General features: G+C 43.8%; 1 long non-coding RNA gene and 1 pseudogene across 1 annotated transcript; both read left to right on the top strand.

Annotated features, from left to right (window-relative positions):
• The first annotated feature begins 13,891 nt into the window (after nt 1-13,891).
• LOC141172012 (uncharacterized) lies at nt 13,892-20,879 on the top strand. The gene is made up of 3 exons (XR_012252405.1): nt 13,892-14,083; nt 14,201-14,352; nt 15,358-20,879. It is a non-coding gene; the product is annotated as an uncharacterized lncRNA (long non-coding RNA).
• Nucleotides 20,880-31,208: 10,329 nt separating this feature from the next.
• LOC141171684 (formyl peptide receptor 2-like) lies at nt 31,209-67,839 on the top strand (annotated as a pseudogene).
• The last annotated feature ends 4,250 nt before the right edge of the window (nt 67,840-72,089 follow it).

Raw genomic sequence — 72,089 nt, 5'->3', positions numbered from 1 at the left:
CGTCAGAGCCTGAGCGTGAGCGTCCGAGCGTGAGCGTCAGAGCGTGAGCGTCAGCGCGTGAGTGTCAGAGCGTAAGCATCAGAGCCTGAGCGTGAGCGTCCGAGCGTGAGAGTGAGCGTCAGAGCCTGAGCGTGAGCGCCCGAGCGTGAGCGCCCGAGCGTCCGAGCCTGAGCGTAAGCGTCAGAGCCCGAGCGTGAGCGTCCGAGCGTAAGCGTCAGAGCGTGAGCGTGAGCATCCGAGCGTGAGAGTGAGCATCAGAGCCTGAGCTTGAGCGTCCGAGCGTGAGCGTCAGAGCATGAGCGTCAGAGCGTAAGCGTCAGAGCCTGAGCGTGAGCGTCCGAGCGTGAGAGTGAGCGTCAGAGCCTGAGCGTGAGCGCCCGAGCGTGAGCGCCCGAGCGTTAGAGTCCGAGCGTGAGCGTCCGAGCGTGAGCGTCAGAGCGTGAGCGTCAGAGGGTGAGCGTCTGAGGGTGAGCGTCTGAGGGTGAGCGTCTGAGCGTGTGCGGGTGAGCGTCTGAGGGTGTGAGGGTGAGCGTGTGCGGGTGAGTGTGAGCCGCTAACGGCCGATTTCTTTTTCTGAAATATCGCGTCGCTGATTGGCCGCTGCCTGACAAATCAGCGCCGTGGGATTTCCTGGACAGACAGACAGACAGACAGACGGGATAAGACAATTATATATATTATATGGTTATCAAGTAGTATTTTTTTAAAGGTAACTTGTCACCTGATTCACTCAACTGCGGGCAAAATTAATCAGATCCTAGCTGAATGATTGCATCCAGATATATCTTTCTCTGAAACACTCTGTTCAAATATACAGCTGGGGACCAAAGCTGGAGCTCTGATGAATGGAGATGAGACATGTTCAGCTCCACCTTTGGCCAGCTCTTCCGAGAACCACAGCATGTGATTTTTCTCGGCATTACATAGGAAATCAAGTAATTGCAGGCTCCATTAATCTAAGAGGACAAATTAAAAATGTAAAAAAATTAAAGATTATTAAAAAAATGTAAACCCCACCCCAAAAAAACTATGCACACACACACTGTAGAGACCTGTCAATCACCTGGCAGCGCTGGGAAGACCCTGACTAATATGGTCTCTGTCAATAAAGTATATTTTCTCTTAAACACCTGTGCATTTCAGAGAAAAATCTAACTTACTGTGATCATGCAGAGAGGATTTGATTCATGCTGATTATTGTTTAGGCAGCATGATTCTAGTGACACCTTCCTTTTAAGGCTGTTTTAACATGTTAGCCTTTTTTCTTCCGAAAACTCCATATTTTTAAAGCATCTCTGTAGGAAGAGAAAAGCATGGCTGGTTTTGTGCAACTACAGCACCACATCTGTCCTCAGGTTGTAAGTGGTATTGCAGCTTAGTTCCTGACATAGCAAAGGAGCTGAGCAGCAATAACATGCACAACCTGTGCAGTAGCGTGGCACTGTTGCTGCAAAGAGGCAACAGCATTTTTCTAATAATTTAAAACTTACTTAAAGAGGTTATAGCATGAATTATTTACATGTTAAAAGTCCTATGAACAATTTTAAAGTAACTTACATTGTTTTATGTTATATTATATGCTGATAAGGGTTTGTGTTACATAGTGATGTTAATCACAGTAGACTCAGTGATTGTGTCCATATTTGTTCTGTATTTCATTAGACTCTGATTTGTAACAATTAGTGTTGAGCGAGCACTAAAATGCTCGGGTGCTCGAAGCTCAGGCCGAGCTCGCCGTGATACTCGGGTGCTCGACCCGAGCAACGAGCCCAATGTTAGTCTATGGGAGACTCGAGCATTTTTGCGGTGGCACCCCGGGCAGTCTTTTAAAAGCCTAACAAGTGCCCAAAACGATAGTGACAGTGCTCAAATGACATGGGGACAGCATGGGGATCGCCCCAGGAAGCATTTTTGACCCCCAGGTCACTGCTGTCAACAACGTGGTCAGAGGTATTAAGCCACTTTTACAGGCTCACAATAAAACGTTCAAAAACGAAAGTGTTCACAAGTAGCATTTTTTATGCATTTTTGCACTTTTGTATTGCTTTCAACTATGACAAATGCATTCACCGTGAAATGTCATTTTAACATTTTACAACCTTATCTGGCCATGTGCTGTGTGACACATGCATAAAGTGCTGAAAAGACAAGGGAACAGCATGGGGAAGACCCCTGGAAGCATCTCAGACTCCCAGGTCACTGTCTAAAAGTGTGCCCATTATAAGTGATCCTTACCGCATCAGAAGATGCAGACTTGCAACTATCCCCATGCAAGTTCTAGTCCCAGGGCAGTGTTCAATTGTACCTCCCCCATTCCTTGCAATACAAACTCAAGTATGCAGCCTACCACCCACCCACCCCCAGGCTGCAATACCATACTGCTTGCTTGATTGAACTTGAAATTGGGCCTTTTAGGCATGTGGAGGCGGAATCTGGCCACCATGGCTGTGTTGGCGGCCTGGAATCCATACTCAGTCCCCAGCCGCCCAGCGGCCGGGTGTCCATACTCGGTCCCCAGCCGCCCCGCGGCCGGGTGTCCACACACGGTCCCCAGCCGCCTGGGGGCAGCCGGGTGTCCATAAACGGTCCGCAGCCGCCCCTATTTCTCCTTGGAACATCCCCGCACACACTTTTCTTAGCCCAGCCTGCTTTAGGCAGCATTGGGTGAGCACACCAGAGAACCAGACTCCTCCGGTGGGCCCTGACTTCTCCATCGGTGGAGTTGAGAGTGCCAAGGTGAGGAGCATGATGATGATGACAGAAGTTAGCATCTGCTATGTTTTCTTTTAATGCAAGTGTAAGTGTGCAGTCTGCCACCCACCCACCCCCAGACTGCAATTCCATACTGCTAGCTTGCACTTGAAATGGGGCCTTTTAGTTTGGAGGAGGCCGAATCTGACCACTACCTCATGGCTGCTTCGGCAGCGAGGTATCCATACTCAGTCCCCAGCCGCCCATATTTGTCCTGGTGTGCCTTATACATAAGATTAAGCGAGTATACCAAAACATTACCTATGCCCTCCCCAATGCATTTAGTGGGAAGGAGAGCCTTTTCCGCTGTAGTGTGTGCATGCCAAACCCCTGTTCATGGTACATGCGAAGATGCCTCATACCTTGCACCTGTCATTGCAGACTTGCAACTATCCCCATTCAAGTCTTTGTCCCAGGGCAGTGTTCAATTGTACCTCTCCCATTCCTTGCAATGCAAGCGCAAGTATGCAGCCTGCCACCCACCCACCCCCAGGCTGCAATAGCATACTGCTTGCTTGTTTGCACTTTAAATTGGGCCTTTTAGGCATGTGGAGGTGGAATGTGGCCACCACGCCATGGCTGTGTCGGCGGCCTGGTAACCATACTCAGTCCCCAGCCGCCTGGTGGCCGGAGGTCCCCGCTTTCTCCCCAGCCTCCAGGGGGTGGCCGGGTGTCCATACTCAGTCCCCAGCCACCCCTATTTGTCCCGGTAACCTTTCCCACACTTTTCTTAGCCTGGCCTGCTTTAGGGCAGAATTGGCCGAGCCCACCGGACTATCAGACTCCTCCGGTGGGCCCTGGCTTCTCCATCAGGGGCGTTGAGAGTGCCAAGGTGAGGAGCATGATGAGGATGATAGAAATTAGCATCTGCTTTGTTTTGTTGTAATGCAAGCGCATGTATGTAGTAGCGGCTAGGCCTGAGGTGGTCAGCGTTTTGGCGCATATCCTACCTCCTCCGAGGATTGCTGGATCTTTTCCTGCTACTATCCAAGTTCTATGACTACCGTTAAAACAAAGCTTCAAGTGATAAATGATGGATGAGGTAGTGGCAAAGGAGAAAGAGCAGGAGGAACAGGGACCATTCAGTTCAATATCAGGCCAGTCAACCAGATATGTCTTGTAGGATATGTTTCTGTAACAAAAGGAGCGGTTCGGCTACACAGTTATAGGGCATACAGTGAGTGCAATGCCTACCAACAATTTAGAGCCACTCCAATGCCCCTTGGAAATGACATGGAGGTCAAAGGGCGTTAACTAAACCTTTTTTTCCATTTATAGCAACTGGGTCTCCCGTGCACTGTTGGCCTAAGCAGTGAATGGAAGGCTTTCCAAAAATTATGAGGAACTGCAATGCCCCTTACAAGAGCCATGTGTGGCACCCCAGGGTCTGGTCACCACAGTAATAAAGATATTACGTCAGAGAGCAAGTGGGAGGTTTCCTGATCAGGATCCCTTAAACATGCAACATCCTCCTGCCCCAATCCTGGGAGGGGAGAATTCTGCCCTTATAAACTGGATCTGGGGTGGGGTTGAGTGAGTCAGAGAACAGTCAGAGTCAGAGTGAGAGCAAGGGAAAGTATCAGCAAGGAGCTCTGTAGGAGCTAGGAGCTAAAGACCAGGGGCTGGAAGCTGAGCAGAGCTCGTCCTGGCAGAAGACAATAGGAACCGGACACAGGAGTCTGAAGCTGTGAGGACTTATATATCCAGCAGCAGAAACCAGACGGTAGGGGATTTCAGGTCCTCTGGCCATAGAAGCCCGGAGGCTCAGTCACAAGCAAGGGACCAGCACCGCCGTCGTGGAGCGGAGGCTAACAGAAGGCCCCAAGTCACCAGCCACACGGGTGAGCACTTCACGGTACACTCAGGGATGTGGGCTACTTCTACCCGCTTACAGCAAGGTAGCCAGGAAGAGTGCAGACAGACGGGGAGGCCTACAACTCCACCTGGCCAGGGGAACTCCTGCTTGCTCACAGACTGACCAGGCCTCTTATGCTAGCCAGTACTCCCAGGAGGGTCTACCTTATAATCATCAGTAAAGACCCTGAACTGCACTGCAAAGACTCTGAGTCATTCCTACTGCGCTCGTACACCATCACCCCCATCATCCACACTCACTGCTCTGAGGCTATACTCCTCCAGAGGGGAGTTATCCCATTCTATGCTGCGCACACAACACCAGCCTCAGCGGTCTGACTCGCAGCGGTGGTACTCCTTGACCGCAATCCACGGGTGGCGCAGTCGGACAATCAACCTCAAAACCTAAGAAAGACTGCCACTGGTTTGACCAGCCTGAGCCACGGGACCGGGTCACCGCCACGGAGACTACAGACCCCAGAGACCCAGCACCGGGTATCCCACACACGTGTACACACGGCCCAGGGGGCGCGTCACATGCAGTACAGCATATTACAAACATAAGTCCCATTATTGGGGAGTGGGTGTCCAATAGTATTTGCTTATGCTTTCCAAGCAAAAGCTGACAAAATTTAGGACGGAGCAACTTGCAATGCCCCTTACAAGAACCATGCAGTACAGCATATTACAAACATAAGTCCCATTATTGGGGAGTGGGTGTCCCATAGTATTTGCTTATGCTTTCCCAGCAAAAGCTGCCAAAATTTAGGATGGAGCAACTTGCAATGCCCCTTACAAGAGCCATGCAGTACAGCATATTACAAACATAAGTCCCATTATTGGGGAGTGGGTGTCCCATAATATTTGCTTATGCTTTCCAAGCAAAAGCTGCCAAAAATTACGACGGAGCAACTTGCAATGCACCTTACAAGAGCCATGCAGTACAGCATATTACAAACATAACTCCCATTATTGGGGAGTGGGTGTCCCATAGTATTTGCTTATGCTTTCCCAGCAAAAGCTGCCAAAAATTAGGACGGAGCAACTTGCAATGCCCCTTACAAGAGCCATGCAGTACAGCATATTACAAACATAAGTCCCATTATTTGGGAGTGGGTGTCCCATGGCATTTGCTTATGCTTTCCAAGCAAAAGCTGACAAAAATTAGGATGGAGCAACTTGCAATGCCATTTACAAGAGCCATGCAGTACAGCATATTACAAACATAAGTCCCATTATTGGAAAGTGGGTGTCCCATAGTATTTGCTTATGCTTTCCAAGCAAAAGCTGCCAAAAATTAGGACGGAGCAACTTGCAATGCCCCTTACAAGAGCCATGCAGTACAGCATATTACAAACATAAGTCCCATTATTGGGGAGTGGGTGTCCCAAAATATTTGCATATGCTTTCCCAGCAAAAGCTGCCAAAATTTAGGATGGAGCAACTTGCAATGCCCCTTACAAGAGCAATGCAGTACAGCATATTACAAACATAAGTCCCATTATTGGGGAGTGGGTGTCCCACAGTATTTGCTTATGCTTTGCAAGCAAAAGCTGCCAAAAATAAGGGCGGAGGAACTTGCAATGCTGGCACCCTGATGGTATAGTGGTGGTGGAGGCTGAGGATAAGGAGAAGAAGATTAAACAGCCGAAACGAGGAAGCGTATACCCATGTGTGCGTGTGATGTGGTGCATGTGAATACACCTCCCGAAATAACACAGTGGATTTGACTTTATGTTTCTTTGCTGTCATTTGGTGGTGATGAGAAGTCTGGCCCAATCCAGCCCTTGTTCATTTTGATAAGGGTCAGCTTGTCAGCATTGTCAGTTGACAGGCGAGTGCGCTTATCAGTTATAATTCCCCCAGCGGCACTAAAAACACGCTCCGATAACACGCTAGCGGCAGGGCCGGCCAGAACCTCCAAGGCGTACAGAGTGAGTTCATTCCAAGTGTCCATCTTGGATACCCAATAGTTAAAAGGCACAGAGGAATCACGGAGGACGCTGGTACGATCGGCAAGGTACTGCCTCACGATCTTTTGAAACTTTCCACTCCTTGTGAGAATACCCCGTGCCTCAGGGCCTGTAAGCTGGGCGGGTGTCAGAAAACTATCCCAGAACGTTAACAGTGTTCCCCTGCCTCTGCTGGATTGGAGTTGCATCTCTCTCACCTGTACGCCTTGGTTGGGCAACGAACTGTGACCTCTGCCGCTAGCGTGTTCAGATGGGAATTTTTTTAAGAGTTCTGCAGCAAGGGCCTTCTGGTATTGCCCCATTTTTGTAGACCTCTCCACCTCAGGAATAAGAGAGTGACAGTTCTCGTTGTAGCGGGGGTCTAAAAGTGTCACCAACCAGTAATGACTGTCACCCAACATTTTGACAACGCGAGGGTCACGGTTAAGGCAGCATAACATAAAGTCAGCCATGCGTGCCAGACTGGTAACGGGCAAGATTTCCATGTCCTCACCAAGATCACGACTGACCATGCTCTCCTCCTCCTCCTCCTCCTCTTCCTCCTCCCCCCTGTCCTCAGGCCACCCACTCTGAACCGACGGTATGACACTTGTACAGGTACTACCGTCTACAACGCATGATAGCAGCTCCTGTTCTTCCTCCTCCTCCTCCTCCTCTCCCTCATTGTCCCCCAATGCACATTGGGATGAGATGAGGCTGGGCTGTGTGTAATCGCCCGCTACGGCTTCTTGATCCATCTCATCATACTCTGGCTGCAATGCCTCCTCTTTAATTCTCTGCAGAGAGCGTTGCAAAAGACAGACAAGTGGGATGCTGACACTAATGATGGCGTCATCGCCACTCACCATCTTAGTGGCCTCTTCAAAGTTTGTCAGGTTGGTACATATGTCAGACATTCAGGTCCACTCCTGAGGTCTTATGTGTGGAGTCTGACCTGAATATCGACGGCCTTGTTGCAGCTGGTACTCCACAACTGCTCTCTTCTGCTCACAAATCCTTTGCAACATGTGGAGGGTAGAGTTCCAACGTGTGGGGACATCACCCACCAGTCGGTGTGCCGGAAGCTGCAAACGCTGCTGCAACACAGCAAGGGCAGAGGAAGCTGTAGCCGACTTCCGAAAATGAGCTGACAGGCGGCGTACTTTCACGAGCAGATCTGGCAACTCGGGGTACGATTTAAGAAACCGCTGAACCACGAGGTTAAGCACATGAGACAGGCATGGTACGTGTGTGATCTCACCTCGCCTCAGAGCCGCCACCAGGTTACGGCCATTGTCACACACGACCATGCTGGGATGTAGGTTCAGCGGTCTCAGCTACAGATCTGCCTGCTCTTTCACAGCTGTCCACAACTCACAAGCAGTGTGAGGCTTATCACCTAAGCATATGAGTTTCAGCACAGCCTGTTGCCGCTTGGCGGAGGCAGTACTGCAATGCTTCCAGCTTGTAACTGATGTGGTGATATCTGAGATGGAGGCTGAACATGAGGAGGAGGAGGATGAGGAGGATGCGCAGGAGCTGTACACTGTGGGGGCAACTCTGACTGACATAGGGCCCGCAATCCTCGGTGTGGGGAGGATGTGTTCCGTCCCAAGGTCCGACTGGGTCCCGGCTTCCACTATGTTTACCCAGTGTGCCGTCAGAGAGATGTACCGTCCCTGGCCACAAGCACTTGTCCACGTGTCCGTTGTCAGGTGGACTCTCCCAGTAACTGCGTTGTTGAGGGCACGGCAGATGCTTTGGGACACGTGCTTGTGTAGTGCAGGGGATGGCACACCGGGAAAAATAGTGTCGGCTGGGGACCGAGTACCAAGGGACCGCCATCGCCATAAGATTGCGGAAGGATTCCGTTTCCACCAGCCTAAAAGGCAGCATTTCCAATGCAAGCAGTCGTGAAATGTGCGAATTTAGGACTGTGGCCTGTGGGGCATTAGCTGCGAATTTCCGCTTTCGTTCAAAGGTCTGGGATAAGGACAATTGAACACTGCGGTGGGACGTGGACGTTAATGCTGTTTCTTGAGAAACTGCCATAACAAGTGAAGACTGAGAGGAGGGGGCATCTTTACATGCAGTATGGACAGGGGATTGCCTTGCACACACAACAGGGGGTTCTATTGCACGTGCAACAGTGGAAGAAGCAGTGGTGACACCCGCTGACACTGGTCGTGGACCCTGGGTTTCGCCCCACAAAGTCGGGTGCTTTGATGGCCATGTGCCTGATCATGCTGGTGGTGGTCAGGCTGGTAGTTTTGTCACCCCTGCTGATGCTGGCATGGCAGGTGGAACATATGGCCTTTAAGGGGTTATCAGCAGAGTCTTTAAAAAAATTCCAGACCCTGGAAGACCTACCGCTTGTACTGGCAACGTCCCTCGTGTTGGTGTTACGGGGAATGGTTGCCTGCCTTCTGTCTGCGGCCACCACACTGCTTCTTCCTGCCTGTTGGGGTACTCTGCCTCGCTCCCCCTGTGTGCTGCTGGCCTCACTCTGCATGTCCTCCTTCCACGTTGGGTCAGTTACAAGATCATCCACCACCTCCTCCTCTTCCACTTGCACACCACGATCCTCCTCCTTACTTCCTGGCAATTGTGTCTCGTCATCGTCCACCTCTTGTGACAGATTGCCAACGTCGACTTCCTGTGTCCGTGGCTGTTAAAATATTTGGGCATCGCAACATGGGATCTCCTCTTCCACCACTTCAAGCGTATCAGGCGAGGGGCCCAAATATGGAAATGGAACAGTGAACAGCTCTTCATCACACTGTGGTATGTCCAAGTGTGGGATCACTTGCTGTCTGACGACACTCGGCATGGTGGGAGGAAGGAGCATCAGGGTGAGGAGGAGTATGCGGTCGAGACTCATGGCTACTAAGAGTTGACCGTGTGGAAGACTGACCGGAGGTGGTGGTGCCCAGGTAACTGGAAGTATTATCTGCTATCCAATTAAGAACCTGTTCACACTGATCAGTTCTCAATACTGGTGTTGTTCTGTGCTTCCCTAGTAATTCGGTCAAGAAGTGGGAGCGAGAAGATGTGGCTGTTAGCTGTGGCACATTTTCACCATGGCCACGGCCCCGTCCTCTGCACGAACCATCACCAGAACGTCCACTTCCACGTCCCTTGCCACGCGCCTTGCCCATTGTAAATGAAGTAAAATAGCTTACACTTGCACTATCAATGGAAAAAGGGTAATAAATAGTAGATTAGAACCGTGGAAGAGGAAAACCACAGTTATTGTTTACTGGGGTATACCACACTTTTTTAAATAGAGATATTTGCGGCTGAACAGTGAGCGACACACTCAAACTGCTTTTTTTTTAGATACCAAAGGCCCAAAAGTGGATAGTACAGTGATTTGACCCGTGGAACTGCGAAACCACACTGGGATGTCGGGCCTACACAAGACTATTTTCAACAGATATATTTTTGTGTCACACAGTCAAGGAGACACTACTCTTTTTCTTTACGGTAAAAACTACCAAAAGCTGAATAATAGAGATTTTTTACCGTGGGATGGCAAAACCACAGTTATTGTTTACTGGGGTATACCACACTTTTTTAAATAGAGATATTTGCGGCTGAACAGTGAGCGACACACTCAAACTGCTTTTTATTTAGATACCAAAGGCCGAAAACTGGATAGTACAATGATTTGACCCGTGGAACTGCGAAACCACACTGGGATGTCGGGCCTACACAAGACTATTTTCAACAGATATATTTTTGTGTCACAACAGTCAGGAGACACTACTGTTTTTCTTTACGGAAAAAACTACCAATAGCTAAATAATAGAGATTTTTTACCGTGGGATGGCAAAACCAGAGTTATTGTTTACTGGGGTAAACCACACTTTTTTAAATAGAGATATTTGCGGTTGAACAGTGAGCGACACACTCAAACTGCTTTTTTTTTTAGATACCAAAGGCCCAAAACTGGATAGTACAGCGATTTGACCCGTGTAACTGCGAAACCACACTAGGATGTCGGGCCTACACAAGACTATTTTCAACAGATATATTTTTGTGTCACAACAGTCAGGAGACACTACTGTTTTTCTTTACAGAAAAAGCTACAAAAAGCTTAATAATAGAGATTTTTTACCGTGGGATGGCAAAACCACAGTTATTGTTTACTGGGGTATACCACACTTTTTTAAATAGAGATATTTGGGGCTGAACAGTGAGCGACACACTCAAACTGCTTTTTTTTTAGATATCATTTTCCCAAAACTGGATAGTACAGCGATTTGACCCGTGGAACTGCGAAACCACACTGGGATGTCGGGCCTACACAAGACTATTTTCAACAGATATATTTTTGTGTCACAACAGTCAGGAGACATTACTGTTTTTCTTTATGGAAAACACTACCAAAAGCTGAATAATAGAGATTTTTTACCGTGGGATGGCAAAACCACAGTTATTGTTTAGTGGGGTATACCACACTTTTTTAAATAGAGATATTTGCGGCTGAACAGTGAGCGACACACTCAAACTGCTTTTTTTTAGATACCAAAGGCCCAAAACTGGATAGTACAGCGAATTGACCTGTGGAACTGCGAAACCACATTGGGATTTCGGGCCTACACAAGACTATTTTCAACAGATATATTTTTGTGTCACAACAGTCAGGAGACACTAATGTTTTTCTTTACGGAAAAAAACTACCAAAAGCTGAATAATAGAGATTTTTTTACCGTGGGATGGCAAAACCACAGTTATTGTTTACTGGGGTATACAACACTTTTTTAAATAGAGATATTTGCGGCTGAACTGTGAGCGACACACTCAAACTGCTGTTTTTTTAGATACCAAAGACCCAAAACTGGATAGTACAGCGATTTGACCCATGGAACTGCGAAACCACACTGGGATGTTGGGCCTACACAAGACTATTTTCAACAGATATATTTTTGTGTCACAACAGTCAGGATACACTACTGTTTTTCTTTACGGAAAAAACTACCAAAAGCTGAATAATAGAGATTTTTTACCGTGGGTTGGCAAAACCACTGATATTGTTTACTGGGGTATACCACACTTTTTTAAATAGAGATATTTGCGGCTGAACAGTGAGCGCCACCCTCAACCTTTTCTTTTTTTAGATACAAATGGCCCAAAATGGATAATACAGAGGTTTGAACCGTGGAAGTGCAAAACAACACTTCTGTTTCTCTAGCCTACACCAGACTATTTTCAACAGTCATATTTATGTCTGAAAAATCAGAGACACGCTTTTTTTTTTTTGGGGGGGGGGGGGACACACCAAAAGGTTAATAAGACTGGTATTTGTACAGTGTGAAGGAGGAAAAAAAAAGGAGGATTTAGATGAAAAAAAAAGGATTTTTCCTGGCCCCCGACACCTGGTGCTAAGTCCAGCAATTTCAGCAACAGGAGCACACAGGACTGTAATGCAGCGTTTGCTGGTATAACCACTGTGTCTCCTATATAGCCTGCCTGCCTGGTATCTGGGATGGATATTAGTCCTGAAAAGGACTGTTTGTTTGTTCTGGCAGCCTTTACAGACCCTACACTAACTATTTCGCAGTTTATATCTCTCTCTAAATCAGCAGCGCTGTCCCTACACTGTCTAATCCGGAGCGACTGTGTCCAAGATGGTGGCGCCCCATTTTAAATACTCGAGGTGACGGTGTGCCGCCAGCCAATCACTGTAATGCCCACAACCAACATAGCTGCAGCATTACAGTGACTGGCTGGCAATCCCTGCATGTTCATTGGCTCTGTAAAGAGCGCCAAACATGCAGGGAGGAGACCCGAGCTCCCGCCCGAGTAACCCGGAAATGCTCGGTGCTCGCCGAACATCCCGAGTAGCGTGATGCTCGGGCGAGTACCGAGCAGTGTCGAGCATGTTCGCTCAACACTAGTAACAATTCATAATGCGTTTTGTATTTATTAAACTCTGCGCCTTTGCACTTAACATAATGTCAATGTCAGGAGCTGTTTCTGTCATAAACTTAAGTGTTAACATTGGTCCCTATTCACTAGACCAGGGGTCTCAAACTTGGCTGGGTATATGGGCCGCACATAGAAAAAATGAGAATTTGAAGGGGCGCATTCTTTGCAGGAAGAGATGACATTTTTTTGTGATATTATTTTTTCTATACATTTTTTGATAATTTATTTGAACATTTTTGGCCTTTTTTATTTAATTATTTTAAATGACATTCATTGCATGGGTTATGGTACAGTTTTATAGCTTCACATTAAAAAAAAATTCTTCTCACCTGACCACAGCTCCCTCAACAGAGAGCGCCCTCTTCTCCTCCGCTGCCTGGGCGTCGCTTGACGGTGACGTCACATGCTGCCCACACTGGCCTCTGATTGGCCGATGGCTGATATTGGTATTGCGGCACAGAGATCTGGTGTCTGCACCTCGATGCATTTCAATTGAATGTGGTATGTACAATCAACTGGAAATAATCGCTGATGTTGGCTGTCCTCAGGACTGGGTCACGATCACCATGGGAGCTCTAGTGCTTGTGGGCCACATAAAGCAGTCTCAGGGGCCGCATGCGGCCCATGGACCACGTATTTGAGACCCTTGCACTAGACAGAAGCCAAAAGCCAAAATAATGGCAGTGATGGGTCAGCTCCTGTCTTCTCCTCAGAGGTTTGTACTGTTCAGAACAATCTCCTACAGCAACTTATTTTCCGAACTGTAAAGTTTGGGGTTCGTACCGGACACCTAGTGTCCGGTGCTGAACTCCAAACACGGACTTCTCCCGAAAATCCGTTTTAGTGTTTGGAATTCGGATGCTGACGCGAGAGAGAATGAGAGTTCAGGTTCCCATTGACTTCTATAAAGCTTGGGCTCAAGTTCTCAGAAAGTTCTGGTACCCAAATAAAACTTTGGACTAAAGTTCGCTCAATGCTGATGAACCCAAACATCCACCGGTCTGCTCATCCCGTGATACTCAGGTGCTAAGCTGACCCATCAATGCCATCATATATGCTCAAAATGATTATGTTCTGATATCAATGAAGCTAAAGTGGAGTAAATATACTGGAGAAGAAACTTACTTGCAATTTTTTTAATAGGAATTAAGACATATCCCTTGATAAGTTGATTTGCAAAGTTTTATAACTTTTTAAGGCTGAAACTTTGTACAATAACAGTTAAGAAAAAGATCATTTTCATCCAGGAAGCATAAGGGTTAATTTACATTTAAAAGAAATGGTGCTTATGACCAAAACTGGTAGATACTAGAAATCTATGCAGCAGATCATAGATAAGGAGACAGAATTCAAACATTCAATGCCTCATAATCGCATCATCTTTTCACTGATTCACTGAGTCACATGGATGTTTCGCTTTATCTTTCGGACATATTACAGAGAAATCACATTCTGACTTTAGAAATAAAACTTAATCTTCTCGGTGATGGACTCCAACTGCACAAAGACGTAACAATTTGCATTTTTTTGTAAGAAAGAAGATCCAAGGCAATGTAATTAAGACAGCAAAAAAATCTATTTCAAAGACAAAGGTAAGATATTTTATTCTAATTTATGTCGTTTATATAGAAACAATTCACATGAAAAGCAAAGTAATTAATTTTGTAAGAAGTTTCTCTTATTTTGGTTTTACCAATTGTTATTTACAGCCTGTAATATAAACTAGAGCTGCATTCACAATTCTGCAGGATTCAATGCTGAAATCTCCAAGCGATTTCCAAACATTTTACCATGGGAAACACCTATATTGCGGTCCCTGTCTAAAGTAGCTTCTGCTTCCATTTCTATGTGAGAGAATGAGGTGGGTAAATAATTCATTATTTTGGCTGAAATATGTTAATTGCTTTGCCTTACCTCATAAATGGGATATTTAAGGCAGAAATCGATTTGCCATTCAGACTTTGGAATTAAACCGGGATGTAGCTTAGGATCATAGAATCATAGAATGTTAGAGTTGGAATGGACCTCCAGGGTCATCGTGTCCAACTCCCTGCTCAATGCAATGTTCTAAGTAGAGGTGTGCTCCAAAATGGCACTTTGTCTTGGCTCTTCTCAAGTTTTAAAATTATCCTTGATCTGGGGGTCCAACTTCCGGGACCCTTATCAATCCTAAAAACCAAGGGAATGAAATTCACTTGTAAAAGTTGCAGCGGTTGACTATATGCACTGCCACTCCATTAATTCTTTCGGAAATGCCAAAGGCCAGCCTAGCGTAGTTCTTGGCTTTCTCCAGTGGACCCTTTAAGAATAAATACACATTATTCAATAATTCTCCATTCACACAGCCCTAATTTTCAGGACAGGTGGGGGACCCAGCATTCATACACTTATCAAATGGTAAATTATCCCCTAACCCAGTGCTCTCCAACCCCGGTCCTCAAGAGCAACCTATAGGTCATGTTTTCGGGATTTCCTTAGTATTGCACGGTGTGATGGAATTCTTGCTCGTCTAGGTGATGCAATTACCACCTGGGCAATACTAAGGAAATACAGAAAACATGACCTGTTTGTGGCTCTTGAGGAACAGAGTTGGGAAACACTGCCCTAACCCATGGATAAGGGACAACTTACAAACCTGAGAATAATCTTTTTAGGAGGTCTTGTTGGACTATAATTTTAGAAATGTAGTCTCTAAATTGGGCATTGCATGAGAAAACCTGAATTTGGGGAACATCTTATAAATTGATAAAATAAGATTTGTTGCATTTTTATACTGATACAAGTTGTTTATGTTTAGATTCTTTGTCTTCTCGTGTAATATTGATGGTTCTTTTTGTATTTTTTGTCTTTGCATCTGTATCCTCAGGTACCATTATTCTCATCATCATTGAATGCTTGGAACCACCATGGATCTCGATAACGTGACTAGTTTTTATTATGAATACCTAGAGTATGGTGATTATATTGATGTTGGTGTAAGAGCATACTTCAAAATCTATTCCAATCTGCATATCATTGCCCTTATTTTCTACAGTGTCACCATTCTGTTGGGATTAGCTGGGAATGGTCTTGTCATTTGGATTTCTGGGTTCAGGATGAAAACCATCAGTGCTGTGTGGTTCCTTAACCTAGCCTTTGCTGACTTTATATCTTGTATTTTTTTAATTTTTCGTGTCTTACAAATGATTTTAGAAATTTCTTCTTCAGCATACCTCTACCTGTGTACTATAAGCCTAACGGCGCTGTTTACAAACATGGTAACGAGTGTTAATTTCTTAATCCTCATAAGTCTTGATCGTTGCATATCAATCATGTGGCCTTTCTGGGCCAAAATGCACAGAACAAAAAAATTGGTCTGGACTCTCTCAGGGCTCATGTGGCTACTAAATGTCACTATCTTTTTCCTTCAATTTTTTTTTTATTTTGAGTTGTTTAATGTTGCAGAATGTAATTTGACTTATCGTTCAACAAATAGATTACGTTATAAAGACAAAGAAAATGTAACAGTCATTCTGTGGAACATTTTCATTTTTGCCATACCTTTTCTGACGATTTTTGCTTCATATGGTCTGATTGTTTTAAAACTGAAGAACATTAGAAGACATCGATCTCCCCGACCTTTCATGATCATTGCTGCAATATTGATAAGTTTCTTTATTTGCTGGTTTCCATACCACACCTGGTCATTAGTATCCCTTGGACACCAAGGTTGGAAAACTGACCTAATCATAAGTGAAATTTCTACTATTTTGGCATATTTCAACTGTGCTATCAATCCTATAGTTTATGTATTTCTGAGCAGAGGTTTAAAACAAAACTTTGTAAAATCCATTCCTAAAGCGGTGGAAAGTATTCTGAGTGATCCTGGTGACGTCAATGATAGAAATTCCGAAAATGACATAAATAACAGAGCTGATGTAATGAATACCAGTGTGTAATAAAAGCAGCCCCAATCAACCTAACCACCACTGCCAACAAATTTTGCTACCATTTTTGAAACCTGCAATCATCAGTTGCTTTGCCAGGGGAAACAGTTTCTCTCTTTGATGTTTCAATAATTATGAATTATTACATAACACCCATTGACTGAACTATAAGTGATGCTGAATCACATTTCACAAACAAGCCCTAAGTCAGGGTAGTCAAGGAGTCCGAGGTCAAGAGCCAGGAGTTGAGAAGAGTGAACCCGAACTTATACGTTCTGCGTTCATACCGGACAGTTGCTGTCTGGTGCTAAACGCCGAACACAGGCTTTCCTCGGAAGTCCATAGCAATTTTCGGAGTTCTGGGGAAGTAAGTTGCAAAGAAAGACTTTTCCTGCTCAAAAGCTTAGATCCCCATTGTTTGCAATGGGTTTTGTGTTTTGCCTCAAGTTCGAGTACAGTACTTCTACCGGAAAAGAGCTTTGGACTAAACTGTGGGTCAGGTACCAGAACCCAAACTTCCATGGGTTTGATCATCCCTAGCCAGGAGGGTACATAATAAACAGAGGGAAGAGACAAAGGAGTAATCAGGTAACAGTCCAGTGTCAGAATTCCAAGGTAAGAGTGCATCAAGACAAAAGGGGTAAAACAAACAGTTTATCAATAGGCAAATACAAGGACCGTCAACAAAAGATCAGAATGTCTGCGATCATAGCACAATACACAGAGAAAACATCACACTGAGCTGAAAGGAATGACTGGCAGCTATCTGGTACTGACAGCTTAGTTAAATATCTTGGTAATCACTAAGAATAGGGAACACCTGAAGGAAGCTCAGCACCTCCCAGTCTCAGATTGGACGGCTGAGCTGTCAATCAAAAATACTGACAACTCAGCACGCCCCTGCACAAAATTGGACAACTGAGCTGTCACTCACTGCGTCCAAGACACACTAAGCGGTGGAATCATGATACATTTGCTAAAAGTCCCCAAAGAGTGACCTCTCTTTTATTTTTTCTTAGCTCGATAAGTATATGTAAGGGATTGATCAAGACGTAAAAGAAAAAAGCAGTGACGTCCATAGAAGAGATGACAAAAATCAAAATGGACCCCCAATATTGCTGTCAACCACAAAATTTGATTTGTGCATTATGGATTCTTTATGACCCCTGCAAACTTTCTACCATATCATTAGCTAATAATGCAGCCCCTTTGGAAAGGGAAGCACAACATTGCATGGCATTTACTTGGATTGTCTTTTAGGATATAGTGTTAAATAACTGATGGGACAACTTCAGAAATTAAACTAATAAATGGTTAGAAGCATACCTAGTGTCACGGTCCACACCTCAGTGTGTCTTGGATGCAGTTACTGACAGCTCAGCCATCCAATCTGGTACAGGGCGTGCTGAAGCTGTCAGTGCTTTGATTGAAAGCATGGTCATCCAGTCTGGTGCAGGGGCATGCTGAGTTGTCAGTATGTTCATTGACAGCTTGCTGTAATGTCAGAGACTGGGAGGCACTCGCTGTCTCCAGGTGCTCACTGTCCCAGGTGATTGCCCGGCTACTTGACTGGGATATTACTCCCAGACCTCTGCAAGTAATATATTCAGCTTGTATGTGCCTTGTGTTCTGTGAATCGATTTTTCATTTCCTGACCTTGGACCTCATTCTGACTGTCTGTTTAACCCCTTCTGCTCTGATCTGCTATCCTCTTGGTATTCAGACCTCAGAACATTACCTGACTACTCCTTTGTCTCTTCCTTCTTTTTATGACGTACCTTCCTGGCTTTTGACCTCGGACTCCTTCACTGCCCCGTCTCATGACTTGGCCGTGAGAAGCGACTCAGCATTACACCTAGTAAAGGATGGTTTCCACCAATAATCATAAAACCAAAGAAAGACAATATTCCAATTCAGAGGTCCATGCTTAGCATACAAAGCATTGGCTTTACTCTCAAGCATAACCATTAAATAGGTTGTCTCAAGTAATCATGTTAAATTTTTATATTAAAGCAATTAATTTGGAATTTACTTGTTATTAAAACTCTTCTCTGTTTTCAACGATAGAGAGATTTTTAATTCTAGAGTTTACCGCTCATTGCCGAGGTGACCAGCTACCGCTGTATTCTATCAGCAGTTGTCGGAGTGCAGAACTTACAAGTCCTTTTCAATAGAGCATGAAAACGCTTCACCAAAGCTATCCAGTTTGCTGGAGAGGCAAAGGTGCAAATACTTGCCACATAGGAGAGCATACAGTTTGATCCACCTCAACCAACAATAACGGAGCTACTGCAATCCCTCAAACTACTGTCTCCACCCCATTCCTGTAGAATGTAAGCCCGCAAGGGCAGGGACCTCTTCTCTCCATACCGTTCTATCATTGTTAGTTTGTTTACTCTAAGTGATATCTGTATTTGGTATGTAACCCCACCTTATGTACAGCGCCATGGAATCAATGGGCTATATAAATTAATAATAATAATAATAATAATAATAATCCAGTGGATCAATCATGCTGATACCCAAACTGTCAATCAAACTGGAATGCATCACGCCCAGGTATGCTGGGAGGCAGGGCTCCTATTTAGGAAGATGAGAAAGCACCTAAAATAAGACTATTTAATAGAATGCTGTTACTTTTGTTGTCTTTTTTGTGTTTTAGCACTTGACTGGCTATACAATTAACTGTTTATTAAGAAGATAAGTTAAAAACTTAAAACTGTTGACTACAAGAAAAACATTAAACACATGGTGCCTAGATACAATAAAACTTATGGGAAACGTTGTCTACTTCAGATAAATTCCAAACACTGCCAGCATGTATTTTGTTATGTCCCATGATGTATATGCTGTAGAAAATTTGGATATGATGTGAAAGTTTAAAAAATTTTTAAATGTTTTCGCTGTTAATATAGATAATTTGAATTGATAATTCTTCACTACAGACTCATTGAAAGTCAGGTAAGACATTTTTGCCTTTGAAAACAGCAAAAGAACACAGGATAAATGCAGCCATGTGACTGTATTATTTCATCGTTTGGCTGTGACATTGCTAAAGGATAATAACCCAATGTCATTTTTTTTACATTCTATATAATTGTAGAATTTCAACAAAGGCAAGTGGTAATATCTATATTTGTGCAGAAGGGTTCTACTCTTTATTAAAGGGAAAAAAACAAGACAAAAACAAAATGAGCAAATACCCTGCAGTAAATAAATAAATAGCAATAGTGCATGAAAATAATATAAGGTACATAGTTAACATAATCTTAAATAAATTTAACATAAACCAGTCCACCGCGTCAAGGTGACCCTATTCAGGATGGTCCTAACCTCTAGTATTACCATGTTCCCATATGTCACATGTTGTAAGTATGAATAAGGGCTGAACGCAACCGAGGCACCAACTAATGGACACCCAGCAGTGGGGAGCTTTTTAAACATAATGTCTAGCTCAAATAAAAGGGAGGCCAGGCCCCTATCTGTACAGGGTGCAAACACAAATAGAAAGCAAAAGCAGTGAACTGAGATATAACTTGGTCTGCATGGTTAACATAATTTTGATAAAAAAAAATGTAAAAGCCATTCCACCATGTCATGATGACCCTATTCGGGATTGTCCTAATCTCTAGTATTAAAGCAAAGAATCTTTGCACTATTAGTATAATGAAGACAAGTGCCTAATAGGCAATACCATACACCAAAGACAACAGCTTAAGGTCATGCGAGCGAATCGGGCAAGTTATGACACTTAGGTCAAATTCTGTCAGAGTTTGAGCCAAGTGTCAGTTCTTGCATCAGCGAATTGCAGCACAGCTGCAGAGGAGACAGAGAAAGTAATCTCTCAATTTTCTCCATTGCTGGCGTCCACAGTAATCGGATTGCACTCACATGATATCCGAGTGCAGTCAGATGTTTCACAAGCATTCATAGACCTGTATGCATGCCATCTGATTCTCGGATGCACTTGCAGCATGCTGCGATTGTTTTCTCATGCTGAATCGGCACGAGAAAATATTCGCTGATCAGCACTGCCCCACAGTATAACATTTGGGACGAGTGCTATCCGATATAACATTGGATAGCACTCAGTCGTCATATATGAAAGTGTGAGCGAACCCTAATAGGCAATGCCATACACAAAATGCAACTGCTAAAAGGCAATGCCATACACCAAAGACAACTGTTGAACAGGCAATGCCATACACCAAAGTCTGAATGACTACAGTACTTGCTATAACCATGGAGCAACTATTACCTTTCATGATCTTTCATGATATGGACATGTGCTGAACTTTTGTAACTCATATGGTGCGGGCAATTTCCTTACTATCTCTTACCTTAGCATACCATTTATATTTTGTTTTATTTAGCAATCTTCTTTTTATTTTTTAATCTGTATTTATTATTTATTCTATAGTTATCATTTTCCTAAGAGGTTATTTTCAATTTTTTAGTAATTGGTAGTAGTGATGAGCGAGTATGTTCTGTTAACCCTTTCGATGAGTATGCTCGGGCCGAGCTCCGAGTATTTACAGCTTCTCGGTGATATGTTTGAATCACTCCTGTGTGCATGATTTGCGACTGTTTGACAGCTTTAATACATGTGAGGAATGTATATTTCTTACACATTCTTCATATGTGTTAAAGCTGTCAAACCGTCACAAATCATGCACACAGGAGTGATTCAAACATATCACCGAGAAGCTGTAACTACTCGGTGCTCTCCCGAGCATACTCGGCGAAAGGGTTAACAAAACATATTCGCTCATCACTAATTGGTAGCAATATAATAAGATTACTGCTTTAAAATAGCGGTCTTTGATGTATGGCAATACCTATTGTGCTGTTTCTTTGGTCCATGACATTGCCTTTTAGCAGTTGTCTGTGGTGTATGGCATTGCCTAATATGCTGTTGTCTTTGGTGTTTGACATTGCCTTTTAGTGATTTTCTTTGGTATGTGGCATTGCCTATTAAGCAGTCATCTTCATTATATTAATAGTGCAGAGAATCTTTGCATTCAGATCTCTCCCCATCCATCCACCCATCCATTGATCCATTCCATCATGGATGTCAGTGAGTATAGAACTAGGAGATAGTCTTTATAGTCAGGGCTGGTGTAATGGTGCTTTGTGCATTATTTCTAATACCTGTATTGTCCTGTACAGGAGATTGCACTGAGGATGTGTGTGAAGCAGGGGGAATATTGGGAGGGCTGTAGGCAGAGTATGTGTTCACTGCTGGTGTGTGACCATTATAAAAATAAAATATTTTGCTTTTTTTTGGCTCACTTTGTTTTTTTGCAGCAGTCCAACATTAGACCAAGACAGACCACCCGAATATAGCTATTAGTTATCACTAGTGTTGAGCGATACCTTCCGATATCAGGAAATATCGTATCGGATTGGATCGGACCGATACTCAAAAAGTATCGGATATCGCCGATTTCGATACCGGAAACCAATGCAAGCCAATGGGACACTAATATCGGAATGAAAATAAACCCTTTCTTTCCTTGTAGGTTAATTCTACATGAAGTAAAACAACTAAGAATAATGTAGAATGTATTATGCGAAAAGCCGGCAATTCATCAGCGCATACACCGGTACCCGACAATTTACAACAGAAAGAATAGAGCTTCACACATAGATTAGATAGATAGAAACATGTCAGTCACATATATATGAAGTACTGTGACAGTGTTGGTTACTGTACTTGTCATTTAGTGTAAAGGATTTCTTTAAAAAAATAATAGTGTTTTCGTGCACCGTCTCTTTAAGAAAGCCGGCCGGCATTTCAGCAGCGGTACCCGACAATTTAGAATAGAAGGAATAGAGAATCATACATAGATTAGATAGATAGAAACATGTCAGTCACATATATATGAAGTACAGTGACAGTGTTGATTACTGTACTTGTCATTTAGTGTTAAAATAAAGGATTTATTTAAAAAAAAATTGGCGTGGGGTTCCCCTTAATTTTAGTCTCTAGCGGAGGTTAAGCAGACAGCTGGGGCAGATGTTTGAAGCCTGGGAAGGGGGTAATACCCACGGAGCTTCCCAGGCTACTAATATCAGCCCCCAGATGAATACATAGCCTTTACTAGCTATTAAAATGGGGGACCCCCCCAAAAAAATGACGTGGGGTCCACCCTAATTTAATAGCTAGCAAAGGCTAGGCAGACAGCTGGGGGCTGATATTAATAGCCCAGGAAGGGAGCCATGAATATTGGCCCCCTCCCAGGCTAGAAACACCAGCCGTCAGCCGCCCCAGAAATGGCGCATCCATAGGATGCGCCAATTCTGGCACTTAGCCTCGCTCTTCCCACTGCCCTGTAGCGGTGGCAGTGGGGTAATAGGGCTGGGGTTGATGTCAGCTTATAATGCCAGCTGACATCAAGCCCAGGTTGGTAATGGAGAGGCGTCTATAAGACACCCCCATTACTAACCCCATAGTCAAAGTTAAAAAAAAAAACACAAACACCCAGAATAAAGTCCTTTAATTGAAATAAACACACAATTCTTTATTGTTCTAAATTAAACCATACTTACCGTCACGCCCAATCCAGCTGAAGCCAACGATCTCCTGCAATAAAAGAAAAATAATAAACCAACATCATCCTTACCTTTCCATGGTTCCCACGATGGCTCCAGCTATGCTACATCGAGATGACAGGCTGGACCGCAGCAGAACGCTGCCATCCAGCCTGTCATCCCGCGGACACTGAGAAGCGCAGGCATGCTTGCGCTCCTCAATGTCTCTCTGTGACGTCATCCAGATGAGCCGAGTTCATGTCCAATGAACTCAGCTCACCTCATGCACGTCACTGACAGCGTGGGAAAATTCTCACGCTGAAGCGCTGAGTGCAGGAGAATTTTCCCACGCTGTCAGTGACGTGCATGAGGTGAGGTCATGTCCAATGAACTTATTTCATGAAATAATTTTTTAAAAAAAGTGCTTCCCTATATTGTTGTGTTCAACCAGGTACAAATAGGCAGCTGGTGGTTGGGGGCAGCCCATTCCTGCCTGCTGTACCTGGCTGGACACAAATATAGGGCGAAGCCCCACATCATTTTTTTTTTAATTATTTAATGAATTTCCTGAAATAATTTAAAAAAAATTGACGTGGGGCTTCGCACTATATTTGTGTCCAGCCAGGTACAGCAGGCAGGAACGGGCTGCCCCCAACCACCAGCTGCCTATTTGTGCCTGGCCGGACTCAACAATATAGGGAAAAAATTGATGTGGGGCTTCTCCCTATTTTTGTGTCCAGCCAGGTACAACTAGGCAGCTGGGGGATGGAATCTGCAGTGCAGGGTGACCCAAGCTTTCTGGGCCCCCCTTCCCCCCCCGCTGCAAATTGCAGTCCGCAGCCACCCCGGAAAATGGCGCGTTCATAGAAGCTGGATGCTGTACCTTGCTGGCATACAAAAATATGGCAAAGCCCACGTCAAAATTTTTGGGAAAAATTAATTAAAAAATAAATAATAATTTAGGGACTGCATCTTTATTAACTCCTCAAATGTCATTTAGTGTTAAAATAAAGGATTTATTTAAAAAAAAAAATTGGCATGGGATCCCACATAATTTCCCACATAATTTTAGTCTCTAGCGGAGGTTAAGCAGACGGCTCGGGCAGATGTTTGAAGCCTGGGAAGGGGGTAATACCCACGGAGCTTCCCAGACTACTAATATCAGCCCCCAGCTGAATACCTAGCCTTTACTAGCTATTAAAATGGGGGACCCCCCCAAAAAAATGACGTGGGGTCCCCCCTATTTTAATAGCTAGCAAAGGCTAGGCAGACAGCTGGGGGCTGATATTAATAGCCCAGGAAGGGTGCCATGAATATTGGCCCCCTCCCAGGCTAGAAACATCAGCCGTCAGCCGCCCCAGAAATGGCGCATCCATAGGATGCGCCAACTCTGGCACTTAGCCTCGCTCTTCCACGCTGCCCTGGTGCGGTGGCAGGGGGTAATAGGGCTGGGGTTCATGTCAGCGCCAGCTGCCATGAAGCCCAGGTTAGTAATGATGGGCGTCTATAAGACAGCCCCATTACTAACCTACAAAGTGTTAAAAAGAAAAAACACACACTACACCCAGAAAAAAATAATTTATTTGAAATAAAACACACCATTTTATTTAATTCTTAATTTACTAAAAAAAAATAGTTACCTGTCCACGTTCCTGCGCTGATCTCCCATGCACAGCTGTCACATCTGGAGATGGTGACAGCTGTGCATGGCTGCTGTAAGCTCACACTGCCGGGAACACGTCCGCTCCCGGCAGCGGGAGCCACTGACTGAGGTCACCGGAGTGCATTCAGGCAGCGCAGCTCCGGAGACCTCCTTTACGGCACTGCTGTACCGTGGGAATTTCTCACGATACAGCAGGGCCGTAAAGCAGCTAACCGGAGCAGCGCTGCCTGAACTCCGGCGAACCCGCTTATGCAATGATGGGGCTGCTTTACGGCCCCATCATTCTAGCGGCGGCAGAGTTTCAGAGCGGTCACATTCTATGTGGCTGCTCTGAACTGGAGATCTTCGTGGGACACTCGTGGACTACTACGGAGGGGTAAGGATAAGGTTGTGGTTTATTATTTTATATTTTATTACAGGAGATCGATGGCTTCGGGGAATTAGGTGTCTAGGTGAGTATAGGTGTAGTTTTTTATTTTTTACTTTATTTTAGGTGGCGATCGGCGGGGACAGGTAATGTATGAACTAATTTATTGTAGGTAACCACTGGCCACCAATGACATGTATTTAAAATTTATTGGGGACACAGTAGGGCAATTTAAATAGCAGGATCAGGCTGATGGGAACTACTGCTCCCATCGAGCTGATCCTGCTGGCACGAGTGGACGGGGGACAGACATAGGCCGATGGGAGTAGTAGTGTCACATCGGCCTATGTCTGCCTGCACGCACACACCCGTAGACATCGCACAGACACCGCACACACCCCCAGACATCGCACAGACACCGCACACACCCGCAGACATCGCACAGACACCGCACACACCCGCAGACATCGCACAGACACCGCGCACACCCCCGCAGACATCGCACAGACACCGCACACACTCGCAGACATCGCACAGACACCACACACACCCGCAGACATCGCACAGACACCCCACACACACTCGCAGACACACGCACAGACACCCGCACATACCAATCATGACGGGCTGATGGTCTGGGAGGTGAGGCTGACCTGTGCGGCCGTGGGAAAGTTCATGTGAGTTCATGCAATACAGTCAAGCATGAACTCACATGAACCCTCCGAGGGCACCGCGGCGACTTCAAATGAACAGCTGATCGGCATCACCTGATACCTCAGCTGCTCATTTGAAATAACCGGCGGGAAAGCGCAGCACAGAATGGGAAAGCCGGCGGTGAAGTCTTTTCACTGCCGGCTTCCCCGCCCGGGTCCTTCGCTCCCCGCTCCTTGGTGCTGCGCTCCCCGCCCGGTCCTAACTTACGATCGGGATGGGAGGTGGCGAGGGGAGCGGAGCATCGGGGTGGGAGGCTGCGGGGAAGCAGTATGGGGCTGTGTGATTGTTTAAAACCCGGCGGCTTTTTTACCGCCCGCCGGCTTTTAAACAATCAGGAGAATTCTCCCACGCTGGGATGGCATTCTGATGACAGGCTGGATCGCAGCTGAGCGCTGCCATCCAGATTGTCATCCTTCAGAGTCACAGCAGAGCGCAGGCATTATGGGAACTTCCGATTCCGGTATACGATATTGTAAAAATATCGGAATTAAGTATCGGAATTCCGATACCGCGAATATCGGCCGATACCCGATATTTCAGAATATCGGAATGCTCAACACTAGTTATCACCACTTACCATCTATTTCCACCTAGCCAGATAGGTTGAGGTTACTTGAATATATATAATGCTGTGTTTGCTTTAAATAGCTCAAAATGGGTTCAATACACTCTTAGGAGAACTCAGTGTTATATCTGCATTTTCCAGTTAATTAGAGGCTGGCTTTCATGCTTGTGTAACGTGGCGCGAGGCGGTACCCTTGGTTGAGGCACTCGTCTATTGAGCCCTGGCATATTACATGAAAGTGGGGGTACTGACTGGATGTGTGGACTTGTGCTCTTAGGATGCTATGCTCTTGCAGGGCGCATGTAACCAATGTTGCTGGTTTGACAGGACCACAAGTTTCTCTATTCAATGACAGAGACCACTAGTCCAAAATAAACTCTTTACGAAGCGGTAACTTGGTATGTGTTATGTACAAGGGATAGTGGGTACAAAGTCTTGTGGATGTTTCCTTTACAATATGAAGCATTTTCTACCTACAGTTTCCTTCCTTAGTAGTTTACTCCAGGGCTCTCTCCTGTCCGACGTTTCTCACTACTTCACCACAACCCAGTTTTAATGCTACAGTTCTGATCAACAAGTTTCCTTTACTTGTTCTGCAGTTCCACATCCTCTTTCCACTACTGGCACCCTGGAACTCCCACTTGGGACCCTTCACTAGTCCTATTTAGGCCCATTGCCTTTCAGAATTACAAGCTTGGGGTCTCATGGCTAGGTGTCCTCTCCTAGGACCCATCTCCGGAATGCCACTCTGTCTCTCTTTTAATTCTGCTCAGTATCTCGCTATCCCCCCTCTTTGGTCTCCTCTCATTAAGGGTCACCCCCTAATGTGGCACTGTTCACTTAGGACTTCCTTAGTCCTGTCACCAAGTACTCCATGACCTACATGTCTTCTTAGCAGGAATCAGTCACTTTCTCTAACACTAACTCCTCCCACTATGGGCTAGTCCCAACTATTAACTCTAACTGTTCCTATATTCACATATACACATTACCAACATCATTAACATATATAACACATTACACTATTCACATTACATCACAATATCATATACACAACATTTACAAAAGATGCAGGACTCAATTCACATGACATTTTACACATTACACTTTACGTTATGTCACATAACATTCAAACTCATTTCTACAAGAGGGAAACATGGTCATCATGTACATACCCTTACACTTGTAAGACAATTTTTCAGTAGAGATGATTTCATTTGAAATTTGAATTTACTGGGATAGCCGAATTGTCCCCCAAAACTCGACTTGCGACAAATAGATTTACAAGTATTTTCTTTACATTGTTGAAAAGTAGGAGGGGAAAAGGTGAGGGGAGAGAACACAAGGATATTACATATTGTATCAATATGAACTGTTCGATTCACTTATCGGGTGAATCTGGAGAGTGAGTCCAACTCCTACCAGTCCTGCGCCTGACTATGCTCTATTACGAGCCACTCATCTCCGATGACCCAGTGATGCATTGACCACCGCTGTACAAGGTATGAAAATAAACTGTGATGTCATAGATGCTGCATTATTGGGAAGCCTGACATCATTAACCTTCTTTCCAATGCTTCATCAATATGGCAAATCGTGCTGGGCAAGTTTTGCTTTTGCAAATCGCGAATGGAATCACAATGTGTTGAAATTGGCATGGAATTGCACATTTCAGGCAAATCAACTAGAATTAAATCCTCCGTGGATCATCTCTAGTTACCAATACTACATTTCAGGGTAAAAGTATGAAACTTCCCTAGAATATCTCTGTTCACCTTTGGTAGACACAACATCATCCTGTTCATTAACTAGTGAGTGGTGGTAGAAAAACAGAATATTTTCCATGTTCTGGAAACTAAACATTACTTCCACTCCATTACTTCAAAGTAGAAATGAACAAAAAAGATTTGAATTACCCTAGTCCGGCATCCAGTTCATCCTCTGTGGCAACTAGACTATGGTACTGTTCATTTCTGCATCAGTAATCCTCTACCGCACATCTTGGGCACCTTTGCTTTCTACAATGCCCCCCAACATAATGACATTGCAACAACCTAATAAATGACAGAGACATCCAGAATGAAGGGCAGAAGTTGTCAGTGGAGAAGTGAACACTGGCACTTAGGATGAACTGGAACCCAGACTAAGATAGTTTGAATATTTATTCTCAAGTCGACTCACACATCTGTACACTAACTATAGAGATATAAATTAAATATAATCTGTTTATTTGCATGTGACTAGTGATGAGCGAGCATGTTCTGTTAACCCTTTCGGCGAGCATGCTCGGGTGCTCGCCGAGTATCTTCAGCGTGCTCGGGTGTTATTTTTGAGTCACTCTGTGTGCATGATTTGCAACTGTTTGACAGCTTTAATACATGTGAGGAATGCCTAAAAACAGGAATTCTGCACATGTATTAAAGCAGTCAAACAGTCACTAATCATGCTTATGGAGTGACTCAAACTTAAAACCCGAGCAAGCTGAAGATACTCGGAAAACACACTAGCATGCTCGTAAATCTCGATTAACGAGCATGCTCGCTCATAACTACATATGACTGCTTGAGCACAATAAAAAGAAATCTTTTCTTACACCAAGCTTCAAATTCCCATAATAAAATTCAATCTGATTGCAGTCACTAGTGATGGAGTTCGCCTTCATTAAGCTGCCACTATGAAAAGACATATTTTCTTGGCTATGTGGAGAGATTTTTGAGGGTTAACACATGACCTGAAATTTTTATATTGATATTATCACTTAATATTGAGCAGAATTAAGTATGCTGACATCCCCCTATATACAGCATGAGCCCCTACACAACCTCCCTATATACAGCATGAGCCCCCTTCCAGCCTCCCTACGTACAGCATGACCCCTGACACAGCCCCTATATACAGCATGAGTCCCTATGCAACCACTCTATTTACAGAATGAGCCCCAAAACAGCCTCCAATATACAACATGAGCTCCACATAGTCTCCAATATACAGTATTAACCACCACATAGCCTTCAATATACAGCATGAGCCCCCACACAGCCTCAATCATACAGTATGAACCCTGACACAGCCTCCCTATATACAGCATGAGCACCAACATAGCCTTCTAAATACAGGATTAGCCCCTACATAGCCTCCTATATACAGCATGAACCCTGACATTGCCTTCAATGTACAGCTGGAGCCCCCACATTGCCTCCAATATACAGTGTTAACCACTACATATCCTCAAATACAGCATAATCCCTTACATAGCCTCTATATACAGTGTGAACCTCCACAGTGCCTCTATGTATAATATAAGCCCTCAGAGAGCCTCCTAAACACAATGTGAGCCCCTACATAGCGTCCTTTATACATGTTAACATCCCATACATATTTTAAAGAAAAAAAATGCTTACCTTGCTCCCGTTCCCCTGGTGCTCTGTACTGAACTCCTGTGCACTCAATTTCAGCAGCAGCACGATGAAGTGACATCATCGAATCTGTTGTCTCACACACTGATTGGTGGAAGAAGGAGCAGGAGGCCCCATTCTCCACCAATGTATTCACCGCTTTCTGCATCCTGAGGATGCATATAGTGGTGACATTGGGCAGTGGCAGACAGGCGGCAGAGGGCATGGGCCATTGTTTTCAGCCCATTTGCTGTCTCAGTCCATGGGCCAGACTGGAATAGCCTGAGTATTGGATGTGGTCTGTGGGCAAAACTTTGCCCATGTCTGGTATACAATATATACCTCCATGTAAGGAAAAATAGCAGTGTGAAATGCAAAATTTGCTTTTCTTTATCTCAACACACTTAAACAGTTTGTCAGGGATTAATTTACATTTGCGCAAAGGATTGTAGACACATCAATACTCAATATCCTGAGGTCCAGCTCTACCTCTCTGCTGTTGACAGAATGCAGTGGTGACATCAGTACCATAGAGCACATGAGTGATGCTTCCAGTCACTGCATAAGCTGACATTACGAGGTAGACAGCACGATATCGGTGAGCCCCTTGGTAGGTCACATACAGTATAATCAAAAAGACATCACTGTTGAAGTTTGTCGATAAGAAACAGGGCAGCTGTTGAGAACAGGTGGATCATGGGTGTTTCCTATTTTTGTAATGGCACTAAAAACATTTAAACCAGCTCAACCATTCAAAGAAATATATTGTTTCACATTTTTTTGCAAAGCCAAGCCAGTGCAAAGAAGCCACGGAGAACATGATTCTTTTAGGTGCTTACAAGTCACCAATACTTGGACTGAAGCTACGTCGCGTGTCCAAAGACCAAAGATTGTGTAATATTTTGGCCACAAGGCACTAGAATGTAAGTAAATGCTATATTTCAGATTGCAAGATATCCAAAAGATGTTTTTTTCTTCTGAAACGGTGAGGTCGCGCAACCACATACACTAAAATTGCCGTCACTTCTACAAGCTGCAAATCATGACCGATGGTCATACAAAGTGTTTCTTGGACAAGGTCAGCGTGCAGCCTCAGCCTAATATTATTTACTTTCCTAAAGTATGAATTCATATACAGCATTTTACTATGAACAAATTATTAAAATATATAGCATTTTACATTCATGCCATGGTTCAAACACAGCACTCCTACACTGATGTAGAAATCAACCACGTGACAGCCCACATGCAGGTCCTGTCCTGCAGGTCCTAGATTAATATAGACTAGGTTTAAGGATAGAAGTCTAAGTTTAGGGAATATGAATATGCATACATCTGGTCAGGGGCAGACATTGAGAGCAAAGAATTGTGTATGGTTCCCCTTTCCTTATATGAAATTTATCAGCAAAAATAAAACAACAAAAACAGTATTTACCTGTAGACATTGGTAAAGAGCTTTGACATTGGAGGAGCTTGAGCTCTGCCCTCCCAGCCTGTACAATGTTACAAAGCAGTTTCGTTATGCACACTGGGAGAACTGTCTGTGGTGCGCAATGGGACCACGAGATTTGGTGGATAATCTGGGTTTAAGTAAGCAGCCCACCAAGAAACTTCCCAGTCTGACTGATGGCCAGTCCCTGCCTGGCTCCATACTTGCTTTGAACTGTCAAAGACATGTTTTATCCATGTTCCTACCCTAAATATCTAAGCTCAGATCCCATCAAGCAAGGATCTTTCTCAACAAAGAACTGATACCCAAGTTCTACTACTCTCGGCTTTTTTTCTGTGCTGAACATTGTCAATATGGCGTGCATTTTCCTAATAGGTGGAATAAGAATTTCTATTCTATTACACATTTATAGTATATTGCTTTTGTGCTTGATAGTTGCTTGCATTGGCCAACCTTTTAATGAATTTCCCACAACTAATGTTTTCTTCCACCTGGAGAACATTTTGAACACTTTCTTACAGAGATCACTTTTTGTAAGGCTTCTTACACCATCTGCATCTTTGTGGAGAACCAGTCATACCCAAGAGTAAACCTGGAAAAAACACTGTAGACCATGGAAAAATGAGCCAATATGATATACTACTGGGAGTGTGTGGTATACTTCAACGTCAGGGCACCAGACATTCTGTACTGAACATTGTCAGATGCCAGGACTATTGGGTTTAGAGATGACTGGGGTAAACATGTTCTAAGCTTGTCAAGCAGGTGGAGGTGACAAGAGAGACTTTGGAGTCCACCCAAGATCTTCTACACACAAAGCCTGCCCTGCTACGAGGTCTCAGCATGTGAATTCAAAAATTATTTTTGCTTTTTACATACAGTTTTGCACAGTAAAATTATATTTTATTTATTATATTTTATTTGTTATCTTATATTTAGCCAACTGGTGAGTATTACATAACTTGATAAGGAAACATAAGAACACTTCCCCATGAGAACATTGTAACGGAGCATCCAGATTATTATCAGACTCTGCATCACTACGACTACTGAAGAGGAAGCAAAACAGTCAATACTTTACTCTTCAAAAGAGTGGAAGCCATTTAAGGTAAGATTTCGATTAATTTTTAAATTAATTCAACAAGAAAATGTTTACCGTTTTTAATTAAATTGCAATGGTCTCGTGTCACAATAGCTTTTTTGGCCATCATAACTTGAATCCACAAGTATTTGCTTTCCAGTAGCACTTATCTATACTACGGCACAATGTTGTAAGTGTCTTACTGCTTGTTATCGGATTCAGAAAAAGTTTCTCCTTATATCACCAGGTGTTGGCAGCTCATTAGATTTCTGGTACATTGTCTATTAAATGGGATCTAGATAAAGCTCCGATCTCAACATAGAAAGTGATTCCTGGAATCTAGCAGCTCTTTACTGAATTTATATGTTAAAATTGGCTTTATTTGTTTTGTTCAATTCCTTATTTTTATTTGATCTTTATGTTTTCTTTTTTTTCTCCTGTCGAATCACCAACTTCTCCATGCAGTTATGAACCCAAGTTAAAATGATTCCAAGGGTTAAACAGGAACAAAACAATATTTTATCCTTATAGGCCGTCATATATTGATTTTTTTTTTGTTTTAGTCAAATATTTCAATAATTAAATAATAATTTAACTCCTTTACAAAATTTGGTGGACTTGTTTATCATAGGTGGCTAAAGAAAGTACAAAGCTGTCTCTCGAGCTGAGCCTACTTCTTACTAGACAGACAATGGCTGTCCTGCTCCATATTTATTCCTTATATGCTCACGATCAATTCCTGTGGTTCGACCTTGTGCACATGCACCGGATGCTGCGGTCATGTGGCCGCGACGCGGTCTCAGGTGGGCAGCGCCCCGGAATATGTGACATCAGTGGGGGAGTTCCCCTCTTCCTGGGCACCGCCTGAGACCATGCCGCTGCCACCAATGTCTGCTGTTATGCGGTGACATGCGCCGTTATTGGTCAGTAACTGATTGCTTCACATTTGACCCATGTATATATAAGAGGCCCTGTATCCACACACATCCCACCACGCCCCCTGACACTGCTGGTTATCTGTTTACTCTCACTAAGTATGCCTTACTTAACCCTTTCCATGTGATGCTTGTACTTTTTATGTGTGCTGAAAAAACTTCTGATGGTTGTCTATACTGTGACTTGTTACAGGTCACTTGATCTATGTCATTATAACTATTTCTAGAATTTTTTCTGCACACATTGTTTGTGACCTATGGATTGTATGGGTTGGACTATGTGACCTATTATAGGTCCAATGTGAATTTGATACCAGCTGTGTCGGGGTCTCCCCTGACACTGCTGGTTATCTGTTTACTTTCACTAAGTATGCCTTACTTAACCCTTTCCATGTGATGCTTGTACTTTATGTGTTGCTGAAAAAACTTTTGATGGTTGTCTATACTGTGACTTGTTACAGGTCACTTGATCTATGTCATTATAACTTTTTCTATAGCTTTTTCTGCACATATTTTTTGTGACTTATGTATTGTATGGGTTGGACTATGTGACCTATTATAGGTCCAATGTGAATTGGATACCAGCTGTCTCTTTATCTACCCCTTGCTGCCTCACATGCCCATATTATGTCCTTTCACACATGTTATTTATACCTATGTGTTATCTTTTTTAAAAAAAAATATATAAATAAAGCATTGATCTTTTTTAGTCTAACATATGGTGTTTTGATTATGTTACTTTGGGGTTTTGAAAATAGATATGGTCTCTCTGATTCATATAATGTTTAGTGGTATGTAGAGATGAGCGTTGTTCAACTCGAATTGTTCGCCAATCTCAAATTCGAGCTGTTTTGGGCGGTGTTCGAGCCGTTTGGTGAACATGAACGATTTGAGAAAAATTCGGCTGTTTGAGGTTTTGTTCGATAACTGTTCGTGCACCAAAATCATAACTGGATTTTTTCTCAGTAATGATGAAAATTAATGTTAATACGCAGTTTGAATGTACAGCGGGGCGGGGGGAGGGGCAGGGGATGGATCTCTGCAGGAATAATGAAGATCTCCATTTTTTTTTCTCTTTCCCGCATTTACAGTGGGGAGGTGCAATCTCTCAGCCTATCAGCAGCGCACACACGGAGCGAAGTGCTTTTTTTCACACAAGCAAGGGCATGTGTCATTGGCAGTGTATATCACATGTCCTTGCCCTATAAGACCCAGCCATTTTCCCCGTCGCCACCATTTTATCACTGCTGCAGCTGCGTGTTAGACGGCACCGCTGTTGCTGTGTGCGCTATACCTTGTTAATTTCAAGCCAATTTTCGAACAAATCTACAGATAGCTTGGGAGTAGGGAATAGTTGTGATTGCAGTCCTTTTAAGGACTAGGTTACAGCATTTCCTACGACTTTTATCAGGCAGGTCTGTGCTCTTAAATAGATAGATTGTGGGAGTAAAGACTAATTGTAATTGCAGTCCTTTTCAGGACTAGGTTACATCAGTTCCTATCAGTTTTTGCCAGGCAGGTCTGTGCCAGTGCTGTGCAAGTTTTTTTCACAGCATTTGGCTGAATCTAGCAAAGCTAATCCTTTTTGGCCTATTGCAGAGTGTGTTAGTCAGTGGAGTAGCCTATCTGTGTTGCAAGATATACCACCTGTGTATAGAATACCAATTTTTTTATTGCACTTAGTGAAGTAAAATCTTTTGGGCATAGCATCATTCTATTAGTCCATCTATACTGACCTCCATCAGGTTGCAAATTGAATATAATTTTTTTCTGCATCTAGCTCTGAAAAAATATTTGGCCTTCTAGCAGTGTGTGGGACTTGGTCTATTAGTCCATCTATACTGACCTCCATCAGGTTGCAAATTAAAAATAATTTTTATCTGCATCTACCTCTGAAAAAATATTTGGGCTTCTAGCTGTGTGTGGGACTTGTTCTATTAGTCCATATATACTGACCTCCATCAGGTTGCAAACTGAATATAATTTTTTTCTGCATCTACCTCTGAAAAAATATTTGGGCTTCTAGCTGTGTGTGGGACTTGTTCTATTAATCCATCTATACTGACCTCCATCAGGTTGCAAACTGAATATATTTTTTTTCTGCATCTGCCTCTGAAAAAATATTGGGCTTCTAGCTGTGTGTGGGACTTGTTCTATTAGTCCATCTATACTAACCTCCATCAGGTTGCAAACTGAATATAATTTTTTTCTGCATCTACCTCTGAAAAAATATTTGGGCTTCTAGCTGTGTGTGGGACTTGTTCTATTAGTCCATCTATACAGACCTCCATCAGGTTGCAAACTGAATATATTTTTTTCTGCATCTAGCTCTGAAAAAATATTTGGGCTTCTAGCAGTGTGTGGGACTTGTTCTATTAGTCCATCTATACTGACCTCCATCAGGTTGCAAACTGAATCTAATTTTTTTCTGCATCCAGCTCTGAAAAATTGTTTTGCCTTCTAGCAGTGTGTGGGTCTTTCTCTATTAGTCCATCTATACTGACCTCCATCAGGTTGCAAATTAAAAATAATTTTTTGTCTGCATCTAGCTCTGAAAAACTATTTGGCCTTCTAGCAGTGTGTGGGACTTTCTCTATTAGTCCATCTATACTGACCTCCATCAGGTTGCAAACTGAATATAATTTTTTTCTGCATCTAGCTCTGAAAAAATATTTGGCCTTCTAGCAGTGTGTGGGACTTTCTCTATTAGTCCATCTATACTGACCTCCATCAGGTTGCAAATTAAAAATAATTTTTTGTCTGCATCTAGCTCTGAAAAACTATTTGGCCTTCTAGCAGTGTGTGGGACTTTCTCTATTAGTCCATCTATACTGACCTCCATCAGGTTGCAAACTGAATATATTTTTTTTCTCCATCTACCTCTGAAAAAATATTGGGCTTGTAGCAGTGTGTGGGACTTGTTCTATTAATCCAGCTATACAGACCTCCATCAGGTTGCAAACTCAATATAATTTTTTTCTGCATCTAGCTCTGAAAAAATATTTGGCCTTCTAGCAGTGTGTGGGTCTTTCTCTATTAGTCCATCTATACTGCCCTCCATCAGGTTGCAAATTAAAAATAATTTTTTGTCTGCATCTAGCTCTGAAAAACTATTTGGCCTTCTAGCAGTGTGTGGGACTTTCTCTATTAGTCCATCTATACTGACCTCCATCATGTTGCAAACTGAATATATTTTTTTTCTGCATCTACCTCTGAAAAAATATTGGGCTTGTAGCTGTGTGTGGGACTTTCTCTATTAGTCCATCTATACTGACCTCCATCAGGTTGCAAACTGAATATAATTTTTTTCTGCATCTAGCTCTGAAAAAATATTTGGCCTTCTAGCAGTGTGTGGGACTTTCTCTATTAGTCCATCTATACTGACCTCCATCAGGTTGCAAATTAAAAATAATTTTTGTCTGCATCTAGCTCTGAAAAACTAATTGGCCTTCTAGCAGTGTGTGGGACTTTCTCTATTTGTCCATCTATACTGACCTCCATCAGGTTGCAAACTGAATATATTTTTTTTCTGCATCTACCTCTGAAAAAATATTTGGGCTTCTAGCTGTGTGTGGGACTTGTTCTATTAGTCCATCTATACTGACCTCCATCAGGTTGCAAATTGAATATAATTTTTTTCTGCATCTAACCCAGCCAATAGTTTTGGCCTAATACCACAGTTTGGCCACTCAGCTCTGCTCGGTTCCCATCCATTGTTTTTTGGTGCAAACAACTCCAGAGTTGTGAATTAGTTAACCACCAAAATGAGTGGAAAAAGGCCTGCTGCTGGTGGAAAGGGGAATAGGCGTGTTGGGAAGGGGAAAAAAGGTTGTGTCCGTGCGGTAGGTGTTAAAGAAATAGTAACATCTGCAGAAGAAAGACCATCTTCCAGCCAAACTAAATTGTCTACTTCTTTTAGCGGACAATGTGATAAGATCCCTTTCTTACGGCCACGCCAATCGCTACAAATTCCAGATGAGGCACAAAAACAGCAGGTGCTTCAACGGATATCAAGTGCTCCTTTAAGTGGGCTCTCCTCCACATCAACTTCAACATCACAAATACTCCAGTCCTCAAAGGTGTCACCCCAATCGCACTTGCTTCCTCACAGCTCCCAAATCTCCAGCTGCCCGTCTGAGTATGAGGTAGAACAGATGGTTGAGTCTGCAGAGCTGTTTACTTATACTATAGCCTGGGAATCAGAGGTCGACTACAGCGCTTCTGTGAATCCAGACGAGGAAATGATCTGCACTGATGCCCAGAATCTTTATGAGTCGGATCCAGGACCAGACGCAGAAGGTTCTGACCATAATGTAGACCCTCATTCCCAAACTGTAACTCCTGTTGGTGGAGACAATGAGGAAGACGATGATGAGACTCAAATACCTGATTGGAGCGACAACTTTAGTTTTTTGTCAGGGCAGGAACAGGTTGGCTCTGAGGACGACGGGTGTGATAACGCACAGTGTGATGATGATGAGGTTGGAGATCCCACTTACTGTCAACCCACAGTCAGCCAAGAGATGAGGTCAGCAGAGGAGGTGGAGGAAGATGCTAGTGACGACGAGGTCAGGTTGCGCCTTCCTGGACAGAGACGTAGTACTGGAAGAACGTCAACAACTGCATCCTCAAACACAACTCTGCCTCTCACCACAAGTCGTGGTGGACCTTCAGGTCGCATGGGTGCTAAGCCTTGCATAGCCTGGGCATTTTTTCAGATCGATAAAGATGACCCAACTCGTGTTATCTGTAACATTTGTCAGCAAAAGCTAAGTAGAGGCCAAAAAATACATAGTTTGAGTACTTCATGCATGAACCGGCACATGGACATGAAGCATAAGTTGCAGTGGGAAGCTCAGTGTGCTACAATGCGGCCTAGCCGGCCGGGCCAACCACCTTTTGCCATATCTTGTGCATCCGCGGCCTCTTCATCCTCTGTGACTGGGGGGACAGCAGTCACACCTGTTTTGGGGCGCAGACCTGCCACCTCTTTACCCGCAACAGCCAGCGTGATTGGCAGGTCATCATTTTCTTTGGAGGTGGTAACACCAGCTGGTGTTGAGCGCTGTCCGACATCGATAGCACCACCTTTGGATCAAGGCAACCTAACATGTCCGCCTGCATCTTCCTCACAGACCGGCAGTTTGCCGGGGACACCCTTATCAACCCCGTCTAAGCACAATAGCCAGCCCTCGGTCCCTCAGATGTGGACAAGTAAAAGACCATTTCCTCCTAGCCATGAGAAAGCTAATAGGTTGAATTTCACCATCTGCAAGCTCTTGGCTACAGAAATGCTGCCTTTCCGCCTGGTGGACACAGAGGATTTTCGAGACCTTATGTCCGTCGCAGTGCCCCAGTACCAGATGCCCAGTCGGCACTACTTCTCAAAGAAAGGTGTGCCTGCGCTCCACCAGCATGTCGCACACAACATCACCGCTTCTTTGAGAAACTCTGTGTGTGACAGGGTGCATTTCACCACAGACACTTGGACGAGTAGGCATGGACAGGGGCGTTACATGTCGCTGACTGGGCACTGGGTAACTATGGTGACTGCAGGACAAGGGGCTGCTGTCCAAGTCTTGCCGTCCCCACGAGTTGTGCGTCAATCCTCTTTATGTCAAAGTTCCTCCACTGCTTCTGCCTCCTCAACCTCCTCTCGGTCTTCCACCTGCACCCAAAGCCTGTCTGGTCATGCTACAAGCTTTCTAACTGCGCAGAAGGGATCCTGCACACCTCCTTACTATGCTGGCAGTAGGGCTCAACGTCATCAGGCGGTTTTTACTTTGAAATGTCTGGGAAATGTGAGTCACACAGCTGAGGAGTTGTGGTCAGCTCTGGAGAACCAATTTCATGAATGGTTGTCTCCACTGGACCTGAAACCAGGGAAGGCTGTGTGCGACAATGCTGCAAACCTGGGTGCGGCCCTTCGCCGGGGCAATGTCACACACGTGCCTTGTATGGCTCACGTGTTGAACCTGGTTGTCCAGCAATTTTTAGCCCACTATCCCAAACTAGATGGGCTTCTGCAGAGGGCACGGTCGCTGTGTGCTCACTTCCGCCGTTCGCATCCCGCAGCTCAGCGACTTACATCTCTACAGAAGTCGTTGGGCCTGCCACTTCATCGGCTAAAATCCGATGTGCCTACCCGGTGGAATTCAACTCTGCACATGTTGCAGCGACTGTGGCAGCACCGACAAGCCCTGGTGCAATACGTTCTGACATATAGCCTGGGCCAACAAGATCCAGAGGTGGGGCAAATCAGGCTGGAGGAGTGGTCTCAGATCAGGGACCTATGCACCCTTCTGCACAGTTTTGAAATGGCGACGAAGATGTTTAGTGCTGACGATGCCATTATCAGCATGACTATTCCGGTGATTTACATGCTGGAGCACATGTTAAACAGAATTCGGAGTCAGGTGATGGCACAAGAGGAGGTGGAGGAAGTAGAGGAGGAGGAGTTGTATGCGGAAGGGCTAACATCTGCAAGGTCCAGACGGTCGGCAGCACCAAGGCGGCAGGCATGTGAGGGTGGGGGATATGGTTTTACCAGGGCGCATGGTAGCAGCCAAACTAGTGAGGAAGGTGCAGGAGCCCAGGAAGAAGTGGAGGACGAACTGATGGAAGACTCATCAGATGAGGGAGACCTTAATCACATTTCTGTTGTGCGAGGTTGGGGGGGAGAGGACAGAGGAAGGAAGCATGATTGTTACCTCGCCACCAACACAACAGGGACTTGGTGCTCCTGGATGCGCAACACACATGAGTGCCTTCTTGCTGCACTACCTGCAACATGACCCTCGAATTGTGAGAATTAGAAATAATCCTGACTACTGGGTTGCCACACTGTTAGATCCCCGGTGCAAAAGTAAATTTGCCAAAATTATTCCTGCCATAGAAAGGGATGCACGCATGCAGGAGTATCAGCAGAGACTGTTGCAGAATCTTACATGTGCTTTTCCACAAAATACCAGTGGTGCACGTAGTGAATCTCACAGTTCCAACTTGCCATCCGTGGGACCGTCAAGTGTTCAGCACTCAAACCGTAACAGAACCACAGTATCTGCTGGTAACATCAACTTTGCGGAATCATTTCACCACTTTTTTAGTCCATCCTTTGCAAGGCCACAGGAGACAAGAAGTCTGACACATAGTCAACGCCTAGAGACGATGGTACAGGAGTATCTCCAAGTAAACATTGAAGCCATGACTGTGTCACTGGACCCTTGCTCTTTTTGGGCTTCCAATCTGGATAAATGGCTGGAGCTAGCCACTTACGCCTTGGAGATCTTGTCATGCCTCGCAGCCAGCGTTCTGTCTGAACGTGTGTTCAGCGCTGCTGGTGGTGTGCTGACAGATAAGCGCACGCGGCTCTCCACTGATAATGTAGACAGACTCACGTTCATAAAGATGAACAAATCATGAATCCGAAACGACTTTTCTACCCCTGTGTCATCCTGGGGAAAGTAAAAGCTTGATGATTGGTTAAAATCACCCTACCAACCATTTTAAGCTTTCAAATTACTAATCATGTTTATCTGTATCTTGACTGGAAAATAATTTGGGCTTTGTAGCAGTGTGCAGCACTGATTCTATTAGGCCATCCATAATAAGCTCCACCAGATTTAAAATTACTAATCATGTTTATCTGTATCTTGGCTGGAAAATAATTTGGGCTTTGTAGCAGTGTGCAGCACTGATCCTATTAGGCCATCTAAACTAAGCTCCACCAGATTTAAAATGAATAATAATTTTTAGCTGCATCTAGCCCGGAAAATAATTTTGGGGCTCCGAGATGCGCAAGACACATAAGTGCCTTCTTGCTGCACTACCTGCAACATGACCCTCATATTGTCAGAATTCGAAGTAATCATGACTACTGGGTTGCCACACTCTTAGATCCCCCAAACTTTTCGATCAACCTTTTCATTTTAATAAAGACCAAAAAAATGGTCATTTTTGAAATTATAAGCATTAGCAGGTTATTAGAAACTGAAATCAAACAGTTTTCAACTCAAAACTTTATTCTAGGTGATGTTACATTTTCACATAGGACCCCTTGTTCGAAAGGAGCTTCTGAACTCTCTCGTCCATTGAATTTGTCAGGTTTTGGATGGTTTCTACTTCAATTGTTTTGCACGAGGACAGAATACCCTCCCAGAGCTGTTGCTTAGATGTGAACTGCCTCCCGCCATCATAGACACTCCTTTTGATGATGCTCCAGAGGTTCTGAATGGGGTAGAGGTCAGGGGAGCATGGGGGTCACACCATAAGTTTGTCCCCTTTTATGCCCATATCAGCCAGAGATGCAGATGTTTTATGTGCAGCATGAGATGGTGCATTATCATGCAAAAAAATGATCTTGCTGTGAAATACACGGTTCTTCTTCTTGAACCATGGCAGGAAGTGCTGTTTGAGAAAATCCACGTACATTATGGAGTTCATCTTTAGCGCCTTCAGGGATCCTAAAGGGGCCGACAATCTCTCTCCCCATGATTCCAGCCCAAAACATTACTCCACCTCCTCCTTGTTGGCGCTGTAGCCGTGTTTGCGTGGGGTGTCCATCAACCAGCCATCCTCCACTCCATCCATCTGGACCATCGAGCGCTGCACGCCACTCATCCGTGAACAGAACAGTTTTGAAATCAGTCTTCATGTAATGTTTAGCCCACTTGAGCCGTTTCTGCTTGTGTGAAGTGGATAGAGGAGGTCGACAGGATGGCGTATGCACAGCTGCAAACCTCTGAAGGACCCTGCATCCTGTTGTTCGGGGGACGTTGGAGGCACCAGCAGCTTCAAAAACTTGTCTGCTGCTATGACAAGGTATTTTTGCCGCTGCTTTTTTAACCTGACGTAATTGCCTGTAGGAAAGAGTCCTCAATTTGCCCTTATCAGCACGCACACGTGTGTACTGTGAATCAGCTACCTACTTCTTGATTGCCAAGACACTTCATCCTGATTATTGCACAATGTTGATTGTAGTCATGCCTTGACCTAAACACTTCACAATTTGTTGCTTCTCAGCAGCCGACATATCCTTTTTCTTTCCCATTTTGGCAGAAAATGTAGGCTGCTTAATAATGTGAGACAGCCTTCTTAAGTAGTCTTGCCTTTCATTGGACACACCTGCCAAACTAATTAGCACAGGTGTCTGCAATTGCTTACAGTGATATAAAGAGCCCTGACACACATCACCATCAATGAGTTTAACTGACAAACAAACAAATTCTTCCCTTATCACTCCTAAACACTTTTTGCATAATAATTTGGAACACAGTGTACATGTGCTTTTCCACAGAACACCAGTGGTTCACGTAGTGAATCTTACAGTTCTAACTTGCCAACCGTGGTCTGTATGGAGTTGTTCAATAAAGGGCCCAAAATTAAGATAACATAGATGGGAGAGGTCTCTATGAATAGGAATTTCTAAGTATTTGATACCCTGTGAGAGCCAGGCAAAGGGAAAGTTGGACTGGATGGAATCCTATATGGATTTGGGGAGGGAGACATCGAGGGCCTCAGACTTCGCTGCATTGATTTTAAAATTTGACCATGTAACAAAGTGATCTATTTCAGCCATAACAGCAGGGATGGATATATGTGATTGAGTGATATATACTAGGACATCATCAGCAAATAGAGAGCACTTGTACTCGGTGCCTCCCACCTCAATCCACCTAATATTGGGGTTATGGCGAATTGATGAGAGCAGGTGCTCCGTCACTAGGATGTATAAGAGAGGGGACAGAGGACATCCCTGCCTTGTCCCATTGGTGATTGTGAAAGGTGATGAAAATGTTCTGATGCACCCCCTGGGCCTTGGGACACCCGGAGCCGGACCCTTTTTGGTGGATGCTGGTGGTTGTAGTCTTCGTGGCGGCGACCCGGTTCCGTGGCTCAGGGTGGTCAAACCAGTGGCGGAACTATTTATGTGGTTTTGATGTTTAAATGTCCGACTACGCCACCCGTGGATTGCGGTCAGAGTAAACCGCCGCTGCAGGGCAGACCGCTGAGGCTGGTGTTGTGGGTGCAGCAGAGCGTAGCATAAGTATAGCCTCAGGGCAGCGTATGCGGAGGATGGGGGTGATGGTGCAGGGCAGCAGCAGTAACGACACGGAGTCAGTGATGCAGTCCAGGGCCTTTACTCACAGTTCTTAATATCCAGACCACGTCTGCAGGTAACGGCTGCCCACGTCGTACTGTGCTCACCAGGTGAGGGGCTCAGACAACTCCCAGATAACTTTGGAGCGCTTCACAGGACCCCCTTTGTGTGTCCTTTGTCTGGCCTTTCTTACCAACCCTTCTGTCCGGCTGCCTCGGGACTCCTCTTGGTAAACTTGGCGCCAGTTTCCCTGACCCTATGTGGTGCCTTCCTAGCGGGTGTAGCGAGGGGCTGCGCCACATAAAATGTCACAGCCTCCTGTTTCTAGCTGAGGGTCGTTTCCTGCGTCCACTAGTTTCGGGGACCGGTCTCCCCCTTTGGCCTGACCCCTCCACGCAGGTGGATTCGGGCGTGCGGTGGCGACTCGCCCGTCCGCACCCCTGGGATCCCTTCGTTCCTCGTTCCTGGAGCCTTCTCCCCTCCTCTTCCTTCCTTCTCCCTCTTCCAGGCCTGGGCCTCTGTTACTAGGCCTGCCTCCGGAGCAGAGCTCATGCAGAGCCCCTGCTCCCTGCCACTCCTGCTCAGACTTCTCTGCACTGAACTAAGATGGTGCCCACCTTTTATACTCCCTTTCTCAATGCACCCAGGAACTGCTTCCTCCCTGCTCCTGCACTACAGGGTTCCCCTTCCTCAGTGTTCCCTCCCCCCACTCCAGCCAGGGACAGGGACTGTCGTGCCCATCTCAGGGGCATATTGGTCGCCCTGCCCCACGGCAATGTGGTGTAATGCATGCAGGTGTCGGGTCCTGATCCACACTCCATCCTTACCTGAGAGTGAGATATCACACCTCTGGGTGAGGTGCAATACCTCTGTAGCAACCGAGCCCTCAGGGTAATACAGTTCCATTTATCTTCAGCCTAGGTGACGTATTGCGATACAGGGCCGTGATTTTGGCTATAAAAGGGTCCCCTAGACCCCTACCCCAAGCTTTTTAAGAGAATCATATATGGCATGCCAGGAGACTCTATGGAATGCTTTCTCAGCATCCAATGAGAGTATCTAATTACAAATTTTTAACTGCATCTAGCCCAGGAAATACTTTGTGCCTAGTAGCAGTGTCTGCTAGTCAGCGGATTATCCCGGCTGTTGAGCAAGCTACACCACCTGTAGTTTGGACACTTAATTTTTTCAAAGGAAATGCTTCGGGACCACGGGATACTCAGTGAAGAGCATCAGGAGGCACCCCAAGGCATAGGGGCTGGAACTGGCAGTAGGATGCCTTGCAGTGGACAGCCGAGCTCGATCCTTATAAAAGCTTTTTAACTGCAGCAGCTTTAGTGGACGCTACTGGAGCTGGAATTACGTGGCTGCTGGCATGAGACTTGCCCTCCAATAGATCCTTGTAAATGGATTTAACCCCTTAAGGCCCGCGGGTGGTGTGCACGTTAATGACCGGGCCAATTTTTACAATTCTGACCACTGTCAATTTATGAGGTAATTACTCTGGAACGCTTCAACGGATCACCCTGATTCTGAGATTGTTTTTTCGTGACATATTGTACTTCATGATTGTGGAAAAATTTCTTCGATATCACTTGCGTTTATTTGTGAAAAAAACAGAAATTTGGCGAAAATTTTGAAAATTTTGCGATTTTCAAAATTTGAATTTTTAAGCCCTGAAATCAGAGCGATATGTCACACAAAAGAGTTAATAAATAACATTTCCTACATGTCTACTTTACATCAGCACAATTTTGGAACCAAAATTTTTTTTGTTAGGGAGCTATAAGGGTTAAAAGTTGACCAGCGATTTCTCATTTTTCCAACAAAATTTATAAAACCATTTTTTTAGGGACCACATCACATTTGAAGTCACTTTGAGAGGTCTTTTTGACAGAAAATACCCAAAAGTGACACCATTCTAAAAACTGCACCCCTCAAGGTGCTCAAAACCACATTTAAGAACTTTATTAACCCTCCAGGTGCTTCACAGGAATTTTTTGAATGTGGAAGAAAAAAATGAACATTTAACTTTTTTCACAAAAATGTTACTTTAGACCCAAATTTTTTTATTTTCACAGGGGTAACAAGAAAAAATGGACCCCAAAATTTGTTGTGCAATTTCCCCTGGGCATGCAGATACCCAAAATTTGGGGAAGAAACACTGTTTGGGCGCACGGCAGGGCTCGGAAGGGAAGGAGTGCCATTTGACTTTTTGATTGTAAAATTTGCTTGAATAATTAGCGGACGCCATGTTCTGTTTGGAGAGACCCTGTGTGCCCAAACTTTGGAGCTCCCCCACAAGTGACCCCATTTTGGAAACTAGACCCCCCAAGGCACCTTTCTAGATGCATTGTGAGCACTTGGAACCCCCAGGTGCTTCACAAATTGATTCGTAATAATGAAAAAGTGAAAAAAAAACCACTTTTTCATTTTTATGAATCAATTTGTGAAGCACCTGGGATTCCAAGTGCTCACTATGCATCTAGATAGGTGCCTTGGGGGGTTTAGTTTCCAAAATGGGGTCACTTGTGGGGGAGCTCCAATGTTTGGGCACACAGGGACTCTCTAAATGCAACATGGTATCCGCTAACAAATTGAATGGAAAATCGGCTCAAATTGTTAGCGGACACCACATTGCGTTTGGAGAGCCCCTCTGTGCCCAAACTTTGGAGCTCCCCCACAAGTGACCCCATTTTGGAAACTAGACCCCCCAAGGCACCTTTTTAGATGCATAGTGAGTACTTGGAACCCTCAGGTGCTTCACAAATTGATTCGTAATAATGAAAAAGTGAAAAAAAAACCACTTTTTCATTTTTATGAATCAATTTGTGAAGCACCTGGGGTTACAAGTGCTCACTATGCATCTAGATAGGTGCCTTGGGGGGTCTAGTTTCCAAAATGGGGTCACTTGTGGGGGAGCTCCAATGTTTGGGCACACAGGGACTCTCCAAATGCAACATGATATCCGCTAACAATTTGAGCCGACAATTTGTTAGCGGATATCATGTTGCATTTGGAGAGTCCCTGTGTGCCCAAACATTGGAGCTCCCCCATAAGTGACCCCATTTTGGAAACTAGACCCCCCAAGGCACCTATCTAGATGCATAGTGAGCACTTGGAACCCCAGGTGCTTCACAAATTGATTCATAAAAATGAAAAAGTGGGTTTTTTTTTCACTTTTTCATTATTACGAATCAATTTGTGAAGCACCTGGGGGTTCCAAGTGCTCACTATGCAACTAGAAAGGTGCCTTGGGGGGTCTAGTTTCCAAAATGGGGTCACTTGTGGGGGAGCTCCAATGTTTGGGCACACAGGGGCTCTCCAAACGCAACATGGCGTTCGCTAACAATTTGAGCCGATTTTCCATTCAGTTTGTTAGCGGACACCATGTCGCGTTTGGAGAGCCCGTGATGTGCCTAAACAGTGGAGCTCCCCCACAAGTGTCCCCATTTTAGAAACTATACCCCTCAAGGATTTTATTAAGGTGTATAGTGAACATTTTGAACCCAGAGTTACGGCACAGAATTAGTTTACATTAGGTCATCATATTGAATAAGTTGTCATTATTCTTGAGCGCAAGTGCTCGCTACTTGAGTTTGCATCGGGTACTCAGGTATGCACCATGTACAGCGTGTGCTTGAGTGACATGCTCGAGTCCCTGCTCCGCATGTTTCACGGTTATTGGACACCCAAAAAAAAACATGCGGGGATCGCTCGTGCATGGCAGGCAATCCCCGTAAAGTTTTTTGGCCGCGAAGCATATGGGGCAGAGACTCGAGCATGTCACTCAAATACCCACGATACTCAATGAATACCAGAGCACCCGATGCAAACTCAAGTAGCGAGCACTTGCTCTCAACACTAGTCACCATATCGTCATCTTTTTTTCTTACTTTTGAAAAAAATCCCAACCCCAGCCCTAGCCCTAGCACAACCCTAGCCCTAGCACAACCCTAGCCCTAGCACAACCCTAGCCCCAGCACAACCCTAGCCCCAGCACAACCCTAGCCCCAGCACAACCCTAGCCCCAAACCCAGCCCTAACCCCAAACCCAGCCCTAACCCTAGCCCAATCCTAACCCAAGAGTTTATTTTTGACGCCGTTCCTTGTGCGGTATAAGTGATTAGACGACTTTATTCTTCGGGTCGGTGTGATTACAGTAATGCCAGAATCATATGGGGTTTTTATGACTGACAGCTGTCACACACTAAAAGACGCATTTTTTGTAAAATCTAGTTTTTGCATCGCCATATTTTGAGAGCTATAATTTTTCCAGATTTTGGCAGACAGTCATGTGACGGCTCGTTTTTTGCGGGATGACTTGACGTTGTTATTGGTGCCATTTTCAGGCACGTGACATTTTTTGATCGCTTTCTATTCTGATTTTTGGGAGGCAGAATAAACAAAAACCAACAATTCAGGAATTGTTTTTTTTTTTATTCTGTTCCGCGTGTGGTAAAATTGATGAGGTAGCTTTATTCTTCGGGTCAGTACGTTTACAGCGGTACCACATTTGTATCATTTTTCTATGTTTTGGCGCTTATACACAATAAAAGCTATTTTATAGAAAAAAATATTTTTTAGCATTGCTTTATTCTGAGAGCTATAACTTTTTTATTTTTCGGCTGATGGAGCTGAATGGCAGCTTGTTTTTTGCGGGATGAGATGACGTTTTCAGCGGTATCATTTTTATTTATATGCGTCTTTTTGATCGCGTGTTATTCCACTTTTTGTTTGGCGGTATGGTGATAAAGCATTGTTTTTTGCTGCGTTTTTTTTTTTTTTTTTTACCGTGTTCACTGAAGGGGTTAACTAGTGGGACAGTTTTATAGGACAGGTTGTTCCGGACGCGGCGATACCAAATATGTGTACTTTTATTGTTTTTTTTTTATTTTTTTTATAATAATATTTATTGATGGGTACATTATATTTTTATTTTTGGTGTATTATTTTTTTTTATTTTTTATAATATTTTTGCACATTTTTTATTTTTTTTTCACTTTCAGACAGTTTGTACACTTTATTACTTTGTCCCACTCTGGGACTTTCACTTTTTTTTTTCTGATCGCCTGCATGGCACAGGAATGGAGCACCATCCCTATGCCATGAAGGCTGGCAGAAGTGCACAGTGTGAAGATTGCTTGGAGATGCACTGCGCATGTCCAAGCAATCTTCCTGCTCTCTGGTGACCCGGATGTTGTCATGATGACATCGGGTCATCATGGCAACACCCGGGAAGCCGCTGCAGACTGCGCTGGAAACCGGAAGAGGAGGTGAGTATCGCCGATCACCTCCCCTTGCCCCCGCAATGCCGCGATCGACTTCGATCGCAGCATAGCGGGGGTTAATGTGCTGGGAGCGGTGCAGGACCGCTCCCTGCACATAGTACCGGGTGTCAGCTGTGACAATCAGCTGACACCCGGCGGAGATCGCGCCCGCACAGCCTGTGTGCGCGTGCGATCACTATGACGTACTAATACGGGTCTGGGTCTTAAGTAGTGTTGAGCCACCCCCGTAGTGTTCGAGTTCGGTTCGGTTCGTCGAACACCCGTGTGTTCGCCGAACTGTTCGTCGAACACCTTCGAACACCGTTAAAACCAATGGCAGGCAAACAAAAACACATAGAAACACATAGAAAACACATTCAAAGGTGTCCAAAAGCTGACAAACTGCTCAGAAGACATAACTAACACATGGAAAAGTGACAAGTACATATAGTCATGCGAAAATAAAAGAGGTGGAGGAGTAAAAGGAGGGGGAGACACAGATATAGGCATGTCATGCCCTTCTAAAATCCAAAAAGTGAGAAGCCGACACGGCCAGTCCGCTCCTGCCCCTGCCACCTCCGTGTCGCCGGGTTTGTGCCAGAGCCGCGGTGAACCCTGACGGCCAGCCCCCCTCTCCCAATACTGGTGCCTGTCCGCTGGTGGGTCGAGCGAGCCCCCCTGTGGTGGAGGCAGCTCTAAGCTTTTTAATTTAAATTGTCTCTCTAATTTGAATGAATACACTTTAAATCCATTTACAAGGATCTATTGGAGGGCAAGTCTCATGCCAGCAGCCGCGGTAATTCCAGCTCCAGTAGCGTCCACTAAAGCTGCTGCAGTTAAAAAGCTTTTATAAGGATCGAGCTCGGCTGTCCACCGCAAGGCATCCTACTGCCAGTCCCAGCCCCTATGCCTTGGGGTGCCTCCTGATGCTCTTCACTAAGTATCCCATGGTCCCGAAGCATTTCCTTTGAAAAAATTAAGTGTCTAAACTACAGGTGGTGCAGCTTGCTTAACAGCCGGGATAATCTGCTTACTAGCAGACACTGCTACTAGGCACAAAGTATTTCCTGGGCTAGATGCAGTTAAAAATTTGTAATTAGATACTCTCGTTGGATGCTGAGAAAGCATTCCATAGAGTCTCCTGGCACGCCATATATGATTCTCTTAAAAAGCTTGGGGTAGGGGTCTAGGGGACCCTTTTATAGCCAAAATCACGGCCCTGTATCGCAATACGTCACCTAGGCTGAAGATAAATGGAACTGTAGCACCCTGAGGGCTCGGTTGCTAAAGACGTATTGCACCTCACCCAGAGGTGTGATATCTCACTCTCAGGTAAGGATGGAGTGTGGATCAGGACCCAACACCTGCATGCATTACACCACATTGCCGTGGGGCAGGGCGACCAATATGCCCCTGAGATGGGCACGACAGTCCCTGTCCCTGGCTGGAGTGGGGGGAGGGAACACTGAGGAAGGGGAACCCTGTAGTGCAGGAGCAGGGAGGAAGCAGTTCCTGGATGCATTGAGAAGGGAGTATAAAAGGTGGGCACCATCTTAGTTCAGTGCAGAGAAGTCTGAGCAGAAGTGGCAGGGAGCAGGGGCTCTGCATGAGCTCTGCTCCGGAGGCGGGCCTAGTAACAGAGGCCCAGGCCTGGAAGAGGGAGAAGGAAGGAAGAGGAGCGGAGAAGGCTCCAGGAACGAGGAATGAAGGGATCCCAGGGGTGCGGACGGGCGAGTCGCCACCGCACGCCCAAATCCACCTGCGTGGAGGGGTCAGGCCAAAGGGGGAGACCGGTCCCCGAACTAGTGGAGGCAGGAAACGACCCTCAGCTAGAAACCGGAGGCTCTGACATTTTATGTGGCGCAGCCCCTCGCTACACCCGCTAGGAAGGCACCACATAGGGTCAGGGAAACTGGCGCCAAGTTTACCAAGAGGAGGCCCGAGGCAGCCGGACAGAAGTGTTGGTAAGAAAGGCCAGACAAAGGACACACAAAGGGGGTCCTGTGAAGTGCTCCAAAGTTATCTGGGAGTTGTCTGAGCCCCTCACCTGGTGAGCACAGTACGACGTGGGCAGCCGTTACCTGCAGACGTGGTCTGGATAATAAGAACTGTGAGTAAAGGCCCTGAACTGCATCACTGACTCCGTGTCGTTACTGCTGCTGCCCTGCACCATCACCCCCATCCTCCGCATACACTGCCCTGAGGCTATAATCCTCCCGTGGGGAGTTATGCTACGCTCTGCTGCACCCACAACACCAGCCTCAGTGGTCTGCCCTGTAGCGGCGGTTCACTCTGACCGCAATCCACGGGTGGCGTAGTCGGACATTTAAACATGAAAACCACATAAATAGTTCCGCCACTGGTTTGACCGCCCTGAGCCACGGAACTGGGTCGCCGCCACGAAGACTACAACCACCAGCATCCACCAAAAAGGGTCCGGCTCCGGGTGTCCCAAGGCCCAGGGGGTGCGTCAGAACATTTTCATCACCTTTCACAATCACCAATGGGACAAGGCAGTGATGTCCTCTGTCCCCTCTCTTATACATCCTAGTGACGGAGCACCTGCTCTCATCAATTCGCCATAACCCCAATATTAGGTGGATTGAGGTGGGAGGCACCGAGTACAAGTGCTCTCTATTTGCTGATGATGTCCTAGTATATATCACTCAATCAAATATATCCATCCATGCTGTTATGGCTGAAATAGATCACTTTGTTACATGGTAAAATTTTAAAATCAATGCAGCGAAGTCTGAGGCCCTCGATGTCTCCCTCCCCAAATCCATATAGGATTCCATCCAGTCCAACTTTCCCATTGCCTGGCCCTCACAGGGTATCAAATACTTAGGAATTCCTATTCATAGAGACCTCTCCCATCTATGTTATCTTAATTTTGGGCCCTTTATTGAACAACTCCATACAGACCACGGTTGGCAAGTTAGAACTGTAAGATTCACTATGTGAACCGCTGGTGTTTTGTGGAAAAGCACATGTACACTGCGTTCCAAATTATTATACAAAAAGTGTTTAGGAGTGATAAGGGAAGAATTTGTTTGTTTGTCAGTTAAACTCATTGATGGTGCTGTGTGTCAGGGCTCTTTATATCACTGTAAGCAATTGCAGACACCTGTGCTAATTAGTTTGGCAGGTGTGTCCAATGAAAGGCAAGACTACTTAAGAAGGCTCTCTCACATTATTAAGCAGCCTACATTTTCTGCCAAAATGGGAAAGAAAAAGGATGTGTCGGCTGCTGAGAAGCAACAAATTGTGGAGTGTTTAGGTCAAGGCATGACTACAATCAACATTGTGCGATGATCAGGATGAAGTGTCTTGGCAATCAAGAAGTATGTAGCTGATTCTCAGTACACACGTGCGCGTGCTGATAAGGGCAAATTGAGGACTCTTTCCTACAGGCAATTACGTCAGGTTGAAAGAGCAGCGGCAAAAAAGCCTTGTCATAGCAGCAGACAAGTTTTTGAAGCTGCTTGTGCCTCCAACGTCCCCCGAACAACAAGATGCAGGGTCCTTCAGAGGTTTGCAGCTGTGCATGCGCCATCCTGTCGACCTCCTCTATCCACTTCACACAAGCAGAAACGGCTCCAGTGGGCCAAACATTACATGAAGACTGATTTCAAAACTGTTTTGTTCACGGATGAGTGCCGTGCAGCGCTCGATGGTCCAGATGGATGGAGTGGAGGATGGCTGGTTGATGGACACCCCACGCAAACACGGCTACAGCGCCAACAAGGAGGAGGTGGAGTAATGTTTTGGGCTGGAATCATGGGGAGAGAGATTGTCGGCCCCTTTAGGATCCCTGAAGGCGCTAAAGATGAGCTCCATAATGTATGTGGATTTTCTCAAACAGCACTTCCTGCCATGGTTCAAGAAGAAGAACCGTGTATTTCACAGCAAGATCATTTTTCTGCATGATAATGCACCATCTCATGCTGCACATAAAACATCTGCATCTCTGGCTGATATGGGCATAAAAGGGGACAAACTTATGGTGTGACCCCCATGCTCCCCTGACCTCTACCCCATTCAGAACCTTTGGAGCATCATTAAAAGGAGTGTCTATGATGGCGGGAGGCAGTTCATATCTAAGCAACAGCTCTGGGAGGGTATTCTGTCCTCATGCAAAACAATTGAAGCAGAAACCATCCAAAACCTGACAAATTCAATGGACGAGAGAGTTCAGAAGCTCCTTTCGAACAAGGGGTCCTATGTGAAAATGTAACATCACCTAGAATAAAGTTTTGAGTTGAAAACTGTTTGATTTCAGTTTCTAACAACCTGCTAATGCTTATAACTTCAAAAATGACCATTTTTTTGGTCTTTATTAAAATGAAAAGGTTGATCGAAAAGTTTGGGTGATCTAAGAGTGTGGCAACCCAGTAGTCATGATTACTTCGAATTCTGACAATATGAGGGTCATGCTGCAGGTAGTGCAGCAAGAAGGCACTTATGTGCCTTGCGCATCTCGGAGCCCCAAAATTATTTTCCGGGCTAGATGCAGCTAAAAATTATTTTTAATTTTAAATCTGGTGAAGCTTTTGTATAGATGGCTTAATAGGATCAGTGCTGCACACTGCTACAAAGCCCAAATTATTTTCCAGTCAAGATACAGATAAACATGATTAGTAATTTGAAAGCTTAAAACGGTTGGTAGGGTGATTTTATCCAATCATCAAGCTTTTACTCTCCCCAGGATGACACAGGGGTACAAAAGTCGTTTCGGATCCATGATTTGTTCATCTTTATGAACGTGAGTCTGTCTACATTATCAGTGGAGAGCCGCGTGCGCTTATCTGTCAGCACACCACCAGCAGCGCTGAACACACGTTCACACAGAACGCTGGCTGCGAGGCATGACAAGATCTCCAAGGCGTAAGTGGCTAGCTCCGGCCATTTATCCAGATTGGAAGCCCAAAAAGAGCAAGGGTCCAGTGACACAGTCGTGGCTTCAATGTTTACTTGGAGATACTCCTGTACCATCGTCTCTAGGCGTTGACTATGTGTCAGACTTCTTGTCTCCTGTGGCCTTGCAAAGGATAGGCTAAAAAAGTGGTGAAATGATTCCGCAAAATTGATGTTACCAGCAGATACTGTGGTTCTGTTACGGTTTGAGTGCTGAACACTTGACGGTCCCACGGTTGGCAAGTTGGAACTGTGAGATTCACTACGTGCACCACTGGTATTTTGTGGAAAAGCACATGTAAGATTCTGCAACAGTCTCTGCTGATACTCCTGCATGCGTGCATCCCTTTCTATGGCAGGAATAATTTCTGCAAATTTACTTTTGTACCGGGGATCTAACAGTGTGGCAACCCAGTAGTCAGGATTATTTCTAATTCTCACAATTCGAGGGTCATGTTGCAGGTAGTGCAGCAAGAAGGCACTCATGTGTGTTGCGCATCCAGGAGCACCAAGTCCCTGTTGTGTTGGTGGCGAGGTAACAATCATGCTTCCTTCCTCTGTCCTCTCCCCCCAACCTCGCACAACAGAAATGTGAACAAGGTCTCCCTCATCTGATGAGTCTTCCATCAGTTCGTCCTCCACTTCTTCCTGGGCTCCTGCACCTTCCTCACTAGTTTGGCTGCTACCATGCGCCCTGGTAAAACCATCTCCCCCACCCTCACATGCCTGCCGCCTTGGTGCTGCCGACCGTCTGGACCTTGCAGATGTTAGCCCTTCCGCATACAACTCCTCCTCCTCTACTTCCTCCACCTCCTCTTGTGCCACCACCTGACTCCGAATTCTGTTTAACATGTGCTCCAGCATGTAAATCACCGGAATAGTCATGCTGATAATGGCATCGTCAGCACTAAACATCTTCGTCACCATTTCAAAACTGTGCAGAAGGGTGCATAGGTCCCTGATCTGAGACCACTCCTCCAGCGTGATTTGCCCCACCTCTGAATCTCGTTGGCCCAGGCTATACGTCAGAACGTATTGCACCAGGGCTTGTCGGTGCTGCCACAGTCGCTGCAACATGTGCAGAGTTGAATTCCACCGGGTAGGCACATCGCATTTTAGCCGGTGAAGTGGCAGGCCCAACGACTTCTGTAGAGATGTAAGTCGCTGAGCTGCGGGATGCGAACGGCGGAAGTGAGCACACAGCGACCGTGCCCTCTGCAGAAGGCCATCTAGTCTGGGATAGTGGGCTAAAAATTGCTGGACAACCAGGTTCAACACGTGAGCCATACAAGGCACGTGTGTGACATTGCCCCGGCGAAAGGCCGCACCCAGGTTTGCAGCATTGTCGCACACGGCCTTCCCTGGTTTCAGGTCCAGTGGAGACAACCATTCATGAAATTGGTTCTCCAGAGCTGACCACAACTCCTCAGCTGTGTGACTCACATTTCCCAGACATTTCAATGTAAAAACCGCCTGATGACGTTGAGCCCTACTGCCAGCATAGTAAGGAGGTGTGCAGGATCCCTTCTGCGCAGTTAGAAAGCTTGTGGCATGACCAGACAGGCTTTGGGTGCAGGTGGAAGACCGAGAGGAGGTTGAGGAGGCAGAAGCAGTGGAGGAACTTTGACATAAAGAGGATTGACGCACAACTCGTGGGGACGGCAAGACTTGGACAGCAGCCCCTTGTCCTGCTGTCACCATAGTTACCCAGTGCCCAGTCAGCGACATGTAACGCCCCTGTCCATGCCTACTCGTCCAAGTGTCTGTGGTGAAATGCACCCTGTCACACACAGAGTTTCTCAAAGAAGCGGTGATGTTGTGTGCGACATGCTGGTGGAGCGCAGGCACACCTTTCTTTGAGAAGTAGTGCCGACTGGGCATCTGGTACTGGGGCACTGCGACGGACATAAGGTCTCGAAAATCCTCTGTGTCCACCAGGCGGAAAGGCAGCATTTCTGTAGCCAAGAGCTTGCAGATGGTGAAATTCAACCTCTTAGCTTTCTCATGGCTAGGAGGAAATGGTCTTTTACTTGTCCACATCTGAGGGACCGAGGGCTGGCTATTGTGCTTAGACGGGGTTGATAAGGGTGTCCCCGGCAAACTGCCGGTCTGTGAGGAAGATGCAGGCGGACATGTTAGGTTGCCTTGATCCAAAGGTGGTGCTATCGATGTCGGACAGCGCTCAACACCAGCTGGTGTTACCACCTCCAAAGAAAATGATGACCTGCCAATCATGCTGGCTGTTGCGGGTAAAGAGGTGGCAGGTCGGCGCCCCAAAACAGGTGTGACTGCTGTCCCCCCAGTCACAGAGGATGAAGAGGCCGCGGATGCACAAGATATGGCAGACGGTGATTGGCCCGGCCGGCTAGGCCGCATTGTAGCACACTGAGCTTCCCACTGCAACTTATGCTTCATGTCCATGTGCCGGTTCATGCATGAAGTACTCAAACTATGTATTTTTTGGCCTCTACTTAGCTTTTGCTGACAAATATTACAGATAACACGAGTTGGGTCATCTTTATCGATCTGAAAAAATGCCCAGGCTATGCAAGGCTTAGCACCCATGCGACCTGAAGAGCCACCACGACTTGTGGTGAGAGGCAGAGTTGTGTTTGAGGATGCAGTTGTTGACGTGCTTCCAGTACTACGTCTCTGTCCAGGAAGGCGCAACCTGACCTCGTCGTCACTAGCATCTTCCTCCACCTCCTCTGCTGACCTCATCTCTTGGCTGACTGTGGGTTGACAGTAAGTGGGATCTCCGACCTCATCATCATCACCCTGTGCGTTATCACACCCGTCGTCCTCAGAGCCAACCTGTTCCTGCCCTGACAAAAAACTAAAGTTGTCGCTCCAATCAGGTATTTGAGTCTTATCATCGTCTTCCTCATTGTCTCCACCAACAGGAGTTACAGTTTGGGAATGAGGGTCTACATTATGGTCAGAACCTTCTGCGTCTGGTCCTGGATCCGGCTCATAAAGATTCTGGGCATCAGTGCAGATCATTTCCTCGTCTGGATTCACAGAAGCGCTGTAGTCGACCTCTGATTCCCAGGCTATAGTATAAGTAAACAGCTCTGCAGACTCAACCATCTGTTCTACCTCATACTCAGACGGGCAGCTGGAGATTTGGGAGCTGTGAGGAAGCAAGTGCGATTGGGGTGACACCTTTGAGGACTGGAGTATTTGTGATGTTGAAGTTGATGTGGAGGAGAGCCCACTTAAAGGAGCACTTGATATCCGTTGAAGCACCTGCTGTTTTTGTGCCTCATCTGGAATTTGTAGCGATTGGCGTGGACGTAAGAAAGGGATCTTATCACATTGTCCGCTAAAAGAAGTAGACATTTTAGTTTGGCTGGAAGATGGTCTTTCTTCTGCACCTACCCCACGGACACAACCTTTTTTCCCCTTCCCAACACGCCTATTCCCCTTTCCACCAGCAGCAGGCCTTTTTCCACTCATTTTGGTGGTTAACTAATTCACAACTCTGGAGTTGTTTGCACAAAAAAACAATGGATGGTAACCGAGCAGAGCTGAGTGGCCAAACTGTGGTATTAGGCCAAAACTATTGGCTGGGTTAGATGCAGAAAAAAATTATTTTTAATTTGCAACCTGATGGAGGTCAGTATAGATGGACTAATAGACCAAGTCCCACACACCGCTAGAAGCCCAAATATTTTTTCAGAGCTAGATGCAGAAAAAAATTATTTTTAATTTGCAACCTGATGGAGGTCAGTATAGATGGACTATTAGACCAAGTCCCACACACTGCTAGAAGCCCAAATATTTTTTCAGAGCTAGATGCAGAAAAAAATTATTTTTAATTTGCAACCTGATGTAGGTCAGTATAGATGGACTAATAGACCAAGTCCCACACACTGCTAGAAGCCCAAATATTTTTTCAGAGCTAGATGCAGAAAAAAATTATTTTTAATTTGCAACCTGATGGAGGTCAGTATAGATGGACTAATAGACCAAGTCCCACACACCGCTAGAAGCCCAAATATTTTTTCAGAGCTAGATGCAGAAAAAAAATATTTTTAATTTGCAACCTGATGTAGGTCAGTATAGATGGACTAATAGACCAAGTCCCACACACTGCTAGAAGCCCAAATATTTTTTCAGAGCTAGATGCAGAAAAAAATTATTTTTAATTTGCAACCTGATGGAGGTCAGTATAGATGGACTAATAGACCAAGTCCCACACACCGCTAGAAGCCCAAATATTTTTTCAGAGCTAGATGCAGAAAAAAATTATTTTTAATTTGCAACCTGATGTAGGTCAGTATAGATGGACTAATAGACCAAGTCCCACACACTGCTAGAAGCCCAAATATTTTTTCAGAGCTAGATGCAGAAAAAAATTATTTTTAATTTGCAACCTGATGGAGCTCAGTATAGATGGACTAATAGACCAAGTCCCACACACCGCTAGAAGCCCAAATATTTTTTCAGAGCTAGATGCAGAAAAAAATTATTTTTAATTTGCAACCTGATGGAGGTCAGTATAGATGGACTAATAGACCAAGTCCCACACACTGCTAGAAGCCCAAATATTTTTTCAGAGCTAGATGCAGAAAAAAATTATTTTTAATTTGCAACCTGATGGAGGTCAGTATAGATGGACTAATAGACCAAGTCCCACACACTGCTAGAAGCCCAAATATTTTTTCAGAGCTAGATGCAGAAAAAAAATATTTTTAATTTGCAACCTGATGGAGGTCAGTATAGATGGACTAATAGACCAAGTCCCACACACCGCTAGAAGCCCAAATATTTTTTCAGAGCTAGATGCAGAAAAAAATTATTTTTAATTTGCAACCTGATGGAGGTCAGTATAGATGGACTAATAGACCAAGTCCCACACACTGCTAGAAGCCCAAATATTTTTTCAGAGCTAGATGCAGAAAAAAATTATTTTTAATTTGCAACCTGATGGAGGTCAGTATAGATGGACTAATAGACCAAGTCCCACACACTGCTAGAAGCCCAAATATTTTTTCAGAGCTAGATGCAGAAAAAAAATATTTTTAATTTGCAACCTGATGGAGGTCAGTATAGATGGACTAATAGACCAAGTCCCACACACCGCTAGAAGCCCAAATATTTTTTCAGAGCTAGATGCAGAAAAAAAATATTTTTAATTTGCAACCTGATGGAGGTCAGTATAGATGGACTAATAGACCAAGTCCCACACACCGCTAGAAGCCCAAATATTTTTTCAGAGCTAGATGCAGAAAAAAAAATATTTTTAATTTGCAACCTGATGTAGGTCAGTATAGATGGACTAATAGACCAAGTCCCACACACTGCTAGAAGCCCAAATATTTTTTCAGAGGTAGATGCAGAAAAAAATTATTTTTAATTTGCAACCTGATGGAGGTCAGTATAGATGGACTAATAGACCAAGTCCCACACACCGCTAGAAGCCCAAATATTTTTTCAGAGCTAGATGCAGAAAAAAATTATATTCAGTTTGCAACCTGATGGAGGTCAGTATTGATGGACTAATAGAATGATGCTATGCCCAAAAGATTTTACTTCACTAGGTGCAGTAAAAAAATTGGTATTCTATACACAGGTGTTATATCTTGCAACACAGATAGGCTACTCCACTGACTAACACACTCTGCAATAGGCCAAAAAGGATTAGCTTTGCTAGATTCAGCCAAATGCTGTGAAAAAAACTTGCACAGCACTGGCACAGACCTGCCTGGCAAAAACTGATAGGAACTCATGTAACCTAGTCCTGAAAAGGACTCCAATTACAATTAGTCTTTACTCCCACAACCTATCTATTTAAGAGCACAGACCTCCCTGATAAAAGTCGTAGGAAATGCTGTAACCTAGTCCTTAAAAGGACTGCAATCACAACTATTCCCTACTCCCAAGCTATCTGTATATTTGTGCGAAAATTGGCTTGAAATTAACAAGGTATAGCACACACAGCAACAGCGGTGCCGTCTAACACGCAGCTGCAGCAGTGAGAAAATGGTGGCGACGGGGAAAATGGCTTGGTCTTATAGGGCAAGGACATGTGACATACACTGCCAATCACACATGCCCTTGCTTGTGTGAAAAAAAGCACTTCGCTCCGTGTGTGCGCTGCTGATAGGCTGACAGATTGCACCTTCCCACTGCAAATGCGGGAAAGAGAAAAAAAAATGGAGATCTTCATTGTTCCTGCAGAGATACATCCCCTGCCCCTCCCCCCGCCCCGCTGTACACTCAAACTGCGTATTAACATTAATTTTCATCATTACTGAGAAAAAATCCAGTTATGATTTTGGTGCACGAACAGTTATCGAACATAACCTCGAACAGCCGAATTTTTCTCAAATTGTTCGTGTTCGCCGACCGGCTCGAACACCGCCCAAAACAGCTCGAATTTGAGATTGGCGAACAGTTCGAGTAGAACAACGCTCATCTCTAGTCTTAAGTCCCAGGGCACAGACGCGTATTAGTACGTCAAATGGTATTAAGGGGTTAAAGTGTATTCATTCAAATTAGAGAGACAATTTAAATTAAAAAGCTTAGAGCTGCCTCCACCACAGGGGGGCTCGCTCGACCCACCAGCGGACAGGCACCAGTATTGGGAGAGGGGGGCTGGCCATCAGGGTTCACCGTGGCTCTGGCACAAACCCGGCGACACGGAGGTGGCACGGGCAGGAGCAGACTGAACGTGTCGGCTTCTCACTTTTTGGATTTTAGAAGGGCATGACATGCCTATATCTGTGTCTCCCCCTCCTTTTACTCCTCCACCTCTTTTCTTTTCGCATGACTATATGTACTTGTCACTTTTCCATGTGTTAGCTGTGTCTTCAGAGCAGTTTGTCAGCTTTTGGACACCTTTGAAGGTGTTTTCTATGTGTTTCTATGTGTTTTTGTTTGCCTGCCATTGGTTTTAACGGTGTTCGAAGGTGTTCGACGAACAGTTCGACGAACAGTTCGGCGAACACACGGGTGATCGATGAACCGAACCGAACTCGAACACTACGGGGGTGGCTCAACACTAGTGGTATGCCCCTTATTACATTCAAGGTCCTATTGGTCACTGTTATTTTGTTGTAAGACAATGGCTGTGTTGCATTGCCAACAGGAGCCTTTAAGTGCAACAACTGGAGTTAGCTCCAATTAATAAACTTTAACCATTCGAATACTGCTGTCAGTCACTGACATTATAATTCCCCATTGGCTCGCATAGCCCCCCCATTGCGTGATTTTGTTTAACTGATGGGTTATCATTCTATTTGTGGACCTGCAAAAGGCTCCAGTATTGCCATCTTAGTTCTCCTATGAAGCTCAGCCACAAGCTCAGCCCTTATTAGATAATGAAAGGTTTAAATGAATGACATTCCCATGCTATAAGCTGATAACCCTGATGAAGCCTGATTAATGGTGAAACATGTTTTCGGGATGTGTAATAGGTTTAACAATTGTGGTAGCTGGCACTTGCCCAATTAAAGTGGTGGGTACTAGCCATAGTACCACCATTAACCTTATAGGACAGACCTCAGCCTATTTGTGACACACTCACATCAAATGGAGTGGTGGTGTGGATGATTGATCTATATTCAGATTGAGCTCTGAGAAGCTGTAATCATAGATCAATGGGGGTTCTCAGTGGTCAGACCCCCAGTGATCAGTCAGTTTTATGCTACGGATAGGTGATAACTTTAAAGTTTGGTACATAATGCATGGAAAAAATGTCACCACCTTTTACTGCACTGTCACGATGACTCATCAACATATTAACCTGCTTTTTTTAAGCTGTTAAGATTTTTGTTTTTCTTTTAGGTAAAAACTCAGAATAACTCTTTATTAGCTTTTAATATTTTTATATTTAGCTTTTTTTGGTTATTAATATTTTTGTTTTTCTTTAAGGTAAAATATCAAAATGGATACTGCTGATTTCAACCTGAATGTAACGTAAAACATTCTGGACTACAACTACCAGTATGTTAATATTTATTATTCTTTGCTTTTCAAAAGAATATCAGGATAGGCTACATTCACATCAGCATCCTTGCATCCATCCTAGATTTTGTCAAATTTCATGAGACCTCTTGTCTTAAAACCTCACCATATATCAAGTGACGTAATGTGAATAAGGGCTGAGAAGGACAAAAACCTAAAGAGTTGAAATTAGAATATAAGTTGGTGTGTATACAGCGTGTAGGAGCATGTTCACACTGGCCACTAAACAGACAAAACCTAATATATAAACAAAATAAGCAAATACCCTGCAGTAAATAAATAGCAATAGTGCATGAAAATAAAATAGGGTACTTAGTTAACACAATTTTCATAAAAAAAATGCAAAATCTATCCCACTACACCAAGGTGACCCTAAATGGGTAATCTAGTTAAAGTACCGCTTCTATTTTTTTTTATGCTCTAAACCTTTGTAAATGTGTATGTAATGTAACATGTGTGTTAATATACTAGCAGCGCCACTCCAGATCTCTTTTGAGTCACTTGACAAAAATTCAGACTTACAGGATCACACTTGTGTCTATGTAGAAGTTGGAAATCATTTTTGCAATTTAAATCTGTGGCGTGTAAGACCAGGGCTCCATAGACTTACATTGTAAAAGCGATTTCTGTTGAGTCATATTTGCAGTCACGTGAGTGAGCAGAGAACCGGAATGGTGCTTCAAAATGGTGAAGATGGCTATTAGTAAATTTATTAATGCATATGAAAATTTCCTCTTCAGAGAAAATGAGGACTTGAACTCTATAGCACCACCTATTGGTAGCAGCAATCCCACAATCAACCCTTTAACGAGTCATGAAATATGACTTAGGATAAAAGCCAAATCAGAATCTCAATTTGTAGACACGGTGTTTTGGGCTGTTGGCCCTCGTCAGTGCAAAGTATGAGAACTGATTTGGCTAGATGAGAGATGCAACTACACTACATTAAATACACATTTACACAGGTTTATAGCATATTATGGGTATATTCAATTTTCTACTCAGAACATTTCCACTAACTTTGCTCAAATTACCGTATTTTGCGGACTATAAGATGCACCAGACCATATGATGAACCCCAAATTTTGGGGAAGAAAATAGGAAAACAATTTTTTTAATAAAATGATGGTGCGTCTTACAGTCTGATTTTACAATAACTAATCGAGGGGAGTCGGCTGGGGTGCAGCGGGGTCACAGGAGGCAGGGTTGCTGCTGAAAGAAGTTTGTGGTGCATGCAGGAGTGGGGTGATACTGCGATCCCCGGGCAGTGAGGAGGGGGTGTTTGGTGGTGCGAGGTTATGGCGGGCCCCGAGCTTTCAGAAAATATCAGCGGAGTCCCCATATTTCCCATTGTTTTCACTGTGGTGGACTTCAGGAAGGTGGCCACCAGATGCAGCGCATGTGCAGATTGAGATCTTGGGAGTAAGTAAGGTACATTCGAATTATAAGATGCACCCCTATTTTCCTCTCAAATTTTGGAGGAAAAAGTCTGTCTTATTATCCAAAAAAGGTTGGTTTAGAACTTTGAATTCTCATAAAAAACATCAATATTATATTGTAACGTTAGAGGAAAACTCTTGAAAGTCTGAATTTCAAAATAAAACCACTTGGTGGTTTCACATATACACAAATATCACATACATGTATTTACATTTGGTGACAGAATATCACAACATCATGGATTTATATTAACATGGTCATCTCTCATCACACAAATTTTAGGAAATATTGAGCCAAGAGCTATGGTGTAGGATGACCCATCTATAAGTATTTTAGTGTGAATAAGACTGTTCCCTTTGGGTTCATGACTGTTCTATCACCTGACTATCCTTGATTTCATCCAATGTAAACACTTATAGTTTTTAGAAGCATTAGATTTGTGTGGAGTTCCTTAAAAACATGAACGTTCTCTTTCAATTTCATAACAGAAATCTTGAATATTCAAGAAATTGCTTCCCCCAATAAAAAACGTTACAAAAGTTATCAAACAAATCATGTACAATACTGATGGAGGGACAGGACATTCTATTGGGAAGTTTTAATCCTTTAGGGTATATTCATACAGGTGAAATAAATTGGATTCATGATTTTTCCATGATATGGGGATTAGCTGTAAACCACATTTCCTTAAATCACCCATCAGAATCTGCAGGAGTGTGCCGATCTTAACTTATCATCCATGTGAATAAAGTTGTAGAAAAGTCATGCATGGAAAGTGGCTTGTTGTCAAATTTTGTATGAGTTTCAATATGGAATTCACCCTGAAATTTTTGTTAAATCTGACTTCTTTGAACTTAGCTTTAAGGGGTGCATCCTTTTCATCAAAAATGTAAAGACATAAGAAATTTACCTGGACAAAAATTCTAGTCTGGGTAAAAAATTCAAAGTAGGGCGACTATGAGCATTTGGACCTTTGGACCTAGCCAAACCAGATCTCACACTTTACACTGATAAGAAGTAGTACCCCGAAACACAGCGTCTGAAAGTTGAGATTCTGGTTTGGCTTTTATTCTAAGTCATGTGGCAAGGCTCGTTAATGGGTAGACATTGACTTTTAGGGTTGCTATTTCCAATAGGTGGCACTAGAGTTCTAGTTCTTCATTTCTGAACTAACAATTTGCTTATTTAATTTCCCAGAGGAGCATTGCAAGGCTTAAAAGTCTCCTCACATTGTTAAGCCAGGCTTGGTATGTCACTCTCCACAAGGAGAAATATTACCTCTTGGATCTCGACCTTTTGTTATGAGATGGAAGAACATGCTAAAGTGATCTAGCAGTACAATGCAACCTTACTTTTTCACTTTGGCGTTTTTTCCCTAGTTTATATATATCTTAATGGACAAAATGAGATAGTTATATAGCTATACATTCTTCATGAGACTAACTTCTTCCCTATTATGTTTTGTAAGGTCATCTTATGAATACAATGAAACGATTAACACAGCTTACTGCATCAGATGTGATGAAATTCTAAAGAAGATATCAATTACTCTATGCAGCGTAATTTTAATTCTTGGGATTATCGGTAAAGGATTAGTCATCTGGATTGCCGGATTCAGGATGAAGAAGACAATCAGTGCCGTGTGGTTCCTCCACCTGGCCATCGCGGACTTTCTTTGCTGTGCATCTCTGCCTTTGAAAATTTTAGACTGGGCTCACTTTTTCTTATATTTGCCAGGTATTGTTTGCACGTTGAACATTACACTTTTTAATTTAAACATGAGCGCCAGTGTTCTTCTATTAACGGCGATGAGCATTGACCGCTTGGTATCGGTCATGTGGCCATTTTGGACAAAAGTTCATAAGACCTATAGATTAGTAAGAAATATTGTGTCAATCCTTTCGGTGTTGAGTGTCCTCTTAACTTGTTTAGTATATTTCTTATATGAATTCTAAATTTTTGATTTCCATGAATGGTGTTTACTCTATGACATTGTTTACGTTTTGTTGAGATAAAAAAGACCATTCAGCTGATCAGATTACTTATAATGTTTGTGATCCCTTTTCTCATCATCTTCACCAGTTATGTCACCATTTTATACAAACTTAAAAATCTAAGAGACCCCAGAGATCTCCGAGATCCTCCAGGATCATCACCGCTGTTATATTGTGTTTCTTCATCTGCTGGTTTCCTTATTACATCTGGCCACTGACACCCATGTATGATGGAAATAGCGTTCAATTCTTTGCAGTAAATATTTTCATTACAAACCTGGCTTGCCTTAACAGTTGCATCAATCCAATCATTTATGTTTTTATGGGACAGGATTTCCAACATGATTTCTTCAGATCCATCCCCTACAGACTTGAAAGAACCTTAACAGAACACATTGAACAACCTAATGACCTATGCAAAGAAGGAGCAGATTTTAATCATATTTGTATCACAGATGTTTAAAATATATTATTTTTATCTATGTAAAAATATCTTAAAGAGTTCTCCAGTTTTTAAGGAGATGAATTGTAATCTGACATTTCTCTTAAATCTGTTTTGTATTGTGAACATTAGAAATACTGTATGTTTTGGATAATAAAACACACTTTTTTCCCCCAAATTTGAGAGGAAATTGAGGGTGCTTCTTATATTCCGAATGTAGCTTACCGGGTGGGGTTGGCTGTGGTGGAGCGGGGGGTGTTTGGCGGTGCGAGACGGTGACAGGCCCCGGGCTTTTACAAAATGTTGGTGGAGTCACCGCACTTCTCATTGTTTTCAATATGATGTACTTCGAGAAAATGGGCATTGAGGTGACGCCGATAAAGATTGAGTTCTCATTCTGCACGCATGCCATATCCAGCAGCAATTTTCCAGAAGTCCACCAGAGGATAATCAATGGGAAGTGTGGAGACTCCGCCGACATTTTCTGAAAGTCTGGGGCCAGCCACAGCCTCGCACCATTGAACACCCCCTCCTCCCAGCCTGGGGCTTGCAGCAGCACCTTACTCCTGCTGCCAATGCCTGCTTTCTGCAGGAGCAACCTTGCCTTCTGTGACCCCACTCCACTGCAGCCACTCCCCTGGTATGCTACCGCCAAATAAGACTGTCAAATGTACCACCATTTTATTAAAAAATGTTTTTCCTATTTTCCTCAACAAAATTTGGAGTGCATCTTATGGTCCAGTGCGTCTTATAGCCCGCAAAATATGGTATACACTATATAAGAATAAAAAATTAGTGGTCCAAAGTAATACAACAATAAAACATTGTATTTCAACTTCCATGATTCCGTTTCAAAGAAGAAACAGAATAAACATGTGCAGCAATAAAGGCACCCCTAAATAATACTTGGTTGCACATCCTTTGGCATTGATGATAGCCTCCAAACGTTTCTTGTAGTCATCCATAAGCTTCTTGCACTTCTCAGCTGGAATTTTCTCCCACTGTTCCTTTGCAGATTGTTCAAGCTTTTGAATGTTTGCAGGGTTCTTTTTCTCAATGGCAGATTTCTGCTCAACCCCAACGATTTTCAATGGGATTGAGATCAGGACTCATTGTTAGCCATTTTAAAACATTCCATTTTTTATTTTTTCAACCATTCCTGTGTAATTTTGGATGTGTACTTTAGGTAAGTGTGTTGCTGGAGGACCAATGATCTTCGACTCAAACCAACTTTTCTTACACTGGGTAGGACATTTTGCTCTAAAATCTCTTGATAATACTCTGATTTCATGATTCCTGTAATACAGTCAAGGCCTCCAGTATCAGATCCAGCAAAGCAACCCCACAGCATTATGGATCCTCCATAATGCTTAACTGTTGATAAGGTGATCTTTTTCTTTTAAGCTTCATTGTGCTGTCTGTAAACAAACCGTTTCTTTGCATTGCCAAATAGCTCTATTTCTGTTTCATCTGTCCACAGAACATTTTCCCAGAATGATTTTGGTTTTTCAAGGTACTCTTTGGCAAAGATCAGTTGTTCCTTTTCTTCAACAATGGTTTCTTCCTCTGCCTTCACCCATAAAGCTCTGCTTGGTTTAGCGTGCAGCATATGGTAATTGTTAAAACCATGACCCTAGACAGTTCCAGCTTGGCTTTCAGGTCTTTGCATGTTTGATCTGGTATTTTTCCACCATACGCACCAACCTTTGAAGACATCTCTTGTCAATTTTCCTCTTTCTCCCACATCCAGGGAGGTTCTTGATGGTTCCATGCTTGGCAAACTTCTTATTAGCAATGCGCACAGTTGAAAATGGGATACCAAGGTCTTTGGAGATGGCCTTATATCCTTTGTAAGTCTTGTGTTTTGCTAATAATAGCAGTTCTGATGTCCTCAGACAGCTCCTTTGTCTTCACCATTGTGACAGAGGAACAAGGCCTACCATGTGGCTTTTTAGAACATTGAAGTCATAATTCATTTGCTAATTCATGTCACATGGGCACTGACAATTAATCACAGGTAAATCTCTTTTGTGATTTACCACAGGCGAGTCAAAATGTGTTTCCATACAAAATTAATGTAAAGGGGCCAACACTAGTGACACAGCAAGCTTTTGGTTTTTCTATTTTTCCCTCCCATTGTTTTATGCTTTAAATTATTGTTTATCATTTGTTCTTTTGTATTTAACACGAATCTCTATACAAAAAAACTGTTTCACTTGATTCATTTATTTCAGGAGATATTCCACATTATGTGCTTAAACTTCATGGGTGCCAATAATGATGTGCAGGACTGTAAAAGTCATACTATTTTCAGTGGACAGGTTTAGCAGAGTTACCTTACTATCATTAAGGTATTCCATTATGGTTTCATTACTATAAAATATGAAATAACTGGAGTTTCTTTAAGCATTGAAGACATGTATTTTATTTATTTTTGTATTAGACACTCCATGTGGTGTTTGTAATATGTAGCAAACCTGCGTTTTAAGTCCTATTCATTTATCTATGAATCTATCCAAAATGCCAAACTCTTTTTACGCTGTGTGTGATACTTTTTTGAAGTTTTATTGTGTTTTTTTAATAGATTGATAAATATTACTGTTCATGCATATGGTTCTTTAAAAGTTTAGAAAATTAATATCTAATATTATTTCCAGAATGTTATAATAATGTTACAACAATTAATAAAAATATTATAAATAGGATTGTTTTTTACTTGTTTGAATTCAAAACATTAACACCTTCTTGGCATCTGTCGTACTTGTACAGCCGCTGTCCAGTGAGGTGGGTGTCTGCCTTGCTATACAGCCAACATCTGCCCCTAACATAATCTATCAAAACTAGTGGAGTAGAGCTCCAATTTCTTCTTTTTGATCTCTTGCATTGGAATTGAAGTGATCAGTGTCCATTCTGATGTCCATTGCCCCCCACCACGCGATCACAGGGTGCTGATGAATTGTTATGGCAATCAAGGGCTTAACAAAGGCTCCCTCTACTGCCATCTTGTACTCCTATCACAGTATATAGTAGAATCAATAAAATAATCATGGGTTCAAAATGTCTAGGAAGACTAAAAAAAGAAAATACCTGGAGAAAAAACAATATTTTTTTAGTTAAAAAAATTAAGTAAACATAAATGTTATGCTCATCATCGTTTTCCCAGTAAAAAATAAAAAGAAAAATGTTTGATATTGTCCCATCTGCAAATGTCCAATCTATCGAAATGTCATATGACCTGTACAGTAATCACTGTCAGTAAAGAAAATTTAAATGGAAGAATTGTTGGTTTATGGCCAGCACACCTTCTCCGTAAAATGTAATAGAAAGCGATTAAAACATCTTGTGTACAATCATCAGCCTTCACACAGATCTATTGATAGAAAAATGAAAAAAAGATGGCAACCCAAACAATTTTTTTTCCAAAGTTGAGAATTAAAAAAAAAACTATAGTAAAAAATGATTTAGTTTGGTTTGACTGTAATCAAATAAATCTCTGTTGACTCCACCTTCCAAGAACAATTTGCCACATAAAAAACACTGAAAAATCAAACCTCTAAAACAAGGATTAATGGTAGAAATGAGAGATACTGATGATCGAGAAGTTAAAAGCTTGAGGGCTCATTACTCAAACTGAGCATGTCAGATGCTCAAAGGTGCTCAATTCGAGTAGCGAGTAGAATTGATGTGAGGTTCCTGACTCGCGGGCTGGTGAGGCCCAGAGAGAGTCTCTTTCCCTTTTTCTCTTTCTCTGTGCCTATGTTATCCGCTAGTCAGGAGCCTCCAGAAAACGAGCCCTCGAGCACCACGCGATACTCGGCACTGCTCGATGTTCGATCAAACACCCCGATGCTCTATCAAATATCGAGCAGTAACAAGCATGCTAGCCCATCACTAATGAGAGGATGTATAGAGTGGAATTGAGTTGTACTCGAATTTTACAAAAATTTTCATTCGCCAAAATGTGTATTTTTAGGGGTTTTTTTGCTTCCTTGTTGATGTATCAAAATGGCTGACAGCTGGCTGCCATTTTTCTAAACTATAAAGGACCATCAGAAAGGTTAAAGTAAAAAAAAAACACTTACACTCACCTTACCATTCACATCTCCAGCCCTTTCGCTCCTCAGTGTCCCACATCTGGCTACTGTCTCATCTTCTTACTGTCGCCAAAAACTCTGAAATCCCCAGGTCTCTTCACATGTATGATTTCACCATGAGCGGCAATAATAAGAAGATGCCACAAGGAAACGGAGAGGAGCTGAGGGGCTGGAGAGGTGAATGATGAGTATAAGTATTTTTTAAATTTTTTTTACATGTTACATTTATTTTGCTGTGTGGTCTAGTTTTGCATGATCCACTTATCTCTAGTTTATTGCATTTTTCAACATTTTTGACCACATGGAATTTTCTTTCCTATTTTTCCCCTTTACCAAGATATGGTAAAATGAACAGTATCATTCACAACTTCAACTCATCCAACAACAAAAAAAAATGTCAGGGGAAAAAGAAAGATTATGGTTCTTGGAAAAATGGAAGTTAAAAATGGAAGCACAAAGAATAAAATAAAAAAGGAGTCAGACGGAACCTGTCAATTTTCCCAGGCCGCTCAAAATGCCACTATTTATTGATCCCTTCATATGCTTCTTAAGAAGCCCCTTTTTGGTACGTATGGATTTTTGAAAATGACTTAATTCAGTTTTATAACTGGGTTTGTGATATGATAATCAGTGAGTGACTAGTCAGTAGACATTACCTCCCGTGTGTTTGCAAATTCTCAACATCTACGGAAAATCACAGTGAAGCTGGGTGCATGTTCCCTTGGCTTTATAAGCACACTGTGCATGCCCAGAGAGGCGGCAGTGAAGTAGGACACACCCAAATTTGCTTCAGGTAGCGGTTGGCTGAGTCAAAGTTTTTTGAAATCAGCACTTTGTATCATTTAGCTAAGTATGTTGCAAATAAAAACATCTTTTGGTAAAACTTTATTTCTCATAGACACAAATTGAAAAAGGGGAAGTTCCCAAACTACAGAAGGATTGCAGTTCCTTTTAAAAAAATATAAAACACTTAGAAACCCAATGAGGAACTATTACTAGCTCAAAAGAGGAAATAGAGTTGTAGAGTTAACCACACAGGGAAAAATAAATCATATACTGCATAAAATGCAGTAGTAAGCCTTGAAAAATAAAAACAATATACACCATAATGACATATTACTAATATCAAGATCATAACTTTGATGTGTAGCTAAATGTCATGCCAAATTAATGAATTTAAATGAGAATAATATACAGGGTGAGCCATTTATATGAATACATAGTAAAATAGGGAGGGTGAAAACTTTTCCAGATGGGTGATGACCATGGTGGCCATTTTGAAGTTGGGCATTTTGGATACAACTTTATTTTTTTTAATGGGAAGAGGGTCATGTGACACATCAAACTCATTGAGAATTTCATAAGAAAAACAGTGGTGTGCTTGGTTTGAATGTAACTTTATTCTTTCATGAGTTTTTGCAAGTTTATCTTTGTTTACAGCCATTGACATGTCGCAGAGGTTAACAAGTGAGGAGCGGATAGAAATTGTGTTGAAGTCTGGTGAACACAGTACCCGGGTCATTGCAGCAGATTTTAATGCAAGACACCCTACGAGACCATCCATCTCCCATGATACAGTTAGCAAACTGCTTACCAAATTTTGTGAAACCGGTTCAATGTTGGATTTGCCAAGATGTGGATGCAAGAAAACTGTCACTAATGAAGAAACATCAGTGGCTGTCCAAGCTTCATTCAGCAAGAGCCCACAGCGTAGCACTCTCCGCATGACACTGGAAAGTGGCATCAGTCAAACATCCCTTAGGCGGATATCAGTTACTCACAAATGGCACCATTACAAAATCCCCCTGATCCAGCATCTCAACGAGGATGAGCCAGATCGGCACACTGAATTTGTAGAATGGGCAAAACAAAAATTGGAACAGGACCCTCAGTTTACACAGAACATTATGTTCAGTGATGAGGCAAACTTTTTTGTGAATGGTGAAGTTCTCAAACAAAACCAAAGCTATTGGTCTGACACTAACCCACAGTGGATAGATCCCTCCAAGACTGTTGGAACACAAAAATTGATGATATGTTGTGTAGTGATGAGCGAGCATGTTCGCTACTGCTCGGTGCTCGCCCGAGCATCTCATTGTTCGAGATGCTCGGTGCTCGAGCGGGAACTCGGGTCCCCTCCCTGCGTGTTTGGCGCTCTTTAGAGAGCCAATGAACATGCAGGGATTGCCTGCCATGCACTGTAATGCCGTAGCCATGTTGGTTGTCGGCATTACAGTGATTGGCTGGCCGCACAGCATCATCAGGTCTATATCAGACCTGGCGCCGCCATGCTCGTCACAGTCACTCCGGATCAGACAGTGAAGGGAGAGCTGCTGCTTCATCAGAAACAGATTTGATTGTGCATTAGGTAGTGTAGGGAGAAAACCGTACATTTCAAATATCCATCTGAACAAACAGTCCTTCTGAGGACTAATCCATCTGCAGAGATATCAGGCAGGCAGTGTGTATAGGCAGGCAGTGTATATAGCAGACTGCAGTGCATATAGCACAAGAGGCTCCATTCCAATTCTGCCTTCTGCTGCTGTTAGATATTTCTATACAAAGGCCCAGGTCTCAGGGGCCAGGAATACTTTTCTTTGGATCTTAATCCTCATTATTTGCATAAAAAGCAATCCAGAGAACACCATTAATTCTGTGCCATTTGCTTGTTGGCACTGCAGAAAACAGCCAGGTCCTTTCAATATTAGAGCGCTAGAAATCCAGCTATTTAAAACTGT

Source organism: Phyllobates terribilis, unplaced genomic scaffold (genome assembly GCF_046119375.1).
Source record: "Phyllobates terribilis strain yellow unplaced genomic scaffold, ASM4611937v1 Scaffold_12__6_contigs__length_324123572, whole genome shotgun sequence".
Classification (NCBI taxonomy): Eukaryota; Metazoa; Chordata; class Amphibia; order Anura; family Dendrobatidae; genus Phyllobates; species Phyllobates terribilis.
The sequence above is the reverse complement of the archived record's forward strand: the minus strand, read 5'-3'. Positions and strand labels throughout refer to the sequence as shown.